Here is a 59,813-nt window from a genome sequence, read left to right on the forward strand (position 1 = left end):
CGACCATGACCAAGTCCGAACTCACCCTAAAGGTCCGCAATCGACCTAGACCCAGACCAACCCAGATAGGGTCAAGTCATTTGAACTCACGCTGCGTCGACCAGACTACCACCCCTAACCAATCCGACCCGGAACCCTATCAATGACAATAATTGTCATTATTGAGGTCTCCCCATAAACGTAAAATCGAAGGTAGACTCGGGGAGAGGTTAAGAAAGCGAAAGGGGGAGTCTTGTGTCATTAGATAAAATATTAGGGTTCATTGTTGTCATTAATAGACACTAGTGTTATTTTAGGCATTATTCTAATTTACAGCGACCACATTAAAAACTTCTCACACCATATTCAGACAACATTCTCAACAAAAACCAACCGCCGTGGATTCTCTTTTCAAGGTCTAGGATTCTTTTTATTTTTTAAGCAAAATTTTATCTTTGTTTTTGCTCTATTTCTTTCTTTATTCTGTTCGTTTTCTTTTGAATATATTTCATTATAAGAAAATGGATATTTGTCTGGTGTGTTAGATCACCTACCATTAACTACTCTTCTTTAATCTATCTCTTTCTCATTAATTCCTTTTTGTTTTTTTTTTTTGGGGAAAAAGAAAAGTCGGGCCAAATTTACACTTTCCGTAATTTGGAGTAAATTTTTGGTGAAGAATCGATCTAATTCATGAAATATATGGAAAATTCGATTTTGTCCATGCTGGGTTAAATTTTGAGGTGATTGTATCCATTTCTGATACTGGTTCTTTAGCATTCAGTGCATTTGATCCACTTTTGTGGTTTTTATTTGCAATGTTGTTGTTTGCGAGTCTAAATGACCGAAAATGGTTTAGTTTGTAGCGGGCATTTGCTATCGATATCAGAAGATGCATGGATTTAATTGAATTGGGTTAGATTTAGGGGTTTGATTCAGTTTTCTGCATTTTTTTGGCCTTTTCACTTGGATTTGGCGGCCATTTCTGGGGTTTTTATTTCGATTTATCAAACTTCACGTGACTGGTTGAATTCGAGAAAGTTTCTCGACTATTTGTACAGATTCAAGGAATGAATTTGAGGGTTTCATTATGAGACAATCTAGGGCTTTTCCACTGGTTTCAGGCCCATTATACGTGATTCTTATCCTGACTATCAGTGTTCTTGGATTTGGATCGTTCTTCAAATCTTTCTCAGAGAGAGAATTCTCAGTTGTAAGACCAGATGTTGAGCTTTTCCTTGATGGTATATTGAAAGGGCCTGGTCATCCCCCTGTGTTTGCTTATTGGATTTACGGAACTCGTGGCGAAGGTGCTAAGATCATGAGACTTTTGAAAGCAGTTTATCACCCAAGGAACCAATATCTTCTTCATCTCGATGCAATTTCTTCAGATGAAGAGAGAACTAAGTTGGCTCATTCGGTTCGTTCAGTCAAGGTTTTTAGGGTTTTTGGGAACGTAAATGTCATAGGAAAAGCTGACGCTTCTGATCGAATGGGTTCTTCTTCGTTGGCTGCTGCCCTTCATGCTGCTGCTGTTTTGTTGAAGATTAATGGGGATTGGGATTGGTTCGTTACATTGAGTTCTTCGGATTATCCAATTGTTACTCAAGATGGTATGCTCATTACCACAAACCCATATTGATTAGCACTTCTTGATTCATCACTTAGAACCCATTTTGATTGTTATTTTCTTGTTGTGAAACCCACTTTGATAATCATCGTGTTCTTAACATTGAAGTTTGTGTTTTTTTCTTCCTTATGGAAGTATTTTTCCTCTGAATGTTTGATGAACATGATTGCATTTGTTATTTGGAGTTTCTTTGATTAGTGGTGATTACTTTGCAAACATGAGTTGGAAGACTCATCCAGTAATGCCACCTATTTAAAGAACATTTATTAATTATTTCAACTTTTTTGCTATTTTCTAGTAGGAGTGTATACAATGAGGCCATTTAATACAAGGTCACAAGTACTTATAACCATCTGATGTGAAATCTGATAGCTTTCACATCATAGCTTGGGTGTGTCACAAAGTTCAAGAAAATTTCTTTTGATAGCTTGGGTGTGTCACAAAGTTCAAGAAAATTTCTTTTGAAGTTTGAGTTTGGTCAATAGACTAAATTTATCCATCCAATTGCACATTCAATGGTCAAGATCAATTGTGACCACCTTGTACCAAAGATAAATGGTATCATTGTATACTTTTCCTTTTCAGTGGACTTCATGATTATTTTAGAGCTAAAACTGTCTGGTAACCCAAGAGAAACCATTCTTCAATCTATATGTCTTCAGGAGAAATGTCGTTTTCATTTCTTGCTGCTAGTGTAAAAGATGGATTGCTGAATTAGTATCCTTATAAACGATATGACCGTGTCAAATGACTAGCCTTTGATTCGTTGTATTTGTCCACAAAATAGAGTGACATATTTTTGTTCATGATAAGGATTTGATCTATGATGTATTTCCAATAATTTGTTGTGAGGATACCATAATATTCATATCATCTATGGAGATTCTTAGTATTGCTCTTATGTCTTACAGTAGCAGAATAAGTTTTCTGGGTTAGAGCTGCTGCCATTTTATTGTTCTGTGCTTATATTATGTTTTTCAAATTTCCGCTTTCCCCAAACAGCAGTCCCTGTTGTTTCAACCGTAATTTTTATTTCAAGTTGCAAACATGGTATGAATTGCACGATCTTCTATGGCAATTGTTTGGTGATATCCTAAGGTGACTAAAATGCAGATTATAGCAAGAGATATGCCTGACATATGGGATGATTGTGGTTTTCACATTCCTGCTATGTATTCATTTTTTGGCTCTGTGCAAGAAGAGAGATTGAATTAAGCTTGACATCTGTAATGTACTTGATGTTTCCTATGCTTAAATGACTCACTATGTCAAAATGGGACTTCATTAGTCATGATGAATGGCTGAGCCTACTTATGCATATGGATGGGATATACAACCCGTCACTGCCATGGCTTGTTTTACTTGCCGAATCACGAGAAATCTGAAAGCTATAAGTTTTTTTTTTTTTTTTTCAATTTTCCCAACAGGTCATTTTGGTCATGTCCCCTATTTACTTCATCGATTTGCACCCCTAGAAGACATCTTCATTTAATAAAGTTAGGAATGATTAAAACCCTCAAAATTGATGAGGATTTACATTGTCAAATATGAAATATGAGCAACAAAATACATTCTTCAAGTGGAATGCTCTCGTCTAGGTTTATGGTTAGGGTGAAACGGCTTTATTCTAGCGTGTCCCCAGTTTTGGGGGAGGATTGGTGAATGCCTGTGGCAATTTCGAGTCTTGACTTTTTCCAGAGTAAACATGGTTGGCTAGATTGATTAGAGGCTAGTTCCAAATAATGTCAGTATATTAAGCTTTTGTGCCTATTTATACATGATGGCTTCATCTGTAGTTTATAAAGTGGAAGTGCTCTAAGGGGAGTTTTGTGTTAGTAGTGAAAGAGATGGGTTCCACTTGCTTAGCTTTGAGGAGGTTTGGGAACCCTTTCTGAAGAGGCTCCAAGGGATTTAGGGCATGAGGATATTCAATAATGCAAATACCTTAAAAATAGATTATTCTTGTCCCTTTAGTGTTCCGATTGAGGGGACTACTCCAGTTAAGGGATTGTGTACCGGAGAACTTACCCGCATAAACCTTAGCAAAATGGGAATATAAAACATAAGAAATGTGGTTTCATTGAAGTTGAAATCTCAAATGCCTTAGTAAAGTATATATATTCTCTTAAGGTTTCTGGGACTTTTTTCATCTTTATACCTAATTCAGTAGATAAGCCTCTCTATTTGCATTTTAGAGCAATTTAACAGTTCATTAAAAGAACTAAAGAATAGACGTAGTACATGTTAATTTGCACCCACATTGAAGACGGACAAGATGAAGACACATAGATATGGTGATCGATGCAAGAGAGAAGCTCACTCGGGTACATTTTCTTTCCACATACCTTAACTGAGCTATGGGTTGCTGATTGGTGCTCTAAAGTAGTGCAACTCTCTTGATTTTCTGGTGGACAAACTAGTGTTTCTTAGCCAATGCATCGGGATGACGCCCTCTCTCGGAAGAATAGACAACTCAACTATCTTCTTTGTCCCTAATGTTCCTCCAAATCGAGGATGTGAAATTCCTCAACCTGCCAATTATGCAAGTTTTCTGGTATGTGGTCCACGATTTGTAGATCTTATCCTTTACATCCTGTTTTTTGCTAGATTTTGGTACATTTGCCATGAAACTTTTCATATGCTGTAAAGCTGCCTTTACGTTGACCACACTCGCATGGTAATCGTCAGTTGAGCTGATGGTTACATATATTGTGTGGAAGCTAAGTACTTGGGTATGGGATATGTCCTTTTACCTTTTGTTTTCTGAAGGGGGTTGTACTTCAATACTGCTTATTCTTACTCCACATCGTTATCCTCTAGTGAATGCCCAGCGCATAGACTCATATTTTTCTTATGGTTTTCCCTAATAGTGTCGATAAACCACACTATGTCAGATTTTATCAAATGAGTCATCTCTCCTTATTTCTCAAGAAATAATCTGAAAATTGATCATTTAATTTAGATGACGACATTCCCTTTCTTATGTTTTTGTGCCTTTCAGTTTGGTCTCTATGATGTGCATTTTTTAATTGACTACATTTTTGTGCCATCACTTGATGGATGGTTCAATCTGTTTATGATCTCATAATTCATGTATCATGTTTCTGACCTGATGGTTTTGGCATAATTTGCAGATCTACTTGATGTTTTCTCCCACGTGCCGAGGAATCTTAACTTCATAGATCACACAAGTGATGTGGGATGGAAATTGTACGTAGTTATTGATTATTGAATACAGCAGCTGTCTACTTTCAAGTTCATACTACTGATATTTTTAAACATTTTGTGGTCTTATTGGTCTTGCCTTTCATACAGGTATCAGAGGGTTCAACCTATTGTTGTGGATCCAGGGATTTACTTGGCCAGGAGAACCAGAATATTTTATGCTTCTCAGACTCGGCCAGCACCAAATTCTTTCAAATTTTTCACAGGTTGGTTTACTGAGTAGTTTCCTTCTAACCCAGCCTTCCTACAATTGCCATTTCAGCAATCAAGTATCTTGCATTTTCTTTATTATATCTCCGATCATTAGAATAAATGTTGTGACTCAAATGGTCCAAATGGTGATGCAAAATCAACTCTTTTTTTATATGGGAAAAGTTTCTATACTTCCCCTACAGCATAGAAGATCTATGCTTCCCCTACCATCCAGCCGTCCAATTTTGATCAAGAGAGCCACTCACCGTTTGATCTTAGATCCGACGTCTCAAAGTATTTTATTTTTAGTTTTTTTTATACAAATTGTATGAATATGAAATTTGGTTCGTGTAATATTCTCATTGGGGCACACCTATAAAAAATATTAAAAATAATTTTTCGATAAAATATAATGATGAAAATACCCTTTGAAACTTTCAGGGGTATTTTGGTCATTTTATTTTATTGGAATATTTTATACTAGTGCAAGTTTAATAGAGGATTGGACGTCCAAAATTTGGTGTCAAAATAGTTTATATAAAAAAAAAATTTAAAAACAAAATAGTGTAGAGACACGACATTGTGATTGAGGCAATCTTAGGCCTCCATTCAGAATGGACGGTTGGGAACTATATGAGTTTTATGCTGTAGGGGAAGCATAGAAAGCTTACCCTTTTTATAGGCATGCAATCTCTCTCTCTCTCTCTCTCTCTCTCTCTCTCTCTCTCTCTCTCTCTCTCTCTCTCTCTCTCTGTATGAGTGCCGGGGGGGGGGGGGGGGGGGGGGGGGGAGGGAGGGGGAGGTGGGGGCTGTGTATATGCTCGCTGTGAAGAATGCTCAACTTTTGCAAGTATGTTCCAACTATAACTGACTTAAAAGTTCTGATTAATTTACTATGAGAACTAAGGGGTGCTTTTGCAATGAGATATGTTGGCACTTTTCTAGTCGAGGGAAAATCATTGTTGTCGAGAAAGAAGTTGTTCTTTTGTGAAGATAAAAATCCAAATAACCTACACAATTTTTTCGTTAATATAGAATTTGCATTGTAATAAACAGGAAGACATTATAAGAACAGATACTAGATAGATTATTTATCAAAGAAAGAAACGATTGTGCCATTTTATTAGAAGTTGTCATCTTCACTTCATTAAATTATGTTGTGTCACACTTCCCTTGAATCTTCAGAGATTCAGACCTAGCTAGCTAATTGTTAATATGATTTTAGCTTCCAAAAGGAAGTGATAATGCCACTTTCATTCTTTTTTTATCTTTTTCATTTTGTATGCAACAGGTTCTCCGTGGGTTATTTTGAGTAGATCTTTTATGGAATACTGTGTTACTGGATATGACAACCTACCTAGAAGAGTTCTAATGTACTTCACCAATGTTCTCCTCCCATTAGAAGCTTATTTCCATACGGTTCTCTGCAACTCACCTCAATTCCAGAACACCACAGTGAATACTGACTTGAGGTTCTTAGTATGGGACACCCCTCCAAAATCAGATCCAAATTTCCTTAATCTAACTCACTTCGAGGATATGACAAATAGCGGGGCTGCATTTGCAAGGAGGTTTCAAGAGGATGATCCTATCCTGAACAAAATTGATAGTGAGATTTTGAAGCGACCACGAAATGGAGTGGTCCCTGGAAAGTGGTGTTCGGAGGATAGGGTGGATGTTAATATTGTGGAGCCAGGACCCTTTGCCGTGAAGCTCAGTAAGCTGATCTCAAAGATGGTTGCAAAGGAGAATATCAGGTCGACACAATGTAAATTTTAGAGAGAGAGAAGTGAAGGTGGGTTGTTAATAGGAAGTGAAAGGTGGGTTGTTAATTGGATCAAATGCTAGCTCCAGCTGCTTTGGCAATCGGATAAGCTCGAATAAATCAAATAATTGTTTGATATTCTTTGAACTGGTTGAGGGGTCACACGGGTGATTAATTTGATGGTGGTATACTGCTAAAGAGCACGAGAAGCTGGCATGGTTTTCCCGGTTCTTTTTTTCGGGTTTCTTCCTTGGCAACCCATTGATCTCGATGTTTTTTTGGAATTTTGAAGTTCCTCTGCTATAGGAGGCATAATGAACTGATGAATGATGTTGAGGATTACTAACTTATTGAATGTCACATGGCCCAAATTTTGTACTATTTTATTTCCTTACTAATAATATTTTGTGGTCTGTTTGATACGTATTAACAGAAGTCCTTTCCTTTTGGCTGATCAAACTTATGAAGTGTGCGGTTTGCAGTAATTTATAATTTCATGAATCTGAGCCTCTACCATTACACTTTCAGTAATTAAATGGTATTGTGCCCCCTCTCTGGGCCTCTGCCATGACATTTTCAGTGGTTCTCTCTCTCTCTCTCTCTCTCTCTCTCTTTCTCTCTCTCTTTCTTTCTGTTGACATGGTACGTCTAGTGCTTTTCGTTTTAGATATGTGGATCTCTCTGTCTTTTTGTTGATATGGTTTGTGGAATGTTGTTCCTTCTAGGTGTGTAGAGCTTAAAGAGTGCATGAAGCTATCAAGTAGGTTGCTATTTTTTATTGGCTTATGATATGAATTCTAAGAACCTTATAAACAGATATTCTCTCCATCGTATTCAATTAGCTTGTTGAACACTAGAATTGACTTGGCATCTTGAAGAACTTCTATATTTGAGAGAGAGAGAGAGAGAGAGAGAGAGAGAGAGAGAGTTCTGTTGACTATCTCCCTATAGTTGAGACATTTGTTAGATCTCCCTCATCGATAGGCAAAATGTTCTCCCCAATGCATTCACAGGTGTTTCCATTCTATGGCGTGGTTTTTATAAGGCTGAGGTCCCTAAACAATCAAAGTAAGACGTGCCATCACCATCAAATAGTATCGACAGATGTTTCAATACTGAAACCTTTTGTGATGGTCTGAAATTTTAGTTTCGTCTCTATATATAAACTTTAAAGCTTCAAATTAATGTAGATCGAACAAATCCACGAGCATTTGAAAATTTTGAAAATTAACAATCTAAAAAATGTAGTACAAAATGCACTATTTACAAGACTTGAAATCCATTTTTTCTGATGTCAAGACGATTTTTTATCATTGAAACAAACTTTTCTAATAAATTTTTGAGGCAGGTGCAACTTAATTTGATGGTTTATAAAGCCTGTTAACACTTGAGTTTGACATTTAGTAGAATTTCTGTGAGAGAGAGTAGAATGAGCTCACACTGCGTCCAGATAGAAAATACCATGACAGGATAAGAAAGACCATACATAGAAACTATAGAAAAAAGTGCATCAACATTTGAGGGAGAAATTTGGAATTGGAGCATCAATTTTGTAACATTCATCGTGGACATGCCACTGTAATGCCAAGGGGGAGGATGCTCCTCCTACTTTTTTCTTTGCACAATCACCTTCTCGCTTCTGCTAATGAAGGGAAAAATAGAGAGAGAAAAAAACTTTGCTATCCAAGTTAATTTCATTTGCATACAAGCACAAGTGGGATATAGGCCTAAGAGATGCTAGTGATCCTCCAAGTTTCATGGCACAAACACATAACATGGCTCCAGATAGGTAGAGAGAGAGAGAGAGTATTACACATCACTCAAAATTAAATGGACCCGGTTTCTATTAGGCCAAGCCTGCATATGTAGAACTGCAGGCCTCTTAATAAATCTATTTTTGAGATGCATTTTAAGACTTAATTTTTAAGGAAATGTAAACTCTAACATGGAAATCATGAATATGAAAAAATAAATAATTTTAAAAACTAAAAAAAAAAATTCTAGCAAGGAAACATTTGGACCATTAGTTTCCATTGTTTTTAGATGGAACAGCTACTTGCATCCATCTTTAAGATGGATACTTTATACTTTCTAGACCGCATATGTAGAAAAACGGTCCAGCCCGCATGAAACAAATTTTCAAATTAAATATTCATCACTTAAAATTTGGTTAACAAAGTTACACTTTTGAAGTTTTGGCAAAAATGAGGAATTAGTTCACCACCCATATTTGGCCTGGGTTTCAGCTTTGGTAAGGTGCCCCTTGGCCCGTCTCTCAGCAAGCTCCATCTCTTTCTGTCTCATGTCATAGTACAATGAACTGATTTGATGTTTCCTTTTGTGCAGTTTTGATGGTTTTCCTGCGTTTGAAGGAGCAGGCTGCATAAAATAGATTTCCATCATACAAACAGAGAGAGAGAGAGGGGAGCAGGCTGCATAAAACAAATTTCCATCATACAAACAGAATGAGAGAGAGAGAGAGAGTTCGTCTCCAATCATTGAAAGTAGAAATCATCAGGTCTTTGATGTTTTCCCATTTACAGTTAGTTTTTGGCATGCTTGGCGACTCAATACAGCAAAGAACGAATTCTGAAAATGGAAGTTTCTAAAGGTTGCATGTGAAAATAACTAACTGATTTCATTCAAAAAAAAAAAACTGAAAGACAAGTTAAACACTTCATGAATCAAGCTGAGAGTTTCAATACCTGTCAATGTTTAATAGTTAATGAGAAGCTGGTATTGACTACATGGTACTTGTCAAAATCAAAGGAACTCTAAAAATTCACAATCCTAGACTGTACATTATAGTACGTATCAAAATATTAGTTATAGTTATCCATAACTGAACCAGCACGAGTTACTTTCAAACCTGCCGAAAATGTTAATGAACTCTGATCATTTCAGGAAAACCAGAATCCAAATCAGATTTTTGTGCTCATATTTCTGAACCGTTGACTATAATAAGCACAGATTTCAAACCAACATTTACCAATCCTGCTTCAATAACACCCAAAAATGAAACCTTGAAACTGTAAGTTCAACTCAGGCTTTCGTGAATGAAAAACTAAATGATACTAGTTCAATGTTTCGATTTACTATTTAGTAAGGGATTTTTTTTCTCATTTACTGTATATTAGACTTGAAAGCTTTCATTTATTGACTAATTGAGACCTATCTGACCACTTAAGTAAAAGATTTCAAGGGAGATATTCTTCTCAGTCATGCAATTGAAGTCATTTTTCATGGACAATGGATTGAGATTAGGCCGTCGAATAAGATGGTCTACTGATTGTTTACTCTTCCTTCAAAAAATGAATGCTAGAGATCCTGATTTTGAGGATATATCACTATTATCTTGTTTTTGTGAGGCAACGATTAAGTGCCACATCTTTCAGTGGGGCTTTCTCCCACCTAGCTTTCCTGAACAGGAACTCAAGTCACTTCTGATAAGCATATAGTACAAGTGAAAAAACCTCCTTTAGTAGTAGCTCTCACTATGAAAATTGTCAGGCAGTTATAAAAAACAAACAAGAACGTGGAGATCAATAGGTCTTTCTTGCACATAATCACACCCGTTCTATGTTTTTAGCTTTGGGATAAAGCTATGAAGGTCTCTCTTGATCACTAAGTAAGAAAATGTCCCTTTCTTCCTTCAAGAAGTAAATTTCTTGTACACTTCTCATGGCCTGTGTGGAACGTAAACATTCTCAAGAAGAAACATTTTCAGCATCATGGCCTTGAGTTTTCTAGGCAAGTATCCGATGAGTAAATAGGATGACTAGATGACAATAAATAGAGAATATACTATGAACTCTTGGTTATGAATCTAAAGTGGAGGGTGTGAGGCTTCAAAGTGGTTGTTCATGGTGCCAAAGTGGAGACTAGTTGGGCCTCAAAAACTATTATCACATGGACTGTTCATGGTTAATACAAGGTTTCCAGCGTTTTCCATCCCTTCACCATGATATATAATTCTTGTGGATGAGTAAGAACAAAATTTTCAACTAGGCATAAGATTTACATATGGATTGCGTCCTTGGAAGTCTTTCTGTATGAATAGTGTCCGCGGAAGTCTTTTTGCATTGCTTGAATCATTTAAGGACAGAACTTCTCCCAATTTTTTTGATCACAACATCTGAGGTCTCAGGAGTTTTCCACAGGATATTAGGATCCAGAACGTTTGGATTCTGTAGGAGTAGTGCCACAAACTCAAGTTCAAGCATTTCCTCAAAAGTGATTTGGAGATAGCACATTTTGATGGAGCTATAAGAGATAAGGAGGGGAGAGCTTTGGAAGGATACAAATGGTCGAGTGGTATGGATGGGGCGACATGGTTGCCAAATCACAGTCCTAACCCAAGTATTGAAATCAACCTAGCTATGGAAAAATTTTCTACTTCCTTCTAAAACATGACTCTTAAAAGATGAAAAAAATTCTCATGTTTATGGAGTTAAGTAAAATGATTTTCCAACATACTTATGGAGCCAACAAAATGATGGGACCCTTAATCATAAATTTCAAAACTAACTAGACAAATATCCAGCTTTGTTCCAGACTAGTACATAATTTCAGGGATGCGATGTCCTTGAGGGGAACCAGATAGACAATACAACATAAAGTTGTAGGTTAAAGAAAGTATATCCACAGTCCTACTAAATTAGAAGAGGAACCATCTTTCAGTTAAATAAATTACACAGCTTGAACACAACAAATACTTCAAATTTTATTTTTGTTCATAGAAAAAAGCTCAATACTTGTAATTAGTAAATGCTGATAACCAGAAGGCCAAGTGTTGTTTACTCCTTGATAATAAACAATTCATTCATCAAGTAAAAGAGTCATAGATTAATATGTGACAAGAAGTATAGACAAACAATAACATATGCAGCAACAAGAGCACCACACAAAAGGAAAACAAAAAGAAAGAGATCAAAAGAGGGACAAAGAAAAAAGGCTCAATCAATCAATCAACAACTCAAATGTATCAAATTAAGCCATAAACTCAAAATTCATGAATCAATCAACCCCGACTACATTAACCTAAGAGAAACTTATAAAACAACAGAAGAAGAAGAACCCCAAACCTGATAAGCTGGTCCAAAAGCAATCCCAGTTAGATTGACCTGGTCCTCTCTTGGCCTTTTACTAATCAACTGATCTTGCTTCACTTCAATCACATTCAAGGGAATCTCATTCCTCCCCCTCTTTCTCTCTAATTTACTTACATTCTCAACCAGAGACTCAGGCTGGTTATCAGCCCAATTTGCCACCCCAGAACCATTATTTCTATAATTCTCATAATTCCCTGCATAATATTCACCACTACTATACTCTGAACCTTGTTCATAAGAAACCCAATTAGGGTAACCAGTTTCTTGAGAACCATAAGCCTCTGAGGCATAATTCAAGCTCTCTGATGAAAAACCCATATTGGTTGTGCTATTATCTGATGAAAAACCCATATTGGTTGTACTATTATCTGATGAAAGACCCACATTGGTTGCATTCTTATCAGGTGCAGGAGCTTCAGTTTCTATCATAGATCTTCTCTGAGTACTGTTTCCCAATGGCGCTAACCCCAGGGTATTTTTTGGTGGGGGGAGAAAAGAAGTAATTCCTGAAGAGTGGGTTTTGGGGGGTGATTTTGTCCTGGATTTAGAGGGTTTTTTGAGGTCGTCTTCTTCATCATCTTCTCCTTCATGCTTGGTACCATCATGTTTTAGGGTTTTTAAGGGAGGGGAAGTGAAAGGAGAAGGAGGCGTAAACAGGACGACTTTTTTGGGGAAAGAGGAAAAAGAGGGATCGTTGAATTTCGCAGTAGGGAGAGAGGAGAAGAGAGAGGAGGATTTAGGGGTAGAATCGGAGGAGGTTTTACTGGAAGAAAGAGAAAAGGGGCCATTTCTGGAAGTGGATGGAGCACCGTCTTTGTCTGCATCAAACTTGGGAGGAGGGAGAGAGGAGAAGAGGGAGGAGAAACTGGAGGTGGGCTTAGCATTAGACAGAGAAAGGGAACTAGATTCAGAGGTGGGTCTAGAGAGAACGTCTGATTCCACCGCATTAGATTTGGGGGGAGGGAGAGAGGAAAAGATAGAGGTGGGTTCAGAAGAAGAGAGAGAAAGGGGACCAAATTTGGAGGTGGTAGGGGGAAGAGAGAGAATATTGGAGGTGGGTTTAGAGGAAGGGGCTTCTTCGCTAAATCTGGAGGCGGTTTTAGAGGAGGGGAGATCTTCTTCTGGTTTTTCTTCTTCTTCGTCTGAGGAGGAAGCGTAGCTGGCTAGCAAGGAATCCATGACAGTGTTTGTTGTGGGTTAGGCTTCTTTTCAAAGAGAGAAAATGGGGTGTTCCAGTATTTGATTGAATCAATGCGATTTCACGCCATTGAAAAAGTATCTGACTACAGATGTTACTGCGAGTATAAACTATAAATACTTTAGTAAGAAAATAAGAAGTAAAGAGAATGCACACGCCTCTCTCTCTTATGAGAAATTTTTGGACGTCATGAGAGAATGCACTCTCTCTCTCTCTCTCTCTCTCTATCTATCTCCATCTTTGAAGTTAGACACAAGGGATCCAATATCTCTCTTTCTCATGAGAAATGCCAAGTTAAGAGTATGCAATCTCTCTCTCTCTCTCTTGTTAAAAATATCATTGCTAGGTTTTATTAGTTAGCATTTAGAAGTCCATATGTCATAAGAAGTTTTTGACATTTTTTTTTTTTTTTGACAATAATGTCATAAGAAGTTAGATGAGGTAATATGACATAGTATTGTAGTCCTATTAAGGGAGCCAATAAGAGAGAAGAGAACTTTAAGGTTAAGAGAGAGGCCACAAAGACTAACTTTAGAGAGAAAAATTAGAGACTGGTGACAGAGGTCACTAGGCCTAGAGAGAGAAACTTGTTCAGAGAGAAAGATATAGAGAGAAAGAAAGACACTGTTTATGCAGCCCACTAAGGCCAAAGAATTATTGAAATTTCGAATAAAAGTTTTCTTTCTATCAAAACTTTGTCTTCACACCCATCAAGAAATAAAGTTTATGCACATATTTTCAACCTCAGCTATCGGTTTAGGTTTTCATTCCCGCTTTCAAGAACCATTAAGTATTTTTAAAAACAGGTAGAGGCACATATTCCCCACTTATCTACCAAAAAAAAAATACAATCTCAAAAAAAAAAAGAGAATGCAATCACTCTCAAAGCACTCTATCTCAAACACATACACACACCCTTGTCTCCCACTCTTTCACGAGTCTCCCACTCTTTTGTCTCCCACTCTTTCACGAGTTAAACGTTATAGTTAAGTCTGATATATGCTTCTCCCCATCTAGCCATCCAATTTTGATCAAATAAGGCACTGATTGTTTAATTTAAATTCAATGCGTCAGAGTATTTTATTTTTAGGTTTTTTTTACAAATTATGTGAATATGAAATTTAGTATGTGTCATCATATCAATGGGACACACCTAAAAAATTACTAAAAAAACTTTCAATAAAAAATAATAACTTAAATACCCCATGAAACTATCAAGGGTACTTATGGTTATTTTATTTTATTGAGAATATTTTTTTATATTTTTACAGATAAGAGTTTTAGAGAGGAGTGGACGCCCAAACTTCAGTATCAAAATATTTCGTAAAAAAATTAAAATTTAAAAATAAAATAGTGTAGAGACGTAACATTATAACTAAGATCATCTCAACCGTCCATTTAAAGTGAATGTTTGGATAGGGAAAATATGTTATGCAGCAGGGAAACATAGAAAGCTTGCCTCTAAGAGAATGCCATGTCGTCTCTCTCTCATTTTGATATAAAATGCAATCATATCTCATTCTCACAATCACAAACTCGTTTCCCTGTCTCACACTGCCCTCTCTCTCTCATGTTTTCCTTTGGCTCAAACTCGTTTCCTCATCTCTCTCTTCCTACTCTCACTCTCGTGTTTGCCTTTGGCTTTCACTAAATAGTCAATACAATAATGTTTAACTCACTACTTTAGATCTAGGGAAAATATAGAACGAGACCATTTATTTTTGATACAAAATGGTCACATTAATTTTGACCATTGGATGTGTAATTGGGTGGCTACAATTATTTTATTGACCAAGCTCAAACTTTAAAAAAAAAAAATTTGAATTTTGTGACACATCACATATGTCCCAACCATACTGTCAAGTTTTTTTTTTTTTTAAATTGTTTCATGATATTGTCAAGTTTTGCTCATCACTCTAGTCATGGTGATGACAACCATACTCTCTCTCTCTCTCTCTTTCTGCTGCACTTCTACAAATGTATATGTAAAATAGAGATTCAGTCAGCTTCTCTTTATTCCTTGGTAGGTATGAGCAATCTATTTAGAATTAATGTATATGTTTCAGATGTAGAAAAAATATGTAAACCAAAACAGTCCACAAGCAACAATACTACTACATAAATTGCATCATTTTTTTATTTTTACAGTAAATGGGATTGTGATGTTTCCAAAGCTGCCTCGTGTAGCTAAAAAGAACAGGAGATAGACACTCCCTATATGGCCAATGATTACTTTACAAATATAATTTCCGCATGTAACTGTCTTTCTGTAATTTTAATCAATTGTATCCATAATTCTTCCTCAAAATGCATGTTGAACTATGAGACAGCTACTTGAGCTGCTGCTAACCGAGCAATTGGTACCCTGCAACAACACATTCAAAACATATATATTACTATCTTTCAAAACATAGCTATTAATACGGGTATATATAACAAGTTGAACTTAGATGGGCATAAATGCAGGAAAAATACATGGATATACAACAAAAAACATATTTAAATAAGAAAAATAGGCAGCATGAAAATTGGTCTGTGCGCACATGTGTGTATGTGAGAGAGAGAGAGAGAGAGAGAGAGAGAGAGAGAGAGAAAGAGAGCATATTCATACTAGAAGCACTTTCTTTTCTTCCATAAAAGGGAGAGATGAAATCTCAGTCTCAAGATGAAATATAAAAGCGGAGTGTATTACTATAGTGATTCTAAAAGCATGCAAGTTGTGAAGAACCTGAATGGTGAACAAGAGACATAATCTAAACCCGCCTCTGCAAAGAACGCGACCGATGAAGGCTCTCCGCCGTGTTCTCCACATATGCCAACCTACAAGAAAATGACCCAAGAATGAGAAAATCAAAGAGCATTTCCTCCACAGGAAGAGAGAGGAAGAGAGGAATTCATGGTGAAACGATTACCAATTCTAAGGTATCTATTGTGGTTTCAAGAAAAAAAGTGGCATGCATTCGTAATTTTTTTCAAATATCTGTTACATTCTGATTTTTTTGGAATTTAAATTATATTTCTCATGTATGTATCACCTTCTTCAAAAAGGGAAGTCATATTTAAGGTTTTAGGAACAGATGAGAAGAGATAAAGATTGCCACCTTCAAGTCCGGTCTAGCTCTACGGCCTCTCTCTGTTGCAATCTTGATCAACTGACCCACACCTCTTTGATCCAGCACCTGAAATTATACCATGATCAAATGATCACAAAACCCACAATTAAATAGATGCAACAAATATTTACAAACTTTAGAACAAAGAAGGAAATAGAGAGAAAAGGGGAAAAAAGAACTTTCTCCTACAAAACGCCAGATAGAAGCATGATCTAAGAGAAAACAAGGCAAAAGAGTGTGGCATGCACAGGGAGAAGCCCCCCTCAAATCTATTTTTAAATTGGTGATAATTAGTAAGACAGAAACATAATAGATAAATGTGTACTCCCTACAACAACATAAATAGCTAAATAAATTTGACGAAAATGAAAACAACATATAAATGAAAGATCAGTTCTTATCAGCCAAACCTCAAAAGGATCATTTTGAAGCACACCATTGGATAAGTAAATGGGCAAAAACTTGCCCACATCATCCCTACTATATCCGAACGTCATCTGTGTTAGATCATTGGTCCCAAAGGAGAAAAATTCTGCTTCATCTGCTATCTACTAACAAAACAACATATAATCTCATCAAATTCAAAATTAAAAGGAAATAAAAATAAATATCTGCGAAGATGCTCCATATTTTCTCCAAGTGTCCCTCATTTATATTAGGACAATGGCCCACTCAAAGAAAAGGTGATTTCTCAGAGCCATGCATTCCCCCAAAATCATCAAGAATGCATGAAAACTGAGGATACAATTCCTTATTAATTATATGTCCATGATCTTTTCTCCCAATGGTTTGAGAGCTACATCTTGATTAGATTAAAACATTTTCCTTTTTGTAGAAAAGATTTAAAACCTTTTTCTTTTTTTTGTAAGTGTAGGATAAGTTGAGGATAACAAACTGAAACAGTGAGAGAGATGTGCCAATGTGTAGTATGAGGGATCTTCTGAAAAGTGGGTACCTCATCTGCCACCAGAGCTGCCCGAGGGATCTCAATCATTGTCCCAATTTTATAGCTAAGAAAGCTACCCATCTCTGCAAATACCTTCTCTGCAACACTTCGTATCACATTCACTTGATGCTTTAATTCCTGCTCACCTCAAAGAACTCAAAATAATTTCTCAGACAACATAAAAGAGAGACTTTTTACATAAATTTCAAGAAAATCATAAAAATGAAACTATTTTCACTAACCAACAAGATTTCTCTACTGAAACCAGCTAATGCCCAAAATTTTCAGAAACCAATTATCTTTCATAAATTCAATAATATTATTGAATTTAATTCCATTGAAAGATCCAAATATATGATAACTTACAGGAAAATCAACAATAGTCTAAGAGTTTTTCTTTTTCACCAATGTCCAAGGGTTTTATTTCAATTTTGTGGAATAAGCGAAAAGTATATTTTTGGCGGGAACTTTTAGGCATACCTGGGGTGTACCAACTAGGGGAACCATGATTTCAGGAAAAACCTGGAAACCTTGACGAGTCACAGTAATAGATGCCTCAAAAACAGCACGTGATTGCATTTCTGTTAGCTCTGGATATGAAATTCCCAGTCTACAATTTGAAGAATCAGAATCACCAAACAATTTGGCCATGTTGTATATAATAATTGCCGATATACAGATATAAAATTTTAAGACTTTTATGATTCCACAAGATAATTTCTCGTGGTAGGCTATAACAAACGGATATTCGAATAAGTATGCATTGAAAAATATCATTGTGTTTCTTAAGCATGGCAATAAGTCACCAACTCAGAATTATTGGTAAGTACTTGTTCGGAAAAATATCTCTCAACCCTTTATTTTTATGTTTCATATCTCCATATCCAAGGTTTTAAAACATATATTGGAACTAAAACATCCTAAGTTTTATGTCTTCTAACCTCCTAGACCACTTTTACCCATTTTAATTATATTTTTTAACTCAAACAAGACAATCCTTTTTCTTTCTTCACATCTCAATCCCCCAAATTGCTCCATCGTGATTCTTCCCAATCCCCTTCTCTCTCTCTCTCTCTCTCTCTCTCTCTCTCTCTCTCTCTCTCTCTCTCTCTCTCTCTCTCTCTCTCCATATTAAATCCCCCCCAACACACTCTCTCTCAGTATTCTTCCCGACTAAATAGTGTTCAAAGTTTTTGCCGGGTCGGTGGCTCCAGAGGGAACCGAGGATTGTTCATCCATGGCCCTAAGAATTCCAAATTAAGTAAGTCTGCTCAGGGATCGATTCATGTAATTTTTTCCTGAAAAGGTTCAGAAGAGTGGATCCATGTAATTTATTCCAGAAAAGGTTCAGAAGAATGAGGCCTCTGAGGTTTGAAAACTCTTGTGGGATCTCTCATGTTAATGCATTGTTAGAGAGGTAGAGAGAGAAAGGGAATGATTGGAAGTGTGCTTCTTTCTCTTTCTTGGCATCAGACCTAGTCCCTTTTTCCAATCAGCGACCCAACAATGTCGATACCCACCTTTGCCTCTTGGAGTCGAACTGGGTGGTCTACTTCTTTAAAAGCCTGGTGAATACAGTGCCCCCTAAGGTTATGTTAAGAAGCCATCTTTTAACCCAAATCGATGGCTGCCATGCCATGTGTTTGAAGCTATATGACTCGCCAACACTGAATGGGATGAAGTAGCAGCATTTACTCTCAAATTTGTTTCTTCAAAGGAAGTATGGAATCGTTGGATCTTTCCTTCCAACCCACCCACCCCAAAAATAAAAGAAAGAGGAAAAAGACGTTGGTCGAGGGACTAAAAAGTCGTGCGTTTTGTTTTTCTTTATAATCTTCTTACTTCGGACTAAAAAGTCGTGCGTTTTGTTTTTCTTTATAGTCTTCTTACTTCATTGGAAATGCTGATCTTGCCTGTCAAAGGTCTTTCTTTCCAAGATTTCAGAGAATAGAAACCTGACCTCCAAGTTTTTGTTTTAGAGAGAGAAACAACTTACTATTGAGATATGGGAGATGGGTTTTTTCTCTCTAAAATTTCAGAGCCAGAGAATAGGGCAACTCACCGTTGAAAGCTGCTGGAGTTCTAAAGAGAGAGAGAATGTTATTTAGTACTGGTCGGAGCTCAAGATTTGGAGGTAATATGGAGAAAGAGATAGGGTAATACGGAGAGAGAGAGAGAGGTAATATGGGTTTAAAAAGGGCTGTCTTTTAACTAGCTGATTGGGTTAAAAAATTTAGCATTCAAGTCGGTAAAGCTAGTTTAAGGGGTTAGAAGATATAAAACTCGAGATGTTTATGCTCTGACATATGTTTTAAACCTTTGGATCTATAGGAATATGAAACCTAAAGATAGGGGTGTGGAGATATTTTCCGTACTTGTTCAAGACAAATACGACTATCATCAACCACAACGATGGAAATAATACATACAACAACCCCAGCAGTATAAAAAACAAAACAATTATAGAATATGGATACCATAACCATAATGATAGTGGTGCCGATCCAAAAGAATGAATGTGGGAGAGAGTAAAATTGGAATATTTATTCCTTGTAATGTGAAGCTCACCTGCAGCCACGAAACCCAAGCATGGGATTAACTTCACTTAGTTTTTCAATGCGCGAGAAAACTTCATCTTCAGTCATGTTCGTATCAGAAGCTAGCTCGACGACAATCTCGTCGATGTCTCCTTCTGGAAGGAACTCGTGCAGTGGGGGATCTAAAAGCCGGATTGTGACCGGAAGACCTAAAAATCCACATCCCCTGACAAATAAATACTTGTGCTCTAATAGGAGATTAATGACAACATAGAAAAATCCCCAATAAGAAGAAAACCTAGAGACTCAAATTCTAAACAGGCATCTCCATCATTTCACACTATACAACTATTCCACTTTCAAGTCGGTCAAATTTCAAAAAGATAAGAGTCATGCATTTTCTCAAATTATAACAAAATGCCATGCAGAGAAATGCTTTTTCGGGTTTCTCCACCTCACATATGCTTGTAACATGGTTAAAGAACCATAATGCATGAGCTTAGCATACAACCCCATCAAAACTTTCAAGAAAGCACAGTAGCTAATTGGAAAAGAGCAGAAAAGATGTACCATCCATTGCACGGAAAATGCCTTCAAAATCAGACCTCTGATAAGGCAACAGCTGATTAAGTGCTTCCTTGCGTTGCTCAGGAGTGACTGCCATTATCATCTTCCTTACGGCCTTTATCCTTTCATCTGATGCAAAGAACTGCAAAAAAACAATAACTAATGAAAGCTTGGGAAACTAATGCACAAATTACTTTCCAAAGTGAACCATTTTCCACTGATTTCTAAGGAATAAAAAATATGCAAAAGGTTTCTACTCACCATGTGCTCTGTCCTGCAAAGTCCAATGCCTTGCGCACCATTGTTCCTCGCCGTAAGTGCATCATCAGGTGTATCAGCATTAGCCATTACCTAATATCACAATTTCCCAATCTTAAAATATGATTATGGAAACTAAAAGTAATTCATAAAAAGGAACCAAGTCAAATCAATTTCAATCACCAATATCAGAATTTGTAAGTGTGAGAAAATGAGAGAAACCAAGCTAAAAACAAGAAAGAAGTATGCCACAAAAAATTCAGTTGTAATTCAGAAACAAACTATGAGGCATTGGCCATATAGAATTTGTCTCCCCCATAATACTCTCAACTGAAAAAGATACCCAAATCATTTTCATGAAACAAAAGATCTATTCTTAATGCTTTTTGTTTGTTGGTGAAAAACAGAAAGTGAAAAATCAAGGAACGATCCTTCCATATGATGAGTCGTTTGTAAAATCCAAAATAACAAACCCTTGTAAGAAAAAAATGGGTGTTTGACAAGGACATATAAAGCAATACTGTGAATCCAATTGGGGTATTATAATCTTTCAAAAATATGGGCATTTGACGAAAGGAATCAAACACACAGCATAATGTGTAGCAGTAGGAATGGGAGCAATCCAGCATGGCCAGCAGTCAACATTTTTTTCTTTTTCAATCGTTAGACATGGTCATGACAGTAATTGTCAAATTGACTGATAAAATACAACATAGCATCTTTCTGAAAGATGAGGAACAATTAATTATGAAAGACAACAATAAGGAACCCCTACCTCTTGACTAACACTTGCCCGCACATATTTACGTAAACCATGATGGCATAATCAAACTGATTCAGATAGGAGCCCATATCAAGCAATTAGACATACGTGTCGACTCAAAATCCATGGATCTTTCCCAGCTGTGGCAGACCCCCATGGTCATGGACCACACTGACTTACTAATATCAACAATAATAATCATTGTAGCCTAAATCTATCCTTGCATGTCAGCTGATAGTTTTAGCTGAGCATTATTTACCAAAAGTCTGAGTTTTTGTTCTTTTGACTTCAAATAATGGTTTCCAGTTTTAATATTATAAAATTTATTTTTGATATTAGAGAATGTTACATGATAAAAAAATCAAGCTATTGCAAAACCTTTCTAAGGCAGAAATTTAAGGACAGAACTGTGATTTTTTGAAGATAAGCATCCGTCTGTGTATAACAGTAGTTGGGGAGCTTTTTTCTAGATTTGTACGAGTTATGGGTTCACCAAATTTCCCTCATAATAACAACACTAATAACTGAAAAAAGGCAACAAGGGAGATTAAAAAATAACACAATCAACACTCATCAGGAGAAATGCTTTAAACTTTAATATGAAAAGAAAAAGATTATGGGTTATGTTAGGGTGCTCACACTATGGAGTAATTTATCAATGTACTCAACAAAATCTGGACACATATATACCATTGTTTTGTTAATGGAGCTTTAGTAAGGGCATTTCTGGTAATTACGATGAGTGTGACGTCATCCACATGGGATGTGATTTCACACACATGGAACATGAAATAACACTAATGTGCTCCATGTCGATGACATTACACCCCATGTGGATGATGTCACACACCTCCTATTGACCAAAAATAACTTTATTAAAAAAAGTTCTATGTACAAAACAAGGGTATAGAAGTGTCCAAAATTGTTGAGTATAATGATAAATTCTCCATAGTGTGAGCACCCTAACATAACCCATAGATGATTACCTTGAGCTTCCTTTTCTCATCCACCCAATGCATAAAAGATTCTAAGTCACCAGTGAGAGTAGGAGGAGCGAGGGGTTGCTTTCCGAGAATCACTTCTCCAGTAGACCCATTAAGTGATATCCAGTCCCCTTCACTCAGAACTTGGGACCCAATTGCGACCGTCTGCAAATATCATTTTTCATATGTTTAGCAAGTAAAGAAAAAAAATAAAAGAATTCAAGGAAGAAAAAAATCTAGTTTTCAATAGTAAAAATGCAATTCATGATCTACCTAATAAGAGGTCCAAAAGTTAAAAACATGACTGGTATAACCATTATGAGTCCAAATAATCACAAAATACACATTCAGCCAAAGAAAGAAGATACATAACATGTTATATTTTTGGGGCATTGAGTATTCTCCCATGGATGATCCACATTTATTTTCTTGATTAATGGCACCAACAATTTAGTTTACTTAATCAAATACGGTTTACTACAGAAGCTAGAAAAAGAGTAGCAAGTTTCGAGCAACCATAAATTGTCCTTTAAAAGTCATATTTTTCCTTGTCATATATCCACAAGTCAAAGGCGAAAGCATCAATACCTTCTCAGCTTCATTTATACGTACATCAGAGCAACCAGAAACACAACACTTCCCCCATCCTCGAGCAACCACAGCAGCATGAGAAGTCATGCCACCTCTTGCAGTCAGTATGCCAGTCGCAGCGTGCATACCACCAACATCTTCAGGACTAGTCTCCATCCTAACCTAAATCATAAGTTACAAAAGAATGAAAGAAAAGCTTCAAATCATTGAGCTATAAGAGAACAAATAATATATGTCCAGAAGGGGGAAATGAACACTTTTTGGTTTTTGGAGTAATGGTGACAGTGATAACTAGAAATTCATAGCATTACTTACCCACCCCTTTCACAAAATAGAAGAATATACATGTATAGAGACATACTAGGGTTCACTCATACAAATCATAGAAAACTGGCCTAATTGAAAATTGCCGGTAAGGGTGCCATGTAATATACCAGAAATGCGTGACATACTTGCCAATCCAAGAAAAGGATTTGAGAAACAATGCAGGAAACAAAGTGGCCTAGGGATACTGATTATGGAAATAAGGGAAAAATGGCCTTATAAACGTTTGCAGTCATGTAAAGGTTTAATATACAAATCAAGAAACTTATAAACAGGCAGATGACAACTAACCAGGATGACAGGCTTTCCTTGAGCATGCCATGCTTCAGCATCATCACCGCGAAACACAATTTGACCCACTGCAGCTCCAGGGGATGCTGGCAGGCCAGTAGCAATCACCTTCTCTTTGAATGCCGATGGATTCTCAAACTGAAGCATAAAACTAAAATGTTACCCTTTTTTTTATTTTTTGTATTTTTTTGGGTGGGGGTGGGGTTAGTTAAGGGACAGGATTCAAACTTGGGATGTAGTTCTGCAACTTCAACTCCTTAACCAATCGAGCCAAAACCCAAATCCTAAATCAGTACATTAAAATAGCAAAGAAGAAGTAAACAATTTTCTTGTCATTGAAAAATAAAAATTAATAAATTATTTAAGAAAGTGGTCATTGATGACTGAATGCGAATGGAACTCCAAATAACCTGACTAGAAACCGAACACAATGCATGAATACAACTTCGAAAGGGCACATGGTCCTACCAAGAAGGGGAAAGATAGCCGAAATCAACACTGCAGCAATCGCCATTGCTCAAGACAATGTGGTACTATTAGAAAGGGAGGTCCATTTCAAACTTCCAAATTTTGTGTTTGTTTCAGTAGTATTGCAGGACATGTTTTGATTCTTTTTGGTTTATGTAAACATAATTTTAAATGCAACTGTCAGAACTCAGAGACTAAATTGCAAAAGCACTACCAATCTTGAACATTTTCCAATACTAAAAACATAAACAAATTTAGATTTTTAGCACCAAGAGAAAGTTGCAATTAATCATGGGCTGAACGTCTTAATCCAATAAATATCACATACTGACTGTTAAATAAGTAGAAAGAATGGTACCTGTGGATGCATAAGTTGATCTAGATGCCTAGCTTCTACCATTTTAATGGCTGAAGAAGTGTCAATAAGGCCCTCCTTCACCATATCCACTGCAATCTTCACTGCACCCTTACCAGTTCTCTTTCCGGATCTACACTGTAACATCCATAGCCTGTTTTCTTGAACAGTGAATTCAATGTCCTGAAAATATGAAAATATCTCACTAGAAATGTAAAATAACATAACTAAAAATTCATAAAACAAGAACAATTAATTTTGTGACCGAATCAAATCAGGTCTTAACAATTACTCAACGGCTTTGGGTTTTTACAAATACAAGTTCTCAAACTGTTGGCATGGTTCTTACAAATCTTTATCGTTCAAAATGAAATACACATAAATTCCAACTAGGAAGGAGAAAATAGTATTAAGGCATTGTTACCATCATATCTTTGTAATGGCGTTCAAGTATTTCACAGTTTTCGACAAGCTCTTTATATGCATCTGGCATACAGTTCTTCATAGTGTCAAGATCTTCTGGTGTTCGAATCCCAGCAACAACATCCTCCCCCTATCAAATAAAAAAAATATACAAATTGCACCCCTCATTACATGGAACATACAGTTATTTAAAAACTATAATTAGATATCCACAACTAAAATAAAGAAGAAATTCAAACCACACGTGCTCATCCTCTAAGAAAACCATCATTTCTCGATAAAGCAAAGAAAAGCATACAGAATTTGCAAAAATAAGCTGATGTCACCAACTATTACAAAACAAAAGAACATTTAATTTACAAAAGCTTAAAGAATGCAGTGAATTATGGATTAAATGGGCAAATGTAAAATTTCCAGAGACTTTACTAAAATATCATAGCTTTTTACACAAAACACACACACACACACACACACAAAAAGAAGCCAGATTCCAATAAGCATGGCATTACAAATAAAGGGATCCCTATAGCTAAAGGAAAACATGAGCTAATATTACTATATATTTTGAAAAGAATGTACAACCCAACTTTAGCAACCATCAGTCCAGTTTTAATGTAAATTACTACAGTAACATTTCCATAGTATTGGAAAATAAAATCTAAAAATCAATTACATCAAAATATCAAGAATATAAGCTCCTCATATCTAAGAATCAATGAGCAAAAATCAATAACCAAAGGAAATTTGGCAAGATTAGATTAGAACCTGGGCATTGATGAGGAATTCTCCATAGAGCTTCTTTTCCCCAGTACTTGGGTTTCTTGTGAAGAGAACACCAGTGCCTGAAGTGCTACCCATATTCCCAAAAACCATGGATTGAATGTTCACTGCTGTTCCTTTTAACCCACTTATTCTGTTTATGGTCCTGTATTTTATGGCTCTTGTGCTGTCCCATGAATCAAAAACTGCTAAAACTGCAGCATACAGTTGATTTCTCGGATCTAAATTTAGAAGAATATGATCAAAAGTGGGTCATAAAATGATCAAAATTCAAAGCGGGAAGAGAGAGAGATAAATTTCATTAACATGCCTGCTTCTTGGAATTGAATTATACAAGTAATGAAGCTTTCGATAAACAGCGTTTGAAAAAGGAAAACAAGAAAGAAAAAGCTTCACTTTAAGGAAAACAAGAAAGAAAAAGCTTCACTTTCTGGTGAAGGAATTAAAGAAGCATGAAGATTCATAAAAAGTTGCACCATTGGGGAGATGGAAATACATTGTGCTGGATTCATTTCTAATAACGCAAAATAAAATGGATATTTATGTAATTTTTTTTAAAAATGTTTTTAAGAAATTACTTAGGAAACTCTAAATAATAGTTGGGACGAAGCTCGGGGACAATATTTATAAATTAATAATCACGATAAATATATAATTTAGCATTCTACCTGTGTCTTTTATTTAATTTTAAATTACCCCGTCATGACTTGAAATGCTTGCAAAATGGGTAAAATAATAAAACAACTTTCATAGGTATTTTGATAAATTTTCAGCCCAAAAATAGGCACCTGTGGCCTTGGCCCTACATCGCCTGGCCCTAACAAGGCCTAAGAAGCCTTAGCCTTACGCTTGGCTAGGCCAACCCCAAATACAATAAAAAGTGGACAAAAAATGAAAGCAATACAAAAGAGGGGCTGGGGCTGGGGCTGGGGCTGGGCTGACCTTATCATGGATGGCGTAGGTTCGACCCTATTAGAAATTTATTTTGATAAATAAAAATCTTGAAATAATAGGATTAGATATTAGTTTTCAATGGAGCTAGTTTGAATAAGTGTTTCAAAATTGTGATTGATAGGGTGGATCGTTCACTCCACATATTCGTGCCAACAAACCCTTGATCCCGATCGGTATGAATGGGAGATTTAAAAAAAATTTAAAAATAAAAATTTTAAAATAGAGGTTTATGTAAGGCAATTTAAGGAAAACATTGGAAAATATTATATATATATATATGAAAGGAAATGTTTTAAAGAGGGACCGTTTCAGTACTGGTACCCTACCGAAATCTGCTCGGTCCTAGTCGATTCTTATTCTTTATTGGAAATTGCCAGGTTTTGAAACACTGGTTTGAATAAAAATAAAGTATTTTTCAAAGGGGAAAGTTTATATAGCTGTCAACTTTACACCATAGATGAGAGGCGCACCTCAAAAGCCATTAGAAAAGGTTGTTACAATACTGGAAAACCTTTCGGTTCATCATATGTATGTCAAGATGTATGGATATGAGAAAAAGATATGAGTCTTAAAAAATAGTGAATCTTGAATTATAGGAAGAGACAAATATTGAATTGTATCGAAAACTGTATAGGGTCCTCCTTGTATCCTACACCCTTAATTGTGGCTCAATTAGTTTTTATTTATTTCTAGGGACTTACACAATTAACTCGAGCCTTGTTTTGATGTAAATTCAACAATATGCTCATGTGAGATAACACGTAATAGAAATAAGGAAAATAGAAAGAAGACAAATTCTATGTCAAATACCTGAAGGGAACTCTTGCCCTTTAGCATCAACATATACCCTCTTGTACTTAGTAACCAATTCTTTAAGATCCTCTGAGGTCAATTCAGTATCGAGAGACACTCCCTTTACAGCTTTCAGTCTTTCCAATTGCTCCTCAAATAGAGAATGTGGAATACCCATGACCTTTCACTCAAAAAATGTCACACTAGTTAATGGTAATAAAAATTGGTTATTCAAAATCAGTGTTTAAAAAATCGCCAATTTGAATCGGGACTCACCTGAGTTAAACCAGATCAGAAGCCAAGTGAATCATGTTCAGAAACCATGAAATCTTATGTTTCTCCTGTTTTTTCAAACTTTTAAACTTTTCATATTAAAAATTGCCCGGTCTGCTTGAGATGCGCCTGAGTCGAGCCAGATGCCTCATGCTCGGCCACTGGCGAGCTGGAGGCTAAGTCCGACTTTTTAAACATTGTTTGGAAGACAAAATTCATGTTCAAGAATGGATCCAGGTAGACTTTGAATTACGGTTTGTAAACTTACCACATTACCAAACATGTCAAGAAATCGTCTATATGAATCATATGCAAATCGTTCTCCACTCTTTGAAGCCAATCCAACAACAACTTCATCATTGAGACCAAGATTTAGCACAGTGTCCATCATGCCAGGCATGGAAATCTACGAGTAAAGCATAACAATCATCATCATCATCATAGCATTTTCCCAATTAATTGGGGTCGGCTAACCAACATGCTCCAATAAAGAAAAAGAGGACTATATACACATGAAATCTAAAGCTAGCTTAGAATCAAATTTTTACCTAAAAGTAAATGAAAACACAACTAAGGAAAAGATTGGTACATGATGCTTAGTAGTTAATACTGTTATTCAAACATAAGGTTTAAATAGTTTTCACTTAGGCTATTTCAAGAAACTCCTACTTCAGGACCTGATTGCACCATTCTAGCCATAAGATTATTCTATAGGTTATTCAAATTAATTCATTACCGCGGCACCAGACCGAACCGATAGGAGAAGGGGTTTGGATGGATCACCAAGGGAAGCACCCATTTCCTTTTCAATGGTTTTTAGGCCCTCTAGAATCTCATCCCAAAGACCCTCAGGGAGCTTCTTTCCATTTTCTTGATATTCTTGACATGCTTCAGTTGAAACTGTAAGACCTGGTGGCACTGATAAACCAATGCTTGCCATTTCTGCAAGATTTGCACCTTTCCCACCCAACTGTGAGAAACAAAAAGGGAGAGTGATTAATAGAACTCCAAATCTCTTCAGAGAAAATATATGTACGTCAATTTTACAAAGGCATGTGTAAATATATTAGCATCAAGTGCAGTTAAGAGCTTTAGAAATGCCAACTTTAAGAGTGTCGTTTCCGACACGACACATATGTACATCATTAAAAAAAGTATGAGGTGAGACCTCAGGTGTGTCAACAGTCCCAAAAACCATGGATACAGGTATCTACATTACATGGCCATCAGGAGCTCATGAGCAGGTTGCATTGGAGATAAGGACGTGCCTTGGTCAATACTGGTGTGATACAAAACTTCATCTCTAAACGCGAAGTTCAGGCACCAAGACTGGAGCTGGAGTGTGTGAATGTTGCATGAGTTTGTTTGTTATGAAAAAATTCACTACTGACATCGCTGGAATTGGAAAAGAAACTCACCAATGATTTCATGGTCTTGTTCCCTTCGCTCCTTCCTTTGCCAAAGGTGAAAACTCTCTGCATATGAATCAAAGTTGTACCTCAACTTAACTTTGGTGGTGCACAATGTGTGGGTGCTTGTATAGATTTTGCTCCTTTTGGAGGAATTAGATGCTGATCAAAATGATGTATAATGCATATATATAAAAATAATACTTTTTTTTGGGAGGGTGGGTTGGTGGTAGAAAATTGTCCAAAATACCTTTGGATTTTTCAGCAGTATTTTGGTCCATTTATTTTTTATGTTTTTTATAAGTGTGGATATCTCAAATTTCATATCAAAATTATTAAAAATTAAAACTCAAATAAGAAACTCGAGATGGCAATCCATTTTCTTCCCTTATATATATATATGAGATGTTGGGCTTATACTGTTGTATATTTCTACATATCAGCACGCACTCAAAATTTTGTGCGCGCACACGCGCGCTTATGTAGAGAGAGAATACTCTGTATACCTTTTTAGTTATTGGAATTCTGTGAGTTGTGACTTGACAATGACAAAAACTCTTCTTGTGCAATGGCATTGCTTTAATGTTTGGTTTGGAGGAGCTACTGCTTTGAGCCAAACAAGAACCCAGTAGATTCAGTTGAACAGCAAGCTGGTTCACCCCAACAAATCCCAATTCTTCTGTGTATCTCTTCTTCACTAAGCCATGTACTTTGTCATCAAGAGGTGATCTTATAGCCATTCCTTTTATTGATGAAGACATGTTGCCTAGTTTGGGAGCAAAGACATGTTAGTAATCTTTACTCTATTGTTGGAAAATTCACAAATATAAGTGAAAGGGAGTTAAAGGCATCCCTAATGAGGGAAGAAAAATAAGAAGAGTTTACCATTAGAAAGATGTCCATCTACATAGAATATTATATACTTCAAAAATATATGGTAACATTGTATGCATTTGGTACAAAAACGTCATAATCATCATTAATCGTTATCCGTGAAAAATAAGTTGTAGCAGGAGTACAATTGATCACGTGAAAATTTTCTTTGCGTTTGTGTAGAGATATCACACACCCCTGCCATCCTCGTTTTATATTAGACTCGTTGAGAGCGGTTGTGGTTTATGTGAGGCTTCCCACCATACCCGGTGTGCACATAGTAGGTTGGTTGCTTTAATGAGTTGGTCAACCTCTTCCCGACTTTTGGACATAGGCTCTTAAGCTTTCGAGTCCCCTCTAGAGGTAATGATCTCATTTTATACAATCTCTTTCACAAGTTCATATAAGTATTACGTAATCCAATAAAATTTTAGCGTTTGTAAAATGATTTATATCTTATTTATATTTCTTTAAATTTTTTTTTCGATGTTAATTTTTATACATGGTGAATGAAACTCAAAACATAAGGTTCAAATATCCGTCACCTTGGCCACCTATGCCTAGAACCTATTCTTCAACAAGATGCTCATTTGATTTCTCTATTTTGAGAAAGTGCAGATGCATATGTTTATTTTGTTGTACGTGCCATGTATTTTCTTGACGAGATTATCTGCCAGAGACCGTTTCCTTTTATATACGAAGGACACAAACATCGCAAGCCGTCAAATTTAAAATACTAAAATCAGATGATAAAAATGTCATTCTTTGCACAAAGTTTGATGTGAGGTTTTTCAAGCTTTTTGCCCGGAAAATGATACATCCTTAGCCACTTGATTTCAAATCTCACCGCCCGTGAATAAACCCAGAAATCTCTTGATACGCGTGCCCATACCACCTTCTTTTATCTCTAGACTCTTTATGTCCACAAAAAATGAGTTAACAACCTTTATCTATACTCTCTCTCTAGAAATATCCTCTCTCTCTCTAAATTTTTTTCTTTCTTTTTTTAATAAAGGTTGTGAGTCTCTATACAAATCTTACCCCTCTACCAATGCCAAATACATTAAAGTCCAACTCTCCACCGTCCATAGGAGGGGTGTGGGGACCCATATTTCTCACCCACCCAATTCGATCAGGATCACCGGCTAGAATCATTTGTTTGATCAAATTTCTAAATATATACTCTTTTCATTTTAATGAACAATAAAAAAAAAAAAAAAAAAAAATTATTTGCTTCTACAAAACCAACATAATTCAACTCTTTAGTCTCGGTCTTTAAATAGGGAAACCAATGAACTATTTTTGTGGGACCAAAACCTCTCTTCACGGATGAGATGACTAAGGATTGTGTACAATTTTATTGATTTTGTACCGGTGAATTTAAGACAAAATATCCAAAAGCACCTGAGCTACATATTTCATAACAAATTTTTTTTTTTCTTTTCTATATCAGTTGAACTTGAAAAGTGTGTGAACAATATGGTAAGGCAAAGTCTTCGACAAGATTAATCGTGAAGAGGGGGAATAATGACATTGATAATATCCACACCGTAGGAGCTTTTATATATAATTTCAAAAAGTGCGCGAGAGGGCTTATGTCCACAAATTGCGATTTGGCTGCTCTCTCTCTCTCTCTCCTTCTCTTCATAATTCCAATACAAACGCCCAAAAAATTGCTCATGTGAAAATTGAAACCATCCATTGAGATTATAATCTCTCTCTCTCACACTCACATTTTTCTACTAATTTTGGCAAAATTTCGATCATCAAAATCTATAAAGAAATCAACCAAAACAATTTATATTTTCAAATTAAGGCGCTCTCCTCATACCTGTACTGCTTTTTCAGGCCACTGGAGAAACTCAAATATCAATGAACCCCACCTTTTGTCGATCTCAATTGTTAAAGACCCTCGTAGCACTTAAACAATAATAAGTAGTTTTCAAGTCGAAGCACCTCATCGAAATTTCTCTGGCAATCAGGCACCCAGATGAGAGTTTTCCTGGCAGGGGCAGAGGCAGAGGCAGAGGCAGAGACCGGAAAAACGTGTTTTCAGCAAACGATGTCCAAAGCTTATAGCGCCCCCCCCGTTAGACTGGCTTTATACAGTACTGGTGGCTGATAAATTACCATATTGCCCTTCACTTGGGAAAAGACAGATATACCCCTGATCACTCATTGGCAGAGTTATGTTGGCTAAATGTCCTAAATACCCTTGAGTACAAAATTTTTTTACGAAAAACGGAAAGTCAAACCTTAATGTAACTTTTATTTACAATATTAGCCACCTTGGCTGGTAGGGGTTGATGCAAAAACGTATTTTTAGGAATCAATGTTATTATTAGAACCGGTTCACAGAATGACTCACAAAAAGTGTTAGCATGGTCTAGCCAATGGTTCAAACTAGCCGTCAGATCGGTTTGGTTTATTAAAATCGGCTAGAACAATAAATTCTCATTAAAAATTATCAAAATTATATTTATAGACTTTTATTTAACCACACCGGTTTTGGGTCTAGCCAGCTATCCAATCACCTTGTATCGACAGGTCGGGTTGGATTCTAAAAACACTATGTGAATATTTCAATCTACAACTGAACTAAAATGACCAAAGATTAAAATTTGAATGGTTTATCATTCTAAAAGAACTAAAGCTTGGGCCTTCTAGTCGACAACTCATTCCATTCTCGAGGGTTTTCCAAATTACTGTAAACTCCTTTTTCAGATTCATGAATTTGGAGCTCTAAAAACAACAAAACTTTAATGATCTTTTTTTTTCTTTAAAAATATAACACAAATTTAATGATCTAGCCGAGAAGAAGTAAAATAAATAGCCAAAAAACAATACAACATAAATCATTTATATGACTTGAAAATATTATTTTTTCATAATCATGACCAAAGTAATCAAACAACCTTAAAAATTTTGGATCCAAAATCTTTTTTTTTTTTTTTTTTTTTTTGGAATGATAAATTTTAGATCCAAAATCCACATCTCGAAAATTGATATTGTTACAGTCGACTTAGTGGGCCTCCTTGGATACACTTAAAAACTACAAAAAAAAAAAAATTACCACTCTAGTTTTTTCTCCAAAATGAGTGTTATTATGGCAATTGGGGTAATTAGTCGGACTGAGGAGGTTGTGCATAAGCCAAAGATAGGACCGTTTTTAGCCCACCTTTTATGGGATGCTGCATAGGCGGGACCAGTATCGGATTACGATTTGTTTTAATCGGACAAGGGGGCCCTCAAAAAATCAAACCTCCAATAACACGTGGCACCCCAAAAGCATGGAAGGGAATTTGAAAGACAAATAATATTCATAACAAATATTTGTACGACCAAAAGCTCCTAGCTTTTGCAATTAATTCATTTCCACCACAAATCCATGAGTTGGGACTCAAGAAACGGCATTCATCTTTGAAGAATTAAAATGAACAGTGAAAAAAATATAAAACCAGGTACTTCAAAGGCTCGAAATTCTTTTCTTAAAATTAATGACCGTGGTAAAATTAATTCTTTTCTTATAATATTTGGGAGAAAGGGCAGAGCCCTAGTGTGGGCCAGCCTCGTTGGTTCTGGAATATTCTCCGACCTTTAAGGAGAACCAATGGAGGACAGACACGTGGCACAGAACCATGACTGGTTGTTGCATGGGCGCGCACCTTATCTCAACCCCCTTCCACCATTCGCGTGTGAGCACAAAATACCCCAAAAAATTACGAAATGACACTACAGGTCCCTATCCATTTGGGTATTATTTTTTATTGTGAAAAGTCTTAAATGAATTTAGTAGGTGTAGAAATCTTTTGTAAAGAGATCACGTTGTATATCTTAAAAATTTTATATTACTCGTTTAACCTAGATCACGAATCCCTAAAAATTTAAAATCCCATTTTTTAAGATAAGTTTAAGTGGGGGCCCGCTTATGCATAGGATGAGTAGGCTGCCTCATAGAAACCCACCCTTTTATTATTATTGGTTTTGTGGCTTGTAGTGAGAAAATAGTTAGAAAGCAAACAAGTACTTTCTTGTTAAATTCTGTACTAAGGACCGGTGTTTTAAAACCCGGCAATTTCTAGTCTAGGTCACATATTTAGATGGTAATTAGCATGACCAAATATGTTATGGGGTACTATGGGTCATGGCTAGAGCGTCCTCCCTTAAAATAATATATATATATATATATATATATATATATATATATATATATATATATATATATTAAGCTTATTTAATATTTTTTTATGTCTCCCCTAAATCTCCACCCCTTAAATCCCTATTTTTTTTAATATACCTCAGCTGCCTAGTTTCATATCTAATGATTCCACAGCCACCTAATTTCACATTTGATGATTCCACAGCCACCTGCTTTATGTCTTATGCCTAAGGATAATTGTGATGATTAAATATAATTGTGATCTAACGGCTATTCGTGATTATAACCCTTCCAAGCAAAAGATCAAAAGCCTTATTATATAATTTCCCAAGTATCCCTAGATAAAATCATTTATCATTTGTAGCTTCTCATATATGCGTCCAATATATCAATTACCTCTTGAGCGTGTGTGGACATTGTGTAGGTTCATCAGCATGCACATGCGTACAAATAAGCATATTTTGAGGGAGAGAGTGTCTTCCCCTCATTTTTGCTCATAAGAGCAAAAGGTGTAATACATTATGAGAAAGAAAGTACACGCTCAAAAGTTATTATTGTATAAAAAAAAAAGCTCACAATCACGAGTAATCCCTATATATGAAATTAGGCGGTTTGGGGTGTAAATTGATTGTGTTCAAAGTCATCATCATCGTCATCATTTTTATTTTAGTTTTTTCTCAATTAATTGGGGTCGGTTATATGAATCCTAGTTTTTCATTCTGTTCAATTAAATGTCATATCCTCAGTGATGCCAAAAGTCCCCATATCGTTTCGAACTCCTTCCAACCAAATCTTTTTGGGCCTGCCCCTTGCCCTTTTCAGTCCTTCTACTTGAACTAACGCGCACCTCCTAACAGATGTTGTACTTGGTCGGTGCTACATATGGTCAGCCCACCTAATTCTGCTCTCTCATTTTATTGTCTATTGGTGTCACGTCTAAATTCTCTCTAATAGAATCATTTCGAATTCTATCACTTCTTGTCTTGCCACTCATCCATATCAACATCCCCATCCCCTCTACACTCATTCTATAGGTATATTGTTTCTTGTCCGCCCAAAATTTTGCCCCAGAGAGTAAAGCTAATCTCACCGTTGTCCTATAGAACTTGCCTTTCAACCTCATTGGTATGCAAAGATCACATAAAATCGCAGTTGTACATCTCCACTTCGCCCACCCAGCTCTACTTCTGTGTGCGACATCTTCATCGATCTCTCCGTTTTCTTGGATTATTGACCCAAGATATCGAAAGTGCAATCTTTTTTATACTGCTCTGATTATTATTAAAGTTGCACTCCATATACTCTGTCTTTGTCCCGACTAATTAAAAACTTTTGGATTCTAGAGCATCCTTTCAAAGTTCTAACTTTATGTTGACGTCATTTCAAATCTAATCAATCAGAATTATGTCATCTGCGAACAACATGCATCATGGTACCTCAACCACTAGGTGCCCAGTTAAGTCATACATAAATAATACAAAGAGGTACATGCTTAATGCTAGCCCTTGATGTAAACCTATTGTCACTAAAAACTCACTCGTCACTCCACTAGTTGTTCGTACACTAGTTAACGTTCCATCGTACATGTCTCTCGTCAAGTCAATGTGGTGTCTAGAGACCCATTTTTTTTCTAATTCCTGCCAAATCAAATATCGAGGAACTCTATCATAAGCTTTCTCTAAATGTGGAGGTCTTTTCTCTTGGTTATAAACTTCTCAATCAGTTGCCTAAGTAAAAAAATAGCCAAAGTTGTTGGCTTTCATGTACTCAAAATCCGAAAAAACTTTGCTCAACCTTCATGTGGATAATGGACATATGCGAGCCCTCTGATTTTACATCTAAAAATCTATGCACATAGGCAGGCACCATTTATATTTCAAATAAATCTTAACTCTAAAGAGATAATGCTGCTGGAGCCAAATACAAGCACCCACTGTTATTCCCCCCATTGTTGGCAAACTCTTGTTAGGGGGTTCTTTCGTCGTATTCTGTTTTTGCATCGGTAGGTATCTATCGAAGTTTGGGAAAAAGCGTTGCAATCGTGAACACCTTAACCAATCAAGCATAAGTTCGATTCGTAAAAAGCGGAAAAAGGATAGGTAAGATTGGTTGCTTTTTAGGCCGAACTCTCCGAATTCGGACCCTTGGCCTCCCTCACCCAAACTGATAAGTCTACCGCTAAGCCAAAGCCTAAGTCCTTGCAGTCACTAATGCCAAAACCCTACTTCAGTGGATTCTACACTTTTGAAAATGGCCTTGAGGCTTTGGCAGTAGGATTGTCGAGCCCTATGAGGAGGTCTGACTCTATTCTCACCAAAAGGTAAGGGCCCAAGACATACCACTTTTTGAGAACGGCCTAAGGCCTTTGCAGCAGTATTGCTGAGGCCTATGGTGAGGTCTCTGACTCTATTATCACCATAAGATAGGAACCTAAATCCCTACTGACTTGCCACTTTCGACTTACCCAAAAAAAAGGACAAGGATTTAAAGAACAAAACTTTAATGAACATATCATGCAGCTGAATAGAGCAGAAATTTCATAGTTACAATATATGAAACATGAAATGTATTCATTGACAGAGCACAGATGTCCCTGCAGGGATCATTCTTTGCTCAAAGTTTGACATCCAACGGCAATGGTGATGTGAAGTTTACTTTTTGGTACACACATATGGCAATGGTGATGTGAAGTTTATTTTTTTACACACACATAGGGTGTGGTGGCAACCTTGTATATAGTTTTAGATAAGGGTGTGTGGTTTCTATAAGGCAAAGGCTCGCACTTCCAATTTGTCCAAAGATGTTGTTTTAATACTTGTGATGGCTTGAAATTTATTTTGATCTCTATTTATAAAACTTAAAGATTAAAAAATAGAGTAGATCGAGCAGATACAGATACAGGAACACTTGAAAAACTTAAAAATTGACGGTTTGAAATGCCAAGACTTGAAATCCATTTTTTCTCGTGTCTATATATCTTAAAGTCGAGATGATCAATTTGGAAATTTTTTAGCATCAAAACAACTTATTTTAGTGAAATTTTTAAGTGAGCCCTAATTTGATTGTTTAGGGCCCCACCCTTACATAGACTTTTTCTTTTGGATAATGTGCCCTCGAAGACGTAAGGCACACCTCTAAATTTTGCCTAGAGATGTTATAGTGTCAAAAACCCTATGATGGTTTGAAAATCTACTTTCCTTCATAATTATAAGATTTAAAATTCTAAAAATGATACAGATTAAACATATTTATAAACACTTGAAAATCTTGAAAATAAACAGTCTCGATAACTTATTACATGATGTACTATTGTTATAACTTAAAATTATTATTTTTTCATATTGATGCGTCTCGAGGTCGAGATGATTAATTGGTATTTCAATAGTATAGGGTTGAAATCTTATAACTTTTTCCATATATGCAAGGCACATTGCACACAAACCCTGAATGATCATCATTATCATCGGAGCCTTTTGCCAACTAATTGGGGTCGACAATATGAATCTTATCCTGCCATTCTTCTCTATTAAGAGTCATACCTTCAGTCAAGCCATAAGTCTTCTTCTTTTTTTTCAATATTTTCAATCATGTCTTTGTGGGCCTAGCCCTTCCTTTTTTTAGCCTTCCACGTGAACTAAATCACACCTCCTAACAAGTGTTGTACTGGATCTGCGTTGCATATAGTCTACTTTCTCTCATCTTATCACCTATTGGTGCCACCTAAATTCTCCCGAATGTATTCGTTTTGAATTTTATCCCTTCTTGCCTTGCCACTCATCCACCTCAACTACATTCATTCTATGGGTACGTTGTTTCTAAACCACCCAACATTCCACCACATAAAGCAAAACTGGTCTCATAGTTGTCTTATAGAACTTGCCCTTCAATTTCATTGGTATGTGACGATCACATAAAACTCTAGTTGCACATTTCCACTTCTTCCACCTAGCTTTAATTCCAAGTGCGGCATCTTCTTCACTAAATTATCTATCCAAGATATTGAAAATGCAATCTTTATGGTATTTCTTGACTGTCAATATTAACCACTTCACCATCTGTACTCCTATTATTATTAAACTTATATTTCATATACTATATCTTAGTCCAGCTAATTTTAAAACCTTTAAATTTTAGAGCATCCCTCTAAAGTTCTAACTATGTGTTGACACCGTTTCGGATCTTATCGATCAAAACTATATCATCCGCAAAAAACATACACTACGCTATCTCATATTGTAGGTGCCTAATTAAGTCGTCCATAACTAAGACAAAGAAGTATGGGCTCAATGTTGATCCCAAATTGTAGACCTACTGTCTATGAAAACTCACTCCTCTCTCCACTAGCTATTCACACTAGTTGGCGCTCCTTTGTACATATCTCTCACGAAGTAAATATAGTGTCTGGAGACTCTCTTTTCCAACACGCACCAAATCAAATATCGAGATCCTCCATAATAAGTTTTGTCTAGATCAATAAAGACCATGTGGAGGTCTTCCCACTTCATCCTAAACTTCTCAATCAATGACTCGATTCATGGAAACGTTTTGGCAGAGTTTTACGTTTGTGTGCCTACCACAACCTACCTCTTTTACCCAAGGCTTGGGACTAGTTAAGGAAAAGTTTAATGTCCTCACCCTTCTTAAGACCAGCACAAACCCTGAAGGATAAAGTCAATAATTTAAGCAAGGTAATGGCACATTAGAACAAGAAGAATCAAACTCGATGTGCTAATTCAATATTTAAGTACGTTAAATGTCATATAGGCAAAAGAATCAAAAATTGCATAATATAATGCACAACACATCAAGCCAGTCAGGAAATGCATTAACACAAGAACATTATTGAGAAGACAAGGAGATCAGACAATGTCAAAGTACCTTAGAGTCTGAACCTAATCCTTAAAATGCTGACATGTCTTGAAGTCTTCTTCCACTTTTTCTGGTATTCCTTGATTATGGAAGGTTTACAGTTAGCATCATTAAGTGGAACCATATTGTACATTATAAGGCACAACTTATCACTGCATATCAGCTACAATCTTGGAGACATTTTCTCTCTCATTTCCCTGCACTCAAAGAAGCAATACTTGAGGCAGAATCCCTTTCTCAGGAGAAGGTTTAGCTCGGTAGAAGGCTTACTGGAACCTTCTCTCTCAATTAGGGATTCTCCTTCTCCTCTTGGCCTGCTCAGCTGCATGCTTGATGCTGCTTCGCCATCTCATTGAATGCATCAAGGATTTCACTGACGACAAAGAAAAAGGCATCTAAGGACACAGAGATGGCACCCTTACATCAATCTAATTGCACCACTATGAGGTCAAGAAATAGAAATATGCACCTTCAAGCTCCTTGCTCCCACTTCATTACCTAAGCTTTCCATTATAGAGTTAACCCAGCTAAAAAGATACTAGAACTGTCATAATGTCCCCAATTGGGCAACCTCTCCCATTTCCTAAAGATTCCATCTAATCTCGAGCATCTGATGATATAAAGGGGTCACCTCAATCACACATGCCTCTGATTGCCTAAAGAACTCACACCTAACCACATCAAGGGAATAGATTTCATGTCGAGCATACATAAAAATTCAATTTAATCAGTTCTACAGGCAAGATCTACACAACTGGTTGTTGGTTTTCACACTACTTGAACTAATCCTTCTTAATATTGTCTGCTGAGAAGAAAATGTAATTTTGAGATCAAGAGACATGAACAATGTCAGTGCTAAATCACATTGACAAGAACATCAAATCAAGAGGCTCAAGAAACAATAATGGGCAGATAACATTGGAAGGCTTGCAGGACCTAAAACATGGAGGCAGTAGACTTGATGAGCACAAAAGACACTCAACATGAACATATTAAAAACTGTCACAGCTAAGGCAGTAGACTTGATGAGTACAAAAGACACTCAACATGAGCATATTAAAAATTGTCACAGCAAGCATCAAAAAATAAATAAAATTTGTCACAGCTAATCTGGAAATTGTCCATCTTAAGAGCAATTAAGAGATGTTCAAGGATAATAACAGTAGTGCTATAAAATCTCCTGAAAATTTACATAATGTTGTCTCTAGAAGTGCTTGTTTGAAAAGATCGATATGCTCTTATCTGGAAATTAGAATCATCCGAATAAGATGTCACCACGGTATCCACAAAAGGACCACTCCTACTCTTTTGGATAATATATACTTCAAAGTATGGTGAAAAATATTTGTAGAGATGAGTATGAGACCTTGATTCTAAGTTTTGTTAGCCTTTTCAGTTAATCCACATGAATTCCAGAAAGGGTACAAGTTGCAGCATATAAAAAGCATGGAACTCAGTTTTCCCCCCATATTAATTATGAAAATGTAGATACACACATCTATGGTCTTTTGTCTGTGTACATGCACCTGCACGATCAATTTCCACATCACAAGCAACAACTAACATCGAATCTTTCAATAAAAGAAACCATGCAAAAAAAAAAAAAAAAATGAGAAATATGAAGAGTGTATGGAATATTGAATTGTGAAGTATTAAGGAGATAACCCAGGAAACACACATTAACAAACAACTGGCCAGGCGAATGAGAGTTCAAGCACCAAACACAATATCTCAGGTGCATTATTCACTTCCAAATTCAATCTACCAATGAACCATTATTTAAAATTTTTTTGTCCTCAACCAAGTTTAACAGCAGAGAGCCATATCAGGAGTCGGCAGAGCGCACACAAAGCCGCCTAAGGATAGGAGTCCTACAAGAGGGGCAGTCCTTCATCCCCTGTTTCTCATGGAGTTCATTGCACTTTGTGCACACAACTTGGTGTGCACAAGGAAGGAACACAACTGACATCTCCTCTGTCAAGCACATAACACATTCTCTCTCTTGCTGAATATCACCAATTGGGGAGACATTATAATTTGCTATCTCAGTAAGAATGTGTGAACTGGCCTCTTTGGAGACTTGAGTGCCACAACTCTCTGTCCACTTTGAAGAAAAGCTACGGTCTATACCCCACCTGAGAGCTGCAATTTTTGAGGAGTCAGTCTGCAGTCTCAATTCAGCAATTTCACGCTCAAGCCTCTGAATATCATCTCGATAACTTTGGAAATCGCTCTCTGCTTTCGATCGTATCTGATCTTCCTTCGTTTTTGCTATTGCCTCGAGCCGCTCTAGTTCTTCTCTCTCGCATTTGACCCTCATGAGAGCCTCTTCTTTGGCCTTCTCTTCTTGTTTCCACCTCCCCTGTATTTCAGTTGACCAATATTTCTAAATGCCAAAATAACAAGTTGCTGTTTTCTCTAATTCTGGCTCTATGTTCTGACCTAAATTGAGATAATCTTCATACAGACATTTCTTCAAAAGATTTACACCACGATGTTTCAAGAATAATATTACTTCATATACATATTCTTCTAAAGTTTTACACCAAAATGTTTTAAGAACAATATTTAATATATTGTATCTTACAAACTTTTGTTATGATTGTACTCTGTAAATTCCATTATTTTCATAGCCGGAGTTATTTATCTCTCAAGCATCCTCTGAAATAACCATAAAGCTATTTCATCCAGTTTGAATCGCACATCATTCTCATAATTTATAAGTCAAGCTATCCCATACTCCTGAAAACAATCTTTTGTTAAACTTTTTCTTTCACTACCTACAAATCCCCAAAAAGCTACAATCTTTTTAAAAACAACTATAACCAGCCATCATACTTTTAGTATGACTAGCACACCCCTTGTGCAATTGATTACGCTTATTGATTGGTATATTCAAAATATGAAAGGAATACACATAATGATAATTTGTCAATCACGACTAGTATTTGTGAAATTACTTGCTACAAATATCTTTCACTTTCATTTATTTCATGCCTTGCGCTCAATATTTGATAAAATATTCTACTTTCTCTTTGATCAATTCATTGGATGCATGCTTCATTTATTCATGTTTTTTTGGTGTTTCTGAAAATGCAATCTCTAGTGTAATATGAAAAGTTGAACACATAAAGGAGCACCACTTACCTCTAGCTGTGCCTGAAACTCCTTAGCTTGAACCAATTGCTGTTGCAACAGAGAAAGTTTTTTCTTCTCAGTTGCAAGTTCCTCTTGAAACAAGGCCTTCTGCCTCTCCCATGTCTGAAACTTCTTCAGGGTCCTTTGCTCCCTTCTAGAAACTTCCTGACAACTAGCTGCTGACTCTGCTGCTCTCAACTTGGCTGACTCCATTTCCTGCCTCAACTCTTTATTCTCCACTTCTAGCCTCCTAACCGCTGCATTGGCCCTCTCAACCTGACCACCAGCCTTACACAACGCATTCTCCATCTCTGAGAGCTTCTTCATGGTGTTCTCTTCCAAAGTTTGCTTGTCTCTCTTTAGGCGAGCTGCTTCTTCTTTCTCTTGCCTGAGAGATTTAAGCTCGGCCTTGTCTTTGCTAAGCCTACGAGCAGCCTGCATCACCTTCTGCTGAGCCCACTCTGTCCACTCTTGTAGTTGGCCTTGAAGTTCCCTCACTCGCTGAACCATTTTAATGATTAACTCATCCTTCTTGTCATTTGGGTTCCTCAACATTTGGTCTGGTCCAATATTTGGATAATAATAATTTGAATCTGAGTCATTGTTTTTACTTGTATGACAATTAAGCTCACACGTTTCCCTATTTTTTGACAATACAGAAAGAGAAAGATCAGTCTTATCAAGAGGAAAACAGGATGCACCTTCCACTTTTGTTGAATTTGTTTCTAAAGTGATGGAATTATTGGGTCGAAAAGAAGTATCCCTTGAAGTAGTGGATTTCCTTTCTGAAATGGAATCACTTGAACTAAAGGTCCTGCCCTCACTTGAAATAGAAGCTTTTCCCTTTTTAAGCGACAATCGAGGCCCGTTTGTTCGATTGCTTCTTTCCACTAGAGCAGATGACTTCTGCCTAAGAACTTTTAAACTATTTATATGGGTCCTTCTGATTGTCTCCAAACGAGTTGGTTCTGATGAGACCTTCTCTTCGTCTCTAAATGATTGCGACCTCTTGCAATCTTCAGACTCACTTTTTAGTTTCCGAGGTGCTTGACTGCAGCAAGAATTTGTATTCTCCGTATCTAAAGCTTCAATAGCACGTGGGCTTTTCATGCCGCCCGAATTTGATGAAGCATTGCTCGAAAAAGAAATCCTTCCTGAGGGCAAATTCGGTATCCCCGTAACAACTGGCAAAGTGGGTTGAGATGCTTGTGCATCCTCAACCCCAGGGTTTGATTGATTTGGGTTTAGATTATTCAGTCCTACTGATTCAAGATCATTTGTTTCAGGCTTTGATTGTGATGAAGTTGAACCTGAAGGATTCTCTGATAATCCATCATTTCCAAAACCATCCAAGGCATCTCCATCCATTGCACAGGCATGATCCACATTCATGTCACAAATGAGCAAGCACCACATCGCATCCCCAGTGCTGAAAAATGGCCTCACCTCTCGGAGAACACAAACCATCTCAGCCAATATGTACTTCTCCAATTGCTGCAAATCCTCAAAAAATGGGTCTTTAGGATCATTTTCTTGTTCATTTCTCAGGAAAGCGAGCGTATTGTCAACGATATTGGAAACAGTGTCTTTGGGGCCATAGCAACGCCCATATCTTAAAACAGCTCTAGTTGCAACTTCTTCAGTGAACCCGCACGCTACAATCTTCTTTATAGCACTTCGATATATTGTGTCGAGATTACCCAAGACCAGTTCCTCTAAATGCCCCTCTGTGATATCATTCCAATCGGCATCTTGAAGTTCCACAACTTCATGTTCATCTCCATGGATTGGAGGCTGCAAATGACCTCCGTAGTCCATGGTGGAACCCTGGATAGCAGAGCTAGAATCAAAGATTTGGGAGGGGCAGCTTGTTGATTCAAGTTGGCACTGGTTAAAATTGCAAAAATCACAGGAAGCATTTTTCTCAAAGAGAGGATTGCTAAGGTTTTGGTTGACTAGAAACTCATACTTGGGGCACTCAGCTTGTGAAGAAGGGCAGTCCGTGCAGGAAATGAGAGGGGGATCGGCTCGAAACTTTCTCTTATTCCTGCTTCCCTTGTCCTGAACTGATATCGATGAAGAAAATTGACTACCTCTAGCAACCAATGCAGCCATTTTCAAGTTTGGTAGACTTCCCAAATATTACTGTATACTTCCAAGTTTAGGACTGGGTGTCCTCAACAGTCCTCACCACCCCTTCATGAACAAATTGAAAGTGATCAAAAACAGAATATCGCAATTACAATGCAAATTACAAGAGTGTTTTCCCAGTTATTAATAGGTTACGCAAGGTCATTGAATCAATCAATATCTGAAACTAAGCAATCCAATCAAGAAATCCATTTCAAGCAGAGAACAGAAATCAAGTCAATATGTTCTTCTATGGGTAACAAATCTGGTTCCTTGGTTATTATTATCTTTGATATAAATACCACATGATGAACCCACAATCACAAGTTAATCACATGTGAGAAGGATAACTTGATCCAGGAGTTCTGTTATCAATACAATCAGTGTAATCATGGTGCCATGCTTTAAAGAATAGTGGGCCAAGAATGGCAAGAGATAAAAATATAGAGCAACATGCTTCTCAGTGTAATTTCTGGGGTCAGTTTCAAATAAGTAGAGTATAGTCAATTTTCAAATAAAAAAAAACAAAGGGAGAAATCAACATACAGTAAGACTGGAAATCCATAGCATTCCCAATTTAGAGTCAATATAACAGATAAAATCATCAGCTATCAGCTTATTCCGAAACTATGGAAGGGGAAAAAAAATAAAAAAATAAAACCAGATAGATGTGAATTAGCAAAAAGTCAGAATAGAAATCAATCCAAGTGTCCAAAATTGAACCCAAGGATCCATAATTCCAAATACATTATGAGTTAACTATAAATAATTTGTAGAGAATAAATGCAACTCGATTACTGCCACTTCTTCAACAATCAAGAACATAGCACAAAGTAGTCCCTCAAAAAAAAAAAAATTTGATAGATCTCAGCACGAAAACAATGAATGAAATCCAGACCCAATTTCCAGCTGATTAACCGATGGAATGTATTCATTGACACCAAAGCAATAAAACCAACAGAAAAAGCAATACAAATGAGGATAATAGTAGCAAACAGATGCATGCACAGGGAAAGAGAGAGAGAATAGCATCGCCAATGAAAAATAACCCAAGTGAACCCTGGTTCCCACATAAATATTGGACCCAATACCTACATTATGGTAAAAATAAATAAAAATATACCAAAGGGAGCTGAGAAACTCAGAAATCAGCATTACAACAAAGAGTAGAAACCAATCCAATCTGTTCATATTATTTTCCAGTGAAAAGAACAATCTACTGAATATTCCCAATAATTTTTTAACCAATGCTTCAAGCTTTTTCATCATCAAGATTCAAGACACATTACAGATGAACAGAGAACCAATAATGTTTATCAGAACACACGTTAAGCACAAAATCGGATATCAGAAATTTACGAAATCAATAGCCAATTCTAATCTAATGATCAACCAAACATAACTTGAAACAAATGAATCCACTAAAATCATCAATAATTACTCACAATAATCCGTGATGAGCATAAAAAAAAAAGCAAGAAGAAAATAAAGAGATTAAACAATGGAAGTGAACGATTAAACCAAAAGCATGAATACTTTTTTCATAATCAAACATATTCACTTACAACCAATAACTATTATCAAAAATCTTCATGAAAAAGGTCCAAATAAACTGATTTCAGCATAAAATTATCACTGCAAAAAAAATCCAACATCCATTTTCAGTATAAACTCGAACAATCCGATCAAAATCAATAAACACAGGAAGAACTTTAACGAAGTATGAATAGAAATTTATCAATAAAATTGTTTTGTCCATGATCAGGGATTGGTACTTACCAGCTTTGAGCTATATTTCATGGATCGAACAAATAAAAGAAATCCAAAAATTAGGAAAAAAAATTTCTTTAAAAAAATAAACTCGAAGCTAAACGCCTGCAATTTTATGACCATCGTTGATCACGCTTTGAGTATTTATAGTTGGGTGAAAAACCAACCACCCTGCTAACCATGGTTGGTCCAATTCTGTACAATGAAACTAACCATGGTTAAGACCTGAAAATCACAGTTTCTACCCAATTTTGTAGAATTAAAAAAGAGCAAGCACTATTTTTCGTTAAGGGAAAAGTTTATATAGAGCCGAGGCTCTAAACAATCAAATTAGAGCCTACCTCAAAAATTTCATTAAAAGATATTGTTTTGATACCCAAATGTCTTCAAATTGATCATCTCAACATCAAGATGATGAACATGAGAAAAAATAGATTTCAAGTTTTAAAAATAGTGTATTTTGTAATGTATTTTTGGACCATCAATTTTCAAGATTTTCAAGTTTTTATAGATATGTGGATCAGCACTATTTTTGAAACTTTAAACTTTACAAATAAATATGAAAATATATTTTAAGGCTATCATAAAGATTTTTAATGTTGAAACCACATTTCTTGATACTATTTGAAGGTAGGTTCTAATTTGATTGTTTAGATACAAACGGCACCACCTTTGTCAATGACAAAGAAAAAATTGATTCCTGCAAACTGATATAAAGCCCATTGGATAATTTTTTATTTGACCAAAATGCCCTTAGATACAATCTTTGACGAGGACTTTATTTACAATCTTTCGAAGGCTTTTTTGGTTTGGCTGGGAAATAAATTCAGCTCATTCATGGAAGACTTTGATATATTTAAAATTGAATATTAAAAATAATAAAATTCAATAGACTGATAAATTTTTACGTTGTGAGGAAAACGTCTGTTTGACCTTTTTATTTTTTATTTTTTAAGAAACAAAAGCCTTTTTGATAAATTTTTATATCTTTAGGGCAGTATTACCTCATATATTATAAAATGTTGGTTATGTCCAATCGAGAATCGGCCGAAATGTAAAACTCGAACGCTCCGGCCTCTTATGCGAAATGTAAAACTCGAACGCCCCGGCCTCTTCTGCTGAAAGGAAACCAAACTCAAAGTTGTTATAGAATTATCTATTTATTGTCATCGTAGCCGTTTTTATGAACTTTGTACATACACCAGATCGCAGATAATAAATGGACAAATGACACAAGAATAAGAAGTGACCAGTTCGAGACTGTAGGGCAGGTGTCCTAGAAATACAAGGGGAATTAGGATCTTTCTATTTTTAATCAAAGCAAATCCTATAAATTGAATTTGAAATTTTATGGGAAGGGGGCATGTACAGTGAATTCTAGGTGCCTCGGTCCAACACTTGGTATACTCTTTTTGAAAAGGCGTTTCGGCAATTTTTGGTATGGGTTCCAATCCGACAGTAATATATGATGTGATGGCTTCATGTACGGACAAAAGTATTTTCATCTTCCAAACTATGATTTTGACTTGAGGGTCCTTTAGGGTAAAAGTTGCCATCAAAAAAATTGGATGGGGAAAAAATATAAAGAAAGTTGCATCATGTGGGCTTTTGTAATTTTCCCTTATTATTATCCTAAATAAAAATATAACTATGATAAGTATACTTATAATACTAGTTAATAGAGTGTCATTATAAAGCAATTTCTTTTAGTATGCTTGTTATAATTAATGAGAATAAATATAAAATTTTAAATATTGTAAAAGATAATTATACTATATTGACTACATAAAAGGACACTAGCTTTATTTATTTAAAACTTTTAGAAGATTTTATAGTTTTAAGTATCAAGATATGTACTTTAAAAGATTACTATTGAGTAATATTTTTAAGTTATGTCAATTCTAATATTCTTATCATTTTCCAGTCTAGATATAAAATCGTATTTAAGAAATGATATTTTTAAAACGTAAAGTTTAATCCCGTTAAATTTCATCCGTGACTCCTTTTCCTCTTTTTTAAAAAATATTTAACATATAATATTTACTATGAAAATTTCACACTCTAAAAATAATTTACCAAATTTAAGATTTCTTATTACTCCTCTATCTGTCACTGCATGTCTAAATGCAATGCACTTAAATCCACCAATGAATATAGACATTGTGTTAATGTTAATTAATGGGCCAATTTGATTATTTTCCTAAATAGGTAATCCTTGTATTTATATGATAATAATTTGGGCCTGCTGGTAATTTTCACTTTTACTAATCCTAGGATTCTTTTAGCATTTTTAGAGTTTTTTGTTTTTTTTTCTTTATTTTTCAAAAGATATTGCTCTTGTAAGTGTGAGGTTATGGATAAGCATGAAAGTGTGAGAGAAAGAGTGCACAAGAGGTACATTTACTATTTTTAGAGAGAGAAATGCTTGAGGAGAGAGAAGAAAGAGATGCTCTTTCGCTTTCTTATTTTTAGGTCATTTGTCCTTTGTATTCATAAGAATTTTCTTGCAATTTATATTTTAAAGACAAGAGGTGAGGGTTTTTTTTGCCACTAGCCATTTATTTATTGTATGAAGGCACGTGCCAAATGCTCACTCATGTAGAGAGGAGGGTTAAGTCCAAAAAAGGAAGGGAGGGAGAGAGAGCCCACTGGTTTATTTTTTGAAGGTTCTGTTTGTATGTATCACTACACATATAATCATGCTTTGTAACTCGGGAGTGCAAAAACTATTGGGAAGGGGTTGGGTCGTGGAGGTAGCACCCCCATACCTAGTTGTTACGTTGTCGTTTTCATCCTACTGACACCACTCTTTGATAATTTCAAAAAGCTAACTCCTAACGTATTTGAAAAAAAAACAGGTAGGGGTTTGTCTTCTCCACTGAGTTACCTTAAGAGAAAAAAAAAAAAAAACTATAGTATCATGTATGTTTTATGTCACTTCCTAAACCCTGCTTATTTAAAGAGTGATGAAACGCAAAAGCCCTAAACATGTTTTACCTGCTTTAGAGTAAAAACAATTTCGATCTTAATCGCATTTGATGCTAGCGATAATATACATGCAAGGTACACTCAAACAGCCACTTAAGTCTGATTTTTAGTTCTTGCAATAAGAGCTCATAGATAGGGGAATGTATTAGAAGCCTCTTTTATAAATTTTACTGTAGGAAAAAGATTATTTAAATAATTAAAATAGTTAATAAAATTATCAAGGTAGTCAAATCATCCTCTTCAACGTCAACGTGGTTGCTTTTTAGGTTTTATATCATTCAGATATCTCCTTATAAAATATGTGAAAATAGGGGGCCTTTTAAAGGTCAGGGCATTTGGTAATTTTGATTAAATGGAGGGGGTAAAATTATATGATACTACAGTTGTTCAAGGTTAGCAACACCGTTTTCCTGATCGTGAGCATTCAAGAATATTAACATCATTTGGCTCACGCCACTTGAGTAGGGTTAATTACTAAAATATCATTATTTGATCGAGATTCTTAATCCTGAATAAAGACAATTTAATCATTTTTATAACATTTTTAAAAACATCTTTGGATGCAATGAAACTTAAATAATAATTTCAATAGTTTTGTAAAGTGGTTTGGCCATTTAATAGATTTTTTTCTTATATTAACTACACATCTAAACCTCAGTGACAAGTTGTGGCTCACATTTATGTTTTTACGTAGCAATACATAAGCAAAGAGACAAATAAATCACATATGAGAAACCTTTCTACATGTCTCAAAAATCAAAACACATAATTTATGTGTATGAAGATTGCTAAAATCAATCAAACATATGCCAGTGACGTTGATCGTTTTTTTTGGGAAACTCAGTGGGGGAGAAAGCCCCCTACCCGATTAGGTTGGGAAGGTTGCAATTCTGAAATTTGGGATCCTAACCATGCTCCTAGATTGAGTTTTTATTTTTGGGAGCAAATATACTAGCAAACATATAATAGTGAGAAATCTTTTTATACTTCCCCTAGTGTATGTAAACTATATATTTCCCCCAGTGTATATAAATTATATACTTCCCCCTATCCAACCATCCAATCTGGATGAACAACTGAGTTAGACCTAATTACAATGCCACTCCTCTACATTGTTTTATTTTTAGTTTTATATCCATAAAACATTTTCACACCTAATTTTGGGAGTCCATTCCTCTCTTAAACTCGCACCTGCAAATAACATTTTAAAAATATTTTTGATAAAATAAAATGACCAAAATACCCCTAAAACTTTTAGGGGTATTTTGATCTTTTAATTTTTCAAAAATATTTTCAATTTTTTTGAGGTGCATCCTATTGAGATGATACATACCAAATTTCATATTTATATGATTTGTAGAAGAAATTAAAAATAAAATACTTTGAGGCGTCAGGTCTAGATCAAACGGTATGTGGCTCACTTGATCTAAATTGGATAGTTGTATGGGATGGGAAAGTATATAACTTATACACTGTAGGAAAAATATGGGAGTTTCCCTTATAATATTTGCTAAAGATTTCATCATCCCTAAGGTAAATTCTGTCAATTTCCTCCCTAAGACAAAACACATTCTATGGATACTTTTTTTTAGATAGCAAATTTTGGAATGTAATCTTTATAACCCATATAATAGTCTCGTCAAAAAACCTTTTCAAAATAAACTCTCTTTGTTCTCGAAAAAGCATATGCCTCAAGATTGAATAGAGATCATCCAATTTTTGAAGATCTAAGTATCATAATATTTAAAATTTAAATTAAAAATAATCTAGTAACTATTATGTGTTTCTCAAAATTTTAGACTAAAAAAATTCTCCTAAGTAAATATTTGGAGCATAGTATATGCCCTCATAACCTTTTGACAATTACTAATATAACTTTGTTGGGTTTATTTTTTCCACCGAGAAAAACACCATGTATGAACATTACGTATATATTATGCTCCCACGATAGCATGGTGTACATCTACTCCCTCAGTTTGAACACCTTGTTGGGAGGATTTTTTCATTCTATAATTTTGGGAACCACCTAAAAATTTTGTAGATTATGATTTAAAAAGTAATAATTAAATTTTGAGTTTTCTAATACTTAGATCTTGCCCTCTAAAAATTAGATTGTACCTATTCAATATTGAGACATTATCATGCATAGAAGGTGTATACATGACTCTTTTTTATTGAAGTAAAATTATGGCTTGAAGAGGCTGCATCTCCAAAATTTAGAAATGGGCAAGATGGTTGTGTTTCTTATGACATTTGCCTTCTATATCCACCAATATGATATTGACCTGGGTTAGAATCATGGTGCAACAACACAGATACTCATGGTAATGTTTGACACAGTTACAAATATTAAACAATACCAACTTTAAAACTGTACTTTCAGATGCAACAATCCCTGAGGTTGTGAGATCCTAAATGATATAAAATATTTTGATAATATCATTATAAGTAAAATACAAAAAGGAGTGTCTGAACTTATCAAGCATCATATATGAGTATCGTGTTTTAATGTGTCACCACAAACATGAACTATGCACATATGTGTCTATGTTCCATAAAATGAAAGTTGAAACCTACTTAAAAGAAATAATAAGTATTTTGTGAGTATGCCAAATCGCCTACTTTTGTGTGTCCATTCAAAATTTTAAGGTTCGTTAATCTCAACCATGACAAAGATAATGAATTTATATATTTTAAAATAAAAATATTTTTATTTTTATATTTTTCCACCATCTATTTTGGCCTTTAGTAGAGGCACCATTTTAAGAGATGGGCATTTGATATACCAGGACACACAATAAAATATGTGAGTAGGCTAATGCACCAAAACCAGGTAAAAAAAAAAAGAAAAAAATTTATATAAAGTTATAACTTTGTACTGTAGAAGTAAGGTCTACCTCAAAAATCATGTGAAAAAGAGTTCCAATTGATCATCTCGATATTCAGTTGCATGGACATAAAAAAATAAAAATAAAAATTTAAGATTTGAAGTAGTGCATCTTGTAAAATGTTACCTAGAATATCTATTTTCAATATTTTTAAGTATTTACCACTCGATTTACATCATTTTTGAAAATTTAAATTTTATATAGAATTGAACACAGATTTTCAAAAAATATTAGGTTTCCGATACCGAAATTACATCTTTCAGTCAAATTTAAAGGTGCGCATGTTCTTATGAAATCTAATGGGGGTGCCTTATATGGTCCCAGTAAATATTCATGCAGTGTACAAACAGGTAGCACAGTATTCGTGAACAATATATGCATAAAAAAGGGACCAGTTCTGGTGCCGGCACATAGCGATGACCATGGAGAAAGAATCCTCTCTTATGAAGGTATGATTTTCCATCTAATTTTTATGAAAATTTCCCTTTATTTTCCATAATTAAATGAAAATTGCAAGAACCAACGTGGAATTTCATTTAAGTTGTTCTCTGTGTTGATGAAAAATCAGAAAATATATCTTCAACCATAATCATCTTAGCTATCGTCAAAACAAGAAAATATATACTCTCTTGCTTTAATCCTTCACTATTGAACCTTTAATATGTATTTTCTCTCTCTTTTTTCTTTTTACCTTTGATATTTGTTTGAAGCCAATGAAGCCCACCAAGAATAAAGGAAAAAAAGGCATTTGTTCAGTCGATTTTGATTGAGTTCCTGCATAATTGAACCCAATCCTTGTTGAATACTATTTATTTTTATGGTTATGGTCCAGAAAAAACCCAAAAAGTTTAACTACACCCCAGGTGCATATGCTGTACAATGCTACAAGTGCATGAAATGGAGGTCAGTTGGATCCAAGCATGAGTTTGAGACCATAAGGGCAAGCTTTATTGAGGATCCATGGTACTGCAACAAAAACCCAAATGTTTCTTGTGATGATCCCGCTGATTTGGAGTACGATGCGAGCCGTATTTGGATTATTGATAAACCCAACCTCCCAAAACCACCCCAAGGGTTTGAAAGGGAACTGGTTCTCAGAAGGTGTTATTCTAAGATTGATGCTCATTATACAACACCAACAGGGAAAAAAGTTAGGGCCCCTTCAGAGATTGGGAAGTTCTTGGACTCAAAATCGGAGTACAAAGAAGCTGGGGTTGATGTTTCTCAGTTTTGTTTTACAGTTCCAAAGATAATGAATGATATGTTTCTGAGGAAGAGGGAGAGCGGCGATGATAAAAGCAGGAATGTCAAGAGCAAAGTGGAAGATGATTGAGAGAGTCTATTTTAAAATTCAAATGTGCATTTTCCCAATTTGGATTGGCCTTGAAGTTGGTTTGTTTGCTTCTTTCTCCTTTGATATGTTTGTAATTGGCTTACTTTAGATTTAGCAATTTTGTACTAACGAGTGGCTTTGCTATGCGACATTCCTCTTACCTTCTTACATTTGGGTGTCAACGTCTTTTTTTTTTTTGTTTTTTTTGGGGTGGGGAGGGGGGAGGGGTGGGGAAGGGGCCTACCTGTTGGAGTTGCATGTGTATTTCTAATGCAGGATTAAGTTGTTCCTCGATGCTCATAATGGTTATTGCAAAGATTTGTGAGATTTTTATTGATTTGGAAAGTTACGGTTCAAGGATATACTGATTGAAAGAAGGGTTAAATCTAAACTATTCTAAAGATGGATGTTTCTATATTATTATTATTTCATTACATGCTATCAGAAGTCCATCCACTTGCTTTCTTTTACTAACATTACATGCATGGTCTGCCATATGCTTATTGATGTTCCTTTTGTTGATTCTTATATAGTTTTTAGCATTTATTGTGGGATATTTCTATGAGAAAGATTAATAAAAAGAGACAGCAGCGAGCAAATAATAGATAGAAGTCATTCTAATTTTACCCTTAAAAAGAAAAAGAGTCGACCTAGTTCCATTGCAAGCATATCCCTCATCTGGATTAGTTTATCGTTGAATACATTGTCTTCTACTTTATTTGTTGGTATCCTTTTTTATGGAGACGAAATTTTCTGCATTGTATTAAATAAAATGGTAAAGCTGCTTACTATTTGCTTCTTTCCATACAAATTTTTTCATAGGTCTTGCGAGGCAAGGGTAGAGCAAGGCATCTGCATGTTACAAAAATCACTGTTCAAAAAGATATGAGGAAGCATTTTAGACTGTCTGACACCAATACACTCAGTTTTAGGCAAAGGGGGGCAAGAGGTAAAACCAATGGGGTAGAAAGAGGAAATGGACGGACTTGGGGCGAGAGAGAAATAAGGGGTCAAGTATGAGTCTCCAAGTGAGGCTAAAAATGAGCAGCTGTATTTCTTCATTAGTGGCTATTTTATTTTATAAGTATTGGCAACTGTTGTTCATTCACATGAAAATCTTATAGATAGTCAGAATAATAACACGTTTGACAAATAAGTGGACAAAATGTCACTGGGGCATATTATGAAATAGGGGGTAAGAAACCACATTCAACTAGGTATCATTGCTTTGTGCCATAAGTAAGGCATACATATCCTCCTAAATCCCATAGGGTCGAGATCAGACCTGAAAGATCTTAAGATCACCTTCCCATAAAAGTCATCAATACAAGCTGGTCACTAGTGACCATTACAAAACACGTCGAAGTTCAGCTTCACCACACCAGGAGGTGTGGTTTTTCGAAAAAGGGCCTGGAGTTAGCTATGTCAATAGGTCTCTCGAATTCCTTATCAGCTCAACAACTTCATGACCCCAAAATTTCTTCCTTATCAATTACCATTCAACAAGTGCCTCCTTGATGTGCTCCCTAATGACTTAATAATTGAATACGATATAATTTCTATCAGAAAACTTTGGGTTATGCACATCTAGAATATGTCTTTAGGGAATAGTGGTGACTGGTTAATAAGAGGATTGCATTAGTGTATTTCCTTGATGCTTACCTCTGCCTGCTATCGTTTCTAAAACCGTTGTTTTAATGGATTCAATCTCAGAGTGCTTACTCTTTTATCAGCTGGGGCTGGTGTATTAGAGCCTTCTATTGATTCATAAAATGAGTGGATTTGTCTTCTTCTTTTTTCTTTGTTCTTTTATTAGCGCATCAACTTGTGAAACTTTGAGTGAAATTGGTAGAATGCCTCAATCAATGGAGATTATCTACCCAACATGCATAAGAAGTATACTATTAAAATCTGAAGCTTGAGTTAGTTTGATGATTTTTTTTCTGTTTTTGATGGGTAAGCTGGGGATGAACCTAAAGTTGGCACCAGCAAGGGCCTTCCACTTAAGTTATGCGCTTGAGTTATCTTGATTGTTGAAAACAACTATTACTTAGGTAACTTGCATGCTATATTACAGAGAATGACACAACTAAGAAATAAAGAGTAGTTTAGTGCTTTGGTAAACCAACTCGTAAGTGGGTTTTTTTTACCACCAATTAGGTTGTGGTCAAGGTTAGTCACAAATGATGAGCCATTTCACATATTCAAAAAAAAAAAAAAAATGATGAGCCATTTCACTACCAATTAGGTTGTGGTTAAGGTTAGTCACCAATGGTGAGCCAACTAAACTGTTGTTGTTTAGTAATGTAACATTGGCTGAAGAGTATACGTTTGAGAAATTGTCAGGGGAGGAGAGATTGTTGCGAGACTTTTTTATTTTTTTCCTGAAATATGGTAACTTTAATTTCATTCTCTAAAGAATTGATATGCAAGTAGGGATAATCTTTACAGAACTTAGTCCATGTACAGAAGGCTCTACAAGGAAACCTCTGTAAAGAGGCTCTCTAGTCACTATATCAATTCACTAAAAGATTGTTAGGATATTCCTTCCTCAGCCGAGTCGTCAGGACTCATCATCAGTTTCTCGTGATGAGAATTGTATTGTATTTCTGACTTCTGCAAATCAATTCCTTATCTCTTTGAAGACGTTTTTTAGGCACCAAGGATATGGTGTTTCCTTTTTGGCCCAAGCAATTGCATCGCTGGAATAACCCTCAATAATGATAGAAGTCCGGCTTGGTCAATTTCTAAGTCGAGGAGCAGTCCGTGATTCAGCGTTTGGATTTGCAAAGATGAAAGGGGCCCCGAGATTGTCAAGAGGATCTTCCCCAAATGATCCCTTATCATGCCTCCTGCTCCTGCTGGACCTGGTTTCCCTTGTGCAGCTCTCATTCTGGTTTCTCTTGTGCAGTTCTCATTAGAATTTGGCTTCGATGCACCTCCATGTGGTGTATGCCATTTGCAAGGTCTCTTTTGTCTTCTTGCTTTTGTGTATGCAATCTCCCTCCAGTGGTTTTTGAAATCAGTTACTGAATAACCCCAAAACTCATTCTTGACTTTAGCTTAATATATAATAGTGACCTTTAGTTTATCATTAATCTTATCCATCCTGCGTCTTTTACCTTTTAAGTCTTTTATATTCCCTCTCTTGCCAAATCACTAATACAATTGCCAACAGTGTTAATCTCCTGAGAGTGATGCCCGTTTTTGGCAATTGTGGGGGTGAACTGCTGCTTTAGCAGGGTACAAAGAGGGCAGGACTCAGGTGAAATCAAGCAATTGTAACATGAAAGAACAGTTCTCAATGGTGGGCAGCGTATAAAAATATGATTTACTGTTTCCTCGTTGTCTTTGCACATAATTGGCATATCTTTTGTCATCAGATGATCTATTGTGAGCACTCTGTTTAAAGCAACCAGCCATCCAAGCCTGGTTCTTCCGCAAACCAGGGATGTTTGAAGCCCTGCTAAGCACTGAATCAGCTTCTAAGCTCCAAAGTTAGGCAACAATACATGGAATTTATAGAGAAATCTCCTTTACAATCAAGAGTCAAGATCTCTTTTGGTTACCAGGAAGAACTTCTGAAGCATGTCAACCGTAGCCATAAAGGACCCACATTCTTCATCTTTAAGCGCCAGTATGAGTCCTGGGTCCATACTATCTTGCATCCTTCACCCACTATTTCTGATAGGGAAGCATAGGGGACCTTCTCTGATCCAATGGTCTAGCCAAACCTCGTGCTTGTCCACTTCCGACATTTTTCCTGATGTTGAGCATGAATGCTGATCCACAGCTCGCTATGCCTGCCCAAATTACTTAAAGTGCTTTGGAGGCACTTTACTAGCCACTCTGGTACTTCTGTCTTCTACTTGTTTTCAAGACTTGTCTAAAAGGTGATAATGCAAGCCCAATTTTTCCCTTTAATCTTTCCTAAGACATAGACACCTGGTGTTTTAGGTCCCCATCAAACCAAGTGAAAACGAGGTATTTGTTGAAGTCTTCCCACAAGAATCATTTCGTCGTCTATAAATCTCCTTTGCCATCAAGGAAGGGACCTAAATAAAGACATACAATAAATAGGGAGATTAGATAAAGTTGATTTGATTAGGCTAATCCCACTGACTCCCCCCTTCCCAATTCCCCTCCTCCCCACACAAAAAAAAAAAAAACAACCCCATGCGATAAAATATTCTGAAATCTCTCTAGCACCCAATTCATATCTGTTTTACTGGTTTTACAAGGGTAACTCAAAGTTTTTGTTTGGCAATTTATCTGTATCACAGTCCACACATTTTGCCAGGTCAGCCAACTTCTCATTCGGGATCAATTCCCCTACCAGATTAGTATTTTTCAAATTACCCTAATACCTGCAGCAAACGACATTGTACCTCAAAAATAGAAATAGGTTCATTTCTTTGGAACTTGACTGGCAAAACACCATGGTATTGTCAGCACACTGCAAGTGTTTAATAACAGGACCTCTAGGGAGAGATTTGATCCCTGTAAGTACCCCCAGATTGATACACATAGGATAACATGCAGCTAAAGATTCAGCCACTATTGAATAAAGCAAAGGGGAAAAGGGATCCCGTTATCTTTATCATTTTTGGCCTGGGAAGTACACTTTCGGTTCTTCATTTATCAAGATGGAAAAATGGACTGATGACTGAAAGCCTGAGATTCGCCTTCTGTATCTATCTGTAAAGCCCATCATCCCATCATCGAGTGATGACTCTAGTATGGACCTGTTCACCCTGTCATACACCTTCCTAAGGTCCAACTTACCACCCCTACTCTGCTGCTTTGTCCCAAGATCTTGCAGTCATGGACGACCGTTCCCCCATCAGGGATTTGCCTACCCTTCACATATGCGGCATGGATACACTCATGGGCAAAAATTTCCCCATCAACCTAAACAAACACAGCTTTAGGCAAGGAAATGACCTTTGATAACACTTCCCTGAGTCTAGGCCAGCGAATTTGCCAATATTTCATTACACTCCCCAGCAAGATGATGGGTCTTGTGTCTTTGAACCCTCCTTTCTTTGGTACAAAGAAATGAAGGAAGAATTCAATGCCTTGTTAATTTTGCAGCTACAAAGAACCCTATGAACATTTCAAAAAATTCATCCTTCAGCATCTCCCAGAAATCATGGAGAGGCCATTGGGAAACCATTCGGCTTCAGTGCCCTATCTCTTCCGGAGCTATAGACAGCTTTTTGAAACTCCTCATCAAGGGCCACTTCTTCTCATAGCTTGCTTTCTCGGTGAATCTTCTCAAAGGGGACTTCTTCGAAGGACAGCGATGGTCTCACTCTCCCCTCTTCCTGATATGTTACCTTAAAGTACCTTAGAATGTCTCTCTATGTCTGGGATTGTATACCATGAGACCATTTATCTTTAGTACAAGGAGGTCATAACTAATCCTTGCCATCAGATGTCCAATTGGATGGTTAGGAGTGTACCACAAAGTTCAAGAATTTTTTTTGTTGGGCTTTGAGTTTAGTCACAAGTATACTTACCACCATCTTATTTGAAATTTGATGGACAAAAATAGTTGTGACCGCCTTGTACTAAAAGTAAATGGTATCTTTGTATTTTTTTCATCTATATCTTGTATACCATAAAAACTCTTGACCTCCTGGATTAGGTTTCTATGCCTTCTAGGGTTGGCCATGGCATGCAATCATTTGGGATATTTGTCCCTTTCATCTAGCCCCGTGTCCCAAGACCTTTGGTACAAATGTACTTCTAATCTTAGATAAACTTGTAGGGCTCTCCTTTCTACCAAATTTTGCTCTCGAATCTCTTCAGCTCCTCTATCCAAACTTGCCATAACAAAATATTTTTAGTTGAATCTATGTAAACATTCCTTGTTCCTTTCTTCTTTTTTTTCTTTTTTTTTTTTTTTCTCAGATGCGCTTATGGGCTTTGCTTGAAGTTTCTTACACATTTCGTATCCACCCCAAGCCTCCCGACGACCAGTTTCTAATCAACCCAGATAGGCTTTTACCCTCCATCTGCATTAACCAAACCCTAATGGTCTGGTCCAGCTAGTAGATGATTTTTTTTTCTTTTTCTTTTTTTGTCCTATATAAGAAATAAATAAAAGGGGAAACCCTTCTCAATCTCCAACACATTATTGTGGACAATCTTACCGAATAGTGCATAAACCTTTCTTTGAGTCCTAAATACAGTCTACATTAGGGAGGGAGAATTTTGATTGGATAGTTTGCAATGAATTGACAAACGTATTGACAACAAAGTCGCATTAATGCCAATAGTTTTTGTCAGAACACAATTAATGTGGACTATTGTTATCCTCCCCATTGCTAGCCCATTGATGAAAGATCAAACATATAGAAAGACGTACAAAACCTAACTTCGTTAGATACTTGAAAAGTATATTGTACATTGAACATGGTACATGGAACTTCAAAGCTACGTTCATGTTCCTGTTATAGATAAACGTAAATTAATTATGGACGACTGCAGATTAACTCCAATAGATCTTGCAAGGACAATCACCCAATGGACGGTAGATGTAGCTTGGAGTACCACGTGTCATGATCCACTGGATTACCTTGTATATTATTCTTATATAAAAATAGAAGATTTAATATTATTCTTATATTCCAGAACAAGATCTTTTCCTAGGCCCAAGAGAGAAGACTTCAAATTTCTCCGGTTTTATTTCATTGCTAGGTTTTATTTATTTCAGTGACCACTAATCACAAG

The 59,813-nt window shown here is 36.1% G+C and overlaps 5 protein-coding genes and 1 long non-coding RNA gene across 21 annotated transcripts; 2 read left to right on the forward strand and 4 right to left on the reverse strand.

The window, feature by feature from the left end:
• The first annotated feature begins 280 nt into the window (after positions 1-280).
• Positions 281-7,217, forward strand: LOC18440669 (beta-glucuronosyltransferase GlcAT14A). The gene is made up of 4 exons (XM_006850807.4): positions 281-1,592; positions 4,744-4,819; positions 4,925-5,040; positions 6,318-7,217. Exons 1-4 carry the CDS (start codon positions 1,070-1,072, stop codon positions 6,803-6,805), a joined length of 1,203 nt encoding a protein of 400 aa, XP_006850870.2. The 5' UTR covers positions 281-1,069; the 3' UTR covers positions 6,806-7,217.
• Positions 7,218-8,927: 1,710 nt separating this feature from the next.
• Positions 8,928-13,183, reverse strand: LOC18440668 (mitotic checkpoint protein PRCC-carboxy-term protein). 3 transcript variants are annotated; one of them, XM_020671095.2, is made up of 2 exons: positions 11,876-13,183; positions 8,928-9,151 (listed from the first exon to the last, which is right to left on the reverse strand). In XM_020671095.2, exons 1-2 carry the CDS (start codon positions 13,079-13,081, stop codon positions 9,092-9,094), a joined length of 1,266 nt encoding a protein of 421 aa, XP_020526754.1. In that variant the 5' UTR covers positions 13,082-13,183; the 3' UTR covers positions 8,928-9,091. The 3 variants fall into 3 exon arrangements, with proteins under 3 accessions (XP_020526754.1, XP_006850869.1, XP_088705623.1); XM_006850806.4 differs by having other exon boundaries at positions 8,928-9,170; XM_088849497.1 differs by having other exon boundaries at positions 8,928-9,223.
• Positions 13,184-15,194: 2,011 nt separating this feature from the next.
• Positions 15,195-31,875, reverse strand: PPDK (pyruvate orthophosphate dikinase). Of its 12 annotated transcripts, none has more exons than XM_088849508.1 (22): positions 31,632-31,875; positions 29,434-29,693; positions 28,937-28,993; positions 28,787-28,853; positions 28,255-28,488; positions 27,787-27,924; positions 27,264-27,426; positions 25,485-25,720; positions 24,721-24,849; positions 24,300-24,479; positions 23,474-23,611; positions 22,856-23,020; positions 22,271-22,432; positions 20,525-20,614; positions 20,267-20,405; positions 19,728-19,905; positions 17,640-17,769; positions 17,169-17,297; positions 16,624-16,761; positions 16,202-16,279; positions 15,829-15,920; positions 15,195-15,465 (listed from the first exon to the last, which is right to left on the reverse strand). In XM_088849508.1, exons 4-22 carry the CDS (start codon positions 28,817-28,819, stop codon positions 15,420-15,422), a joined length of 2,598 nt encoding a protein of 865 aa, XP_088705634.1. In that variant the 5' UTR covers positions 28,820-28,853; positions 28,937-28,993; positions 29,434-29,693; positions 31,632-31,875; the 3' UTR covers positions 15,195-15,419. The 12 variants fall into 12 exon arrangements, 6 of the variants coding, with proteins under 6 accessions (XP_088705634.1, XP_088705652.1, XP_088705643.1 ...); XM_088849526.1 differs by having other exon boundaries at positions 28,738-28,853; XM_088849517.1 differs by having other exon boundaries at positions 28,687-28,853.
• A 6,909-nt stretch (positions 31,876-38,784) lies between these two features.
• Positions 38,785-39,499, reverse strand: LOC148783955 (uncharacterized). The gene is made up of 2 exons (XR_016042608.1): positions 39,298-39,499; positions 38,785-39,201 (listed from the first exon to the last, which is right to left on the reverse strand). It is a non-coding gene; the product is annotated as an uncharacterized LOC148783955 (long non-coding RNA).
• A 961-nt stretch (positions 39,500-40,460) lies between these two features.
• On the reverse strand, positions 40,461-46,138 carry LOC18440666 (putative E3 ubiquitin-protein ligase RF298). Of its 2 annotated transcripts, XM_020671296.2 has the most exons (4): positions 45,876-46,091; positions 45,662-45,731; positions 41,976-44,162; positions 40,461-41,190 (listed from the first exon to the last, which is right to left on the reverse strand). In XM_020671296.2, the coding sequence occupies exons 3-4, from the start codon at positions 44,079-44,081 to the stop codon at positions 40,654-40,656; spliced, it is 2,643 nt and encodes an 880-aa protein (XP_020526955.2). In that variant the 5' UTR covers positions 44,082-44,162; positions 45,662-45,731; positions 45,876-46,091; the 3' UTR covers positions 40,461-40,653. The 2 variants fall into 2 exon arrangements, with proteins under 2 accessions (XP_020526955.2, XP_006850867.2); XM_006850804.4 differs by lacking the exon at positions 45,662-45,731 and having other exon boundaries at positions 45,876-46,138.
• Positions 46,139-52,040: 5,902 nt separating this feature from the next.
• On the forward strand, positions 52,041-53,509 carry LOC18440665 (methyl-CpG-binding domain-containing protein 4). Of its 2 annotated transcripts, none has more exons than XM_006850803.4 (2): positions 52,041-52,191; positions 52,575-53,509. In XM_006850803.4, the coding sequence occupies exons 1-2, from the start codon at positions 52,159-52,161 to the stop codon at positions 53,073-53,075; spliced, it is 534 nt and encodes a 177-aa protein (XP_006850866.2). In that variant the 5' UTR covers positions 52,041-52,158; the 3' UTR covers positions 53,076-53,509. The 2 variants fall into 2 exon arrangements, with proteins under 2 accessions (XP_006850866.2, XP_088705698.1); XM_088849572.1 differs by having other exon boundaries at positions 52,130-52,191; positions 52,453-53,509.
• The last annotated feature ends 6,304 nt before the right edge of the window (positions 53,510-59,813 follow it).

This window comes from Amborella trichopoda, chromosome 1 (genome assembly GCF_054954075.1).
Source record: "Amborella trichopoda isolate Santa Cruz 75 chromosome 1, AtrichopodaSantaCruz75HAP2 v2.0, whole genome shotgun sequence".
In the NCBI taxonomy this organism is placed as follows: domain Eukaryota; kingdom Viridiplantae; phylum Streptophyta; class Magnoliopsida; order Amborellales; family Amborellaceae; genus Amborella; species Amborella trichopoda.

Coding starts and splice junctions, on each gene's coding strand:
- LOC18440669 (XM_006850807.4), top strand. CDS start 1,070: ATGAGACAATCTAGGGCTTTTCCACTGGTTTCAGGCCCATTATACGTG. Junction 1,593..4,743: donor TCCAATTGTTACTCAAGATG/GTATGCTCATTA, acceptor CATAATTTGCAG/ATCTACTTGATGTTTTCTCC. Junction 5,041..6,317: donor TTCTTTCAAATTTTTCACAG/GTTGGTTTACTG, acceptor TGTATGCAACAG/GTTCTCCGTGGGTTATTTTG.
- LOC18440668 (XM_006850806.4), bottom strand. CDS start 13,081: ATGGATTCCTTGCTAGCCAGCTACGCTTCCTCCTCAGACGAAGAAGAA. Junction 9,171..11,875: donor CTTTTGGACCAGCTTATCAG/GTTTGGGGTTCT, acceptor TATTTTATGCAG/CCTGCTCCTTCAAACGCAGG.
- PPDK (XM_006850805.4), bottom strand. CDS start 29,688: ATGTCTTCATCAATAAAAGGAATGGCTATAAGATCACCTCTTGATGAC. Junction 24,850..25,484: donor AATTCCTCATCAATGCCCAG/GTTCTAATCTAA, acceptor TTTATTTGATAG/GGGGAGGATGTTGTTGCTGG. Junction 19,906..20,266: donor CATTTTCCGTGCAATGGATG/GTACATCTTTTC, acceptor GTGGATTTTTAG/GTCTTCCGGTCACAATCCGG.
- LOC18440666 (XM_006850804.4), bottom strand. CDS start 44,081: ATGGCTGCATTGGTTGCTAGAGGTAGTCAATTTTCTTCATCGATATCA. Junction 41,191..41,975: donor AGTTTCAGGCACAGCTAGAG/GTAAGTGGTGCT, acceptor ACTGAAATACAG/GGGAGGTGGAAACAAGAAGA.
- LOC18440665 (XM_006850803.4), top strand. CDS start 52,159: ATGACCATGGAGAAAGAATCCTCTCTTATGAAG. Junction 52,192..52,574: donor AAGAATCCTCTCTTATGAAG/GTATGATTTTCC, acceptor GTTATGGTCCAG/AAAAAACCCAAAAAGTTTAA.